The sequence below is a fragment of the Leuresthes tenuis genome, unplaced genomic scaffold (genome assembly GCF_036924035.1).
Source record: "Leuresthes tenuis unplaced genomic scaffold, fLeuTen1.0.hap1 SCAF_11, whole genome shotgun sequence".
Taxonomy (NCBI): domain Eukaryota; kingdom Metazoa; phylum Chordata; class Actinopteri; order Atheriniformes; family Atherinopsidae; genus Leuresthes; species Leuresthes tenuis.
In genome coordinates, this window is record NW_027325365.1 from 22,038,432 (window position 1) to 22,106,845 (window position 68,414).

General features: G+C 42.8%; 7 protein-coding genes across 11 annotated transcripts in view; 5 read left to right on the forward strand and 2 right to left on the reverse strand.

Annotated features, from left to right (window-relative positions):
- Window positions 1-938: 938 nt before the first annotated feature.
- On the reverse strand, window positions 939-4,660 carry eif4ebp3l (eukaryotic translation initiation factor 4E binding protein 3, like). Its single transcript, XM_072396076.1, has 3 exons — window positions 4,248-4,660; window positions 2,405-2,581; window positions 939-1,552 (listed from the first exon to the last, which is right to left on the reverse strand). Exons 1-3 carry the CDS (start codon window positions 4,378-4,380, stop codon window positions 1,524-1,526), a joined length of 339 nt encoding a protein of 112 aa, XP_072252177.1. The 5' UTR covers window positions 4,381-4,660; the 3' UTR covers window positions 939-1,523.
- Window positions 4,661-6,717: 2,057 nt separating this feature from the next.
- On the forward strand, window positions 6,718-15,319 carry acsl4a (acyl-CoA synthetase long chain family member 4a). 2 transcript variants are annotated; one of them, XM_072396078.1, is made up of 15 exons: window positions 6,718-6,803; window positions 8,664-9,197; window positions 9,281-9,458; window positions 9,541-9,650; window positions 10,045-10,183; window positions 10,273-10,423; window positions 10,683-10,806; window positions 10,970-11,041; window positions 11,194-11,333; window positions 11,443-11,615; window positions 12,024-12,098; window positions 12,200-12,388; window positions 12,530-12,644; window positions 13,321-13,478; window positions 13,649-15,319. In XM_072396078.1, exons 2-15 carry the CDS (start codon window positions 8,841-8,843, stop codon window positions 13,804-13,806), a joined length of 2,139 nt encoding a protein of 712 aa, XP_072252179.1. In that variant the 5' UTR covers window positions 6,718-6,803; window positions 8,664-8,840; the 3' UTR covers window positions 13,807-15,319. The 2 variants fall into 2 exon arrangements, with proteins under 2 accessions (XP_072252179.1, XP_072252178.1); XM_072396077.1 differs by having other exon boundaries at window positions 6,773-6,858.
- Window positions 15,320-17,192: 1,873 nt separating this feature from the next.
- nxt2 (nuclear transport factor 2-like export factor 2) lies at window positions 17,193-19,202 on the reverse strand. Its single transcript, XM_072396477.1, has 4 exons — window positions 19,054-19,202; window positions 18,787-18,873; window positions 17,593-17,737; window positions 17,193-17,485 (listed from the first exon to the last, which is right to left on the reverse strand). The coding sequence occupies exons 1-4, from the start codon at window positions 19,066-19,068 to the stop codon at window positions 17,301-17,303; spliced, it is 432 nt and encodes a 143-aa protein (XP_072252578.1). The 5' UTR covers window positions 19,069-19,202; the 3' UTR covers window positions 17,193-17,300.
- Window positions 19,203-19,432: 230 nt separating this feature from the next.
- psmd10 (proteasome 26S subunit, non-ATPase 10) lies at window positions 19,433-23,497 on the forward strand. The gene is made up of 5 exons (XM_072396079.1): window positions 19,433-19,661; window positions 19,745-19,843; window positions 20,022-20,168; window positions 21,780-21,946; window positions 22,110-23,497. The coding sequence occupies exons 1-5, from the start codon at window positions 19,548-19,550 to the stop codon at window positions 22,261-22,263; spliced, it is 681 nt and encodes a 226-aa protein (XP_072252180.1). The 5' UTR covers window positions 19,433-19,547; the 3' UTR covers window positions 22,264-23,497.
- An 865-nt stretch (window positions 23,498-24,362) lies between these two features.
- On the forward strand, window positions 24,363-30,120 carry xiap (X-linked inhibitor of apoptosis). The gene is made up of 8 exons (XM_072396080.1): window positions 24,363-24,503; window positions 25,829-26,117; window positions 26,209-26,776; window positions 26,870-26,969; window positions 27,072-27,150; window positions 27,399-27,438; window positions 28,546-28,728; window positions 29,307-30,120. Exons 2-8 carry the CDS (start codon window positions 25,878-25,880, stop codon window positions 29,498-29,500), a joined length of 1,404 nt encoding a protein of 467 aa, XP_072252181.1. The 5' UTR covers window positions 24,363-24,503; window positions 25,829-25,877; the 3' UTR covers window positions 29,501-30,120.
- A 665-nt stretch (window positions 30,121-30,785) lies between these two features.
- Window positions 30,786-53,376, forward strand: stag2b (STAG2 cohesin complex component b). 4 transcript variants are annotated; one of them, XM_072396082.1, is made up of 34 exons: window positions 30,786-30,855; window positions 32,977-33,104; window positions 33,199-33,280; window positions 33,461-33,604; window positions 33,763-33,859; window positions 34,002-34,078; window positions 34,164-34,368; window positions 35,194-35,345; window positions 36,962-37,035; window positions 37,155-37,278; window positions 37,675-37,773; window positions 37,960-38,039; window positions 38,171-38,278; window positions 38,543-38,654; window positions 38,779-38,896; window positions 39,268-39,371; window positions 40,211-40,303; window positions 40,403-40,492; window positions 40,634-40,837; window positions 41,319-41,389; window positions 41,526-41,613; window positions 41,694-41,774; window positions 41,862-41,954; window positions 42,357-42,531; window positions 42,636-42,775; window positions 42,964-43,065; window positions 43,178-43,326; window positions 44,641-44,769; window positions 44,970-45,196; window positions 46,975-47,194; window positions 48,789-48,896; window positions 48,982-49,111; window positions 50,656-50,733; window positions 51,280-53,376. In XM_072396082.1, the coding sequence occupies exons 2-34, from the start codon at window positions 33,061-33,063 to the stop codon at window positions 51,301-51,303; spliced, it is 3,822 nt and encodes a 1,273-aa protein (XP_072252183.1). In that variant the 5' UTR covers window positions 30,786-30,855; window positions 32,977-33,060; the 3' UTR covers window positions 51,304-53,376. The 4 variants fall into 4 exon arrangements, with proteins under 4 accessions (XP_072252183.1, XP_072252182.1, XP_072252185.1 ...); XM_072396081.1 differs by having other exon boundaries at window positions 30,807-30,988; XM_072396084.1 differs by having other exon boundaries at window positions 30,807-30,988; window positions 48,985-49,111.
- Window positions 53,377-64,203: 10,827 nt separating this feature from the next.
- efnb1 (ephrin-B1) overlaps window positions 64,204-68,414 on the forward strand; it is a 55,521-nt gene continuing 51,310 nt past the window's right edge. The window contains exon 1 of the mRNA XM_072396085.1: window positions 64,204-65,275. Coding sequence (XP_072252186.1) covers window positions 65,160-65,275 — 116 coding nt within the window. The 5' untranslated portion in view covers window positions 64,204-65,159. The remainder of the gene's footprint in view (window positions 65,276-68,414) is intronic.

Below are 68,414 nucleotides of genomic sequence, written 5' to 3' on the forward strand. Positions count from 1 at the left end.
TACGCTACAGTTAAATCTACAGTTGCATATTCGAGATAACTGGTCAAAGACTAGCTCTCCACACCCACACTGCATTTTGGTCTCACTATGTCTGGCCTGTGGGCTGCAGCTGCTCACATTCTTCCCCTGCAGTTAGTCTCCATAATCCACAGATATGGAACAAGCCAAGAGGCACAACGAGAGGTAGAATACACAGCATTCAGTCTATGGGGCTGAGCAGTCAAAAGATTCTTCTTAAATTTCCTCGTTACATATAAGAGAGAAGTGGAGCACTTGCCATGTCTTTTCTAAAATGTGACTGGGGTTAATATAAAGGAAATCGGATTATATAAAACTTTGAACTGCACCCATCAATAGAAACGCAAAATTACAAGTGATTGTTTGGGCACCAATGCCACCAAGTTCGCCCAGTTCAGCTGTGTCACTGCATGATGAAGTCTTTACAAATGAGGAGACCATTTCATGCACGGGTCGGGTAACGCAACTGCTTAACATATAGGCTGGCTTCCGGGACTGCATGCTTTCCATTATACAAGACACCACTCACATAACGCAGTTCCTACTGCTGGCTGTACTGAACACTGGTTTGTGTTTTATACACTTGTGAAAATACAATCCATCAAGCTTTGCATGGAAAAAAAAACAACAAAAAAAACACTTGAAGTTGTTCAAACAATCTCGTTTCATCATTTAAGAGAAGTTTTTGTCGATGCTTACTGGCGGAATGACGCCGTTCCCACTTCGGATGTGCTCAGTGTGTGACGTTAACACTAGATATTCCAGTGGTATGTAGTTCAGCTCTTTAGTACACAGTACATTTTCATGATAAGATAAGGGTCAACAACATTACATCACTAGTAGAAGCTGGTGTTACTGTCCCAGCCACTGCACAGGACACAATGAGCCAACTGGGGAAAAGAATAAACACACCCAACTGATGGCAATTTACAGCCTTTATTTGAAATGTTCACATCTCTTCACTCCCATCATACAAAACAAAATAAGAGCTTCATTTTCAGGCCCCTGATCCCAATATGCCTGTACACAAAGAAAGTTAGCATTCCTTTTTGGGGGGAGAACAACGGAAAACCGATGCATGCATTGAAAACCCTTCTATACATCTCTTAATGTAATCATCTTCCCCAACTTAAAAAAAAAAAAAAAAAAAAAAAGGCTACATAGTACAAGTTCCTTATTTACAAAAGATAAAAAAGTTAAATCAAAATGGGTTTTTCTTTTTTGATCGTGTTGTAGCTCCAAAGTCAGTGAGCAACCACCCAATGTAATATAATCAATAAAATTTCATTCTCTCAGACACTTGCATATATATGTATATATATATATACATATATATGCATGTATAGGGTGTAAAACACCCTACAATTCCTTGTCTTTTCATTCTGGTTCCTCACAAAAAAAAAAAAAAAAGTGAGAAAAGAAGCTTTATATTTAATGCATTACAGTCATTAATGACCTTTAAGGCGTTTTAACCAAAAACTCTCCACAGGAGGTAGTACTGGAGCTCAGATGTCCATCTCGAACTGGCTGTCATCTGTTGAAAAAGGGACAGACAAAAGCAAACGCTAGTAAGGTCACAAAATCCAAGCACAACCACACCTTAACGGACAGGGACAGCCTACAATCCTTATCAGTGTGGGGGAGGGGCGGGGGCTCTATCGCCAACATGTTTTGTATTTACCAACGGACTTGCGGTCCAACTCCATCCCTTGTGGTGCTTTAGTTACCATTCAAACCCTTTCTTATGCCGTTGACTAAATATATTGGCGAGTCAATATTAAAAAACATTTTTAAAAAGTAAAAAAGTTGTTTTAAATCTCTAAATAAGCTTGCGGCTGTAGACTGGCTAAATATCCTGACATATTTATGCTCACAAATAAAATTTCATAGAAGAAACCAACTTAGTGTGAATTATAAAGTTATTGTTCAGTACTAAGCCCAGTTTCATAAGATGCCAAAATCCCAGCCGTATGCAAGGGGTCGTCACCTCCAAACGACGAAAAACACACAAACGGCACAAGTGCAAGGACCGTCTGACAGACTCCTCCAAGGACACAGTGAAATAAAGAGTCAATAAAAGCACAAAACCTTTTGTTGTATGTGATCGATGCCGGATGTTTTGTTAGCAAGATTACCTAAAAACTAGCAGGCCAGATTTGTTGAAACTTGGTTGAAGCAGAGCCAAAAATAAAATAAAAAAGCCAACAGTTCTGAAGTTGTCCTCTTTGCATATGAGACAGGCATCGTTATTTTTGGCGTTCGACAGCGTGACGTTACCAAACCAGACTCAATCCAGTAACACCTGTTTTTATGAAGTTGTGTCACAGATCTTCATCAATGTTTGCAAATGTTAATTCAGAAAACTACTATACAGATAAATATTTACCTGCAATATCCTTCTCTTCCTCCTCTGCTTCCTCTTTGAGGTCCTGCAGCTTCCCTATGGGGTGCGTGGCTGGTACCGTCACCCCAGGGATCTGAGGCAAACAGCATGGTGGTGTCCGGGCAAGGGGAGAGTTTCGACAATCCAGAAGAAACTTCCTGTCGTAGATGATGCGGGTGCCTGCGTTTGATGGGGAAAAATATAGAAACTTTGGCGTTTGGCCTGGAGTAAAACACCCGCCAAATCTCACATCCTTAAAGTAAGTGAAACAAGTAGACTGAAGATAATCAACGGACCACAATACTGGGATTTAGTACACTAGCACCTTTACAAAGAGAGGTGGGGAATTAAGCCTCATTATACTCCACTGGAGAGGATTTAAGGAGAAAAATGAAGAGGGCTGCCAAAGAAGGGAGTTCTAGGAAATCAGAGCACAAAACATTCTATTTGAAGAGAGAGGCTTTAGGATTACTGTGACTGGGTGAATGCTTCGACACTGACAGCACGCTTAAGACTTTTTCCACCTCCAAAGAGTCACATAAATTGACATTATATACCCTACCCTACAGCTTGCCATAGTTGAGAACTCACGGGCATGTCTCAAGCCAACGCTGAGCAAAAACAGTGTCATAAATGACTTGTTGTGAAAAGCTACATCTGGACCTAACTTAGGAGTGGTCCGTTGGTCATAATACACCTCACTGGAGTTTGAACCCTTTACATACAGTACCAGTTCAGCCCGTCCGCCAAGGAAAAACATGTTATGTAATGACAGCGTTTGGAACGGTTCATCCTGAACAAAGGGGAAGCAGACCAGAGAAAGAAGTGGGGCGGGGTAAAGGGGGCTGGAATGCAACATATGGGGCAATCGATGCATTGCTAGGTAGGGTTACTGTGCAAAACAATTATGCAAGAAAAAAAAACAACAGTGCAGGGGTCAGTCCAGCAACACTTACTCTGACCCCAGTCAGCACCCTGCACTGCCATTCCCTACACCATGTTTACCATTTTTGCAGTTCAGTAAAACATCATACTCCCCACACATTTAACCCTCCTCCCCGTCCTTTTTATATTGAACAGAATGTTCTATACTGTTCCCCAAACTCAGAGCAGAGGATAGGACGGCCTCCAACTCCACCATCAATGTGCTGTCCAATCACATCGCTGTACTGGCAGCTTAGACACATACACCCTCTCCGAGTCACGGGTTTAACGGGTCCTGTTGTCTCCAGACAATGTTTGCATGGAGCATTAAGACTTCAATATGTGGGTAAAGTCTGTTTTTGTCATGTCAGAATTGAAGTACATTGATCAAGAAAAATATGGGACAACTGCTGTGCAAGTACTTAATTGTTCAAATATGACAATTTGCCATTTCAAAAAGTAAACACTGGTGTAAACAGTTCACACCGATTGTTGATGTACTTCCGTAAAAACAACGTATGATCGAGGACGCGTTCACGGAACACATGTTGACAACAATGAGGGCAGAAAGACAACAGTAACTGTGCAATGAGGAAATGGGCCTTTATCCAGATGTATCGTGTTGTTTGCACGGCGTTATGAACGATTTCATTATATTGATAAGGCAAACCAACAGCATTCCATACCTTTATGCACGTGTATATTGGAAAGTTTGTACTTTTTTGTAACTTATCGCGAGAGCTTATCATTGGGCTGTGAGTGTTTGCACGTAGACACAACCCAGTCAGTAAAAACTTTCACCTATTTTTTCGTGATTTTATGAAAAAACAAAAACATATATAGGTTTAGAATATATTCAAAGAAAAGAAAAAAACATATCTGAAGGGAAACCAGGGTAGTCCAAATATTTCCATTTTCTTACCTCCAGGCGTGGTGGAGAAGAGAGTCCCTCCGGGTGTCTGACTGTAACAGTCTGGCAGCTGAGACCAGTCCTTCAGAGTAAGGACCTTGGTAGGGATTGGGCAGCTTTTCACTTGTTTGGTGCCAGTCGACATTTTCGCTTTGACGTGGCTGCTACAAGTGGAGTGAGAGACGAGTGGATTTTAAAAGTCCTCTAATTCGCAGCACGCCTCCTCACAGCCTTGCACACGGACAAAATGCTTCAAAGTTCGAAGCTAGCAGTTACCAAAGTCAAATTTAAGCAATTTAAGCTTCAAAGTCCAGAGTCAAAACAAGCACGGAATTTGAAGTCTGATGGTGTCCGTTGCCACAAACTGCTTTCAAATGCTACCATGTGCTGCTGTCTGAACACAAGCAGCTGCAACGGCCACCCGTGATGTTTTTGTGCAGCAGCGCTGTGACACGTGGGGGCAACAGTTATGAGACGCGAACGTTTTCCTGTGAAAGACAGCCCGCTGGGGCGGCGATAACAACGGCGTGACAGCAAACGCAACGATGACAATAATGGCGAGGGCATCCAAGTAAATGGGTATATTTTACTGAATACATAAGAAAATACGACGGTGCTCCTTGGTTTTCCTCTTTATTATTTGTAGATCTATGCATTATGTGTCATAAAACGACTCGAAAAAGTGGTGAAATGGCTGTTTATGAAAACAGCCTCAACGCGAAGCCAAACCAGGAGTTGACAAAAAAAAATTGTATTCAGGGCTGCTCTGGTTCTGAAAACAAACGCATCTCCTCTTCACGTCTGTCACTTGATAATACTGCTCCCTGTTGCATCAATGGTTGGAACTTGGGGCGCACGTTTCTCACGCTGCGCTCATCACTGTTGATTTTGATCTATTACAGCAGCACAAAATAAAACATTGTTGAGGTCCTATTTTTTCTATAAATGTGAAAATTAAATTCTGTATTCTTTTACAGCTTTTTGTTCCATTAGAACAACGAGAGTCCTCACTGTTAAGAACATCTAATATTTATTTTCATGTTTTACTTCTTTGATGGTAATATCAGATGATATATTAAGATAGCATATATACATAAATACCGTATAGATATATATGTATATAAACTAGGCAAGTAATTCAACGTCATGATACAGAAATGCTTTTTTGTGAAGAGGTTTTTTTTATTTATCTATCTGTGGGACATTGCACGTTTTCCTACACATTTGTCTACAATGGAGGGAGAAACCAAACTAAATTTAGCACATTTTCATCTGGAACTGTTGCAACACGAGGGCAATCCAAACTTCTCATTCGACTGATATTTTACCGTCTGTTAGATTAAATTATATCTTATTTCTGATGTTTTCCTTTTTTCTTTTTTTTTGTATTTGTTTTATTTAGTCCTTCTCCTTTTGCCATGTGAACCTTTCGGTATGAACACTTTGTTGTGTTCAAAGCAGCGTGGAATGGACACACCTAATATTGTTTGTGTACACATTGTCCGTAGGCCCACATGAAGGTTAAAAGACAGGTGGAAATCTGACTGCTTTAGAAGCATATTCTCGTCCACAGACTTTGGTCAGTTTTATTTGAACATGTGTTTATTCTCAGAGTCATAAACAACGGACAAATGAAAAGAAGAGTATAATATTCACACTCAAGTCTTTCTTAACCTCCCATCTTCCAATAAAGTAGTACACCGTTTCAACCACCTGAGGGCGACATTGACTTAAACAAACCCGAGGACCATATTGCTATGATTGCATAGAAAATCAATATATTTAGTGCGATAACATTATTTATTTTTAAATAACTTAGTCTAACACAATCATATTTCATCTCAATGCATTGACGTGTGTGCGTAAACTTGCGATAAACTGAAAATATGTGCTTATGACGCATGTCTTCCTTCAAAGTACAGTTAATCCCTGTGTTTGCAAGAGTGAAAGAGTGTTATCCGTTTGTTTGTGGTGTGTTGCCACGCAGTTATTCAGCAGTGCTGAAGTTTACAGTTTACACATCAGTGCGTCGTCTTCTCAGTGAAATAACATCTCTTTTCCGTCAGATAAATTAAACCCAAATACCGACAAGAAAAGTTTGCATGTATACACTGAGATACACTGAGATACTTTGAACACTATAAGGACATTACTAATACCTTATCAGACACAAATCATTGGTCTTAGCAGGAAATTAGGCCTATCGTGAACAAATAGGGGGATTAACAGCAAGTGTGGCCACATCACAAGGGCTGCGATATTTTTTTATTCTTAAATTAAAGCTTTCAAACATTTAATGATATAAGCAGCATAAAAATACACAAACAACCATGAAACAACAAACTCGATGGCATCTGACAGAGGCGTCACTAACATCCTGTTATATGTATCATCTCGCGGACGCAAGAGAAAGGGGGAAACGAGGACAATTCCGTTTTCGCCTCTCATTGGTCGAGAAATATGGAATCAGATGACGTAGAGTTCCGGGTTTCTGGGTCCCACGCAAAAGGTAACTTTCGGTCATTTCTGGTTCGAGACACGACTGACCGGGTTTTTCAGCCGCTGAAGGTAAGATCCCGACGAGCCTGCCAGATAAACAGGCTATCACTCTCCAGCTCAAACTGTAATCTTATTAGTGCCTTATCTGTTTATAGATTTATGTTCGGGTTAATTTGTGTTGGCAACAGTTAACAGGTTTAAGACACAGATCTGCTGCTAACGTTAATCAACTTGCTGCCGGTTGCTCAATGGTACGAGCTGTGCTAGCAGCGTGCGGCTTTTGTCATCCTTTCGTCTGACATCCCGCTCTTCGCCCTTTGTTAGAGCACCCGCTGTAGACTTTGGCCTTTTTCCCACAGGTCCTCGTATTTTTCTTCTTCTAGGACATGAATATTCCGCGGCCTTCGTTGAAATTACAGCTTTAGCGGGGCTCGAAACGTGACGTGTTGCGCGTTAAATCACTGCCCGTACCTAACTTGGGTGTTTTCGTCTCATAAAATAAAGGCGTTTTTACGTGTTTCTTTGTGAAAACGAGTTCTTGATAAAGCCACGGAAATGGTTCGTTCACGTGTGCATGTTATTTATAATAATCCGGCACATTAGCTTATCGAGCTATCACAGCGCGATATCTTGATTAAAAGACGGGTCCGCTTGCACATTTCCCTTGAAGCCCGCGTGTTTTACGAACGAAGTCGTTTGAATTCCCTGTTAAAGACACGAGCTTCCCAATAACAAACCCTTGTTTCTGAGGGATGTGGACACTGGCTCCACAGGTGCGTTATTATTTGGAACTCGTCTTCTATTTTAAGCGTCCGTTACATTGAACAAAAAGCCAACGCAAACATTATTACATTAAAACGTCGCTTGTGTTCGTCAGTAAAGCCAGACCTTTTGTTTAATTTAATTATTTTTTCCTGACGGTTACGCAGGCGCTTTGACGTACATTGATGATTCAAATATAATTCACTGACGCGTGAATCACAGTTTGTTGAGAAATACACTCCAGATGAGCAGTTTCAGTTAAATCATTTGACTTTTTTTAAGAAATAAAATAAATTTAAGTACATCTTAATTGTTTAAAGTATCCAAGTAAATACATGCCACTGTTAGCAGTGCTAGTGGTTTTTTTTTTTTTTGGTTTTTTTTTTCTTTTTTCATTTTCTAACCTGGCAACCACTTCCAAATGATAGCAGACAGCTGTAGGCTCCATATTACAGTGTCTTTGTTTTCCCATTCTTGTGTTCAGCTGCTAGTGTCACTGAACTGGTATTCTCAGTAGAAGTTGACAGCCATTCAGAAGTCCAACATGCTTTTGTCCGGTTTTAACTCCTCCACCTCCTCTGAGGTCATTAAGACTGAGCTCGCCCTGAAGTAGCCTTTCGCTGACCACCAGTGGGGTGAGCCTCAAGACTTTAGCCATTGGCTGTCAGCAGCTCTACCTTTCTCATCATTAGTCACACGGCTGTAGTCATTGGATAGTCAAAGTTGGCCATGACTCAACAGTGCTTCATCCTTGGAATAACCTGCCCTTTTTTTTTAATTGTGGAAAGGCAGACCGGTGTTTGAATAAAAGGGAAGGGAGTTTCACTGTTGGATGACATTCTCTTAGAGGGTTTGACATACAGTCAAACAGGCTGCTTAGGCCGGGGCAGGAGGGAGGTAAGTGTCTTATAGTACTGTGTGTAGTTATTACCAGAACAGTGCATCGTCTTTGGTTTAAGACCAAGTTATCGTTATCCTTTAAATGTGTCTTTTGACTTCTTTGGTTTACAAGTCGTTGCTTTCAGAGTTCTGTTTTTTTTTTTTTTTTTTCATGTGACTCCGGCTTCACTCAAACTTGGACAGCTTCTCTTTTTGAGACAGCTGAAGTGACTGATGCTTAAAGTTTTTTTTTTCCTGACGTTGTACCCTTTAATGTGTCATCTTTAGCTGGAGCAGTGGACCAGATATTTTCATACAGCAGCTGTGGGAACCCAGAATTGCTGCGTGCGAGGGCTTTTTCTCATCCAAACCAACGCAACTTCTATCTGCGCTCCTCGAATATTTTTAGAATCGCCGCACTAGTCAAGACCACTCCTGTTGCTCGGTGCCCTTTCAGAGAACATTATGGGTGTCCAGTCAAACTCCACCATCCAGTCCATCCTTCTCTTTCCTATCCATCTTCTGATATGGCTGTACTCCATCCTCTCCTTCCTCCCGTGGTACTACATCACGGGAGCTGGCCAAAGAAAGTCTCTGTCCAAGCGAGTAAAGGCCCGCTCCACTTCAGGCTGCGCAGAGGGACCATACCGTTCTGTGGACCACTTTGATTCTCTGGCCACAGAAGACTTCCCAGGCAAGGACACCCTGGATAAGCTGTTCAGGCATGCTGTGCAGCGCTTTGGGCAAGCTCCTTGTCTCGGCACTCGAGACGTGCTGAGCGAAGAGAACGAGACTCAGCCCAACGGGAAAGTATTTAAAAAGGTAAGGAAATCTATACTTTGCTTTTTATTTTATGAGAAATGCTTCGTTAAAGATGCTGCAGCTGACCATTTTTTTCCTGTTAGCTAATCCTGGGGGAGTATAGATGGTTGTCTTACGATGAACTGGACGCGATAGTAGATGCGTTTGGCAGTGGGTTGGCAGCGCTGGGGCAGCAGCCCAAAAGCACCATTGCGATCTTCTGTGAAACCAGAGCAGAGTGGATGATCGCTGCCCAGGCCTGCTTCAGGTGCAATTTCCCCTGTAAGTAAATAACACAAAGTACGAATATGGTATCTGCTTTTGGTCCTTTGGTTCTTAAACGGAGGTCTTTTCTTCTTTGCAGTGGTGACTTTCTATGCCACACTGGGAGAGGAGGCAATTGCATACGGACTGAACGAGACTGGAGTTACGCATCTGATAACCAGCTCGGAGCTGCTCGAGACTAAACTGAAAGTAAGTCCATCTTAAAGTGCGCCTTCAGAGCAGCTCTTCTCAAGATGGCGGGCTAGATATTTATAAAGAAATATACTGAGGGTCTTAATATTGATCATTGCTCCTTGTCATGGAAATTAAACGGTGAGATATAAATGAAGAGGAACCGATATAGCCAACGCATGTTATTTAGAGTGTTTATACAACCTGAACACTGTAACAGTCCCTTGTTACTGTGACTCTCATTGACAGATTAGTACAGTTCTAATAAGAGCAGAGTATATGTTTTACCATAAACTGATGAAGCCGGTGAATATGGACTCTTAAAAACTGGACTATTCAAAATTCATAAAAGGAAAGTTCTGTATCTCAGCATCCTGTTGTGAAACTAGCATCGTCTGCTTTTTCTTTGCAGAGAGTGCTGCCACAGATCTTCAAATTGAAGCACGTGATCTTCGTGGACCAGAAGAAAGTCAACACAGAAGGCTACCCAGCAGGACTTTCCATCCACAGCATGCAGGCTGTGCGAGAGCTGGGCGCGCTGCCGGAGAACTGTGTGTATTTCTGACCTCCTGCATGTTTTCTGTCCAATGCACCTCTCACAACGCGGCACACGACAATGATTATTTTGTTTGTCCTGCAGTGGAAAAGCCTTTTGTGAAGCCCGAGCCCTCCGATCTGGCTGTGGTGATGTACACAAGTGGCTCTACGGGAATACCCAAAGGAGTCATGATAGTCCACAGTAACCTTATCGCAGGAATGACGGGCCAGTGTGAACGCATCCCTGGGCTCGGGTGAGTTTGACCTTCAGAGGAGTGCTGCGAAAATACACACTCTCAGGGAGATAACCGTACATTTGGGCAAATTCTAGAATATTGTCTGCGAGCCAGTTTTATCAAGGTGAAAGGAGGTGGCTGGTACGTGTTTGAGGTATTTCAAACGCTGAGTTAAGTAACTGTGTTCAGGGATGCCCTGTGTAAACACTGGAAAGAGGAACAGAAAGCGTGTGGAAACTGTTGGCCTTAACGTTTTCCTTCTGTGGCTGTTCTGCAGGCCTAAAGACACTTACATAGCCTATCTGCCCCTGGCTCATGTTCTGGAAATGACAGCTGAAATCTCTTGTGTCACATATGGCTGCCGCATCGGCTACTCGTCCCCTCAGACACTGTCGGATCAGGTAATAAGCAGCACCAGGTTATGTGAGGCTTCTCTCTCTGGGTGCTTTATTTCTTAGCCCTCTAAATAGGTGCAACAGCTAATACCCCTCCCCAGCATTACAGTTGTTTTATTATAATTGAATCTATGTTTAATCAGTTTTCTTTTGGTCCTGTTCTCTTTAGTCCACTAAGATAAAGAAGGGAAGTAAAGGAGACTGCAGTGTGCTCAGACCCACCTTGATGGCAGCTGTGCCGGTAAGAGTCCTGCCTTACATCTGTTTACTTCTTTTTTTTTTATATTACGACTGTTCTCCTTTCTAGTTTTAATGCTCATTGTCACTCTCCCATTTTTTCCCTCCAAATGCATAATCAAATGAATTCTTTCTATTTTTGTCTCTCTTAAAAAGGAAATTATGGATCGAATCAATAAGAACGTAATGAGCAAAGTGCAGGAAATGAGTTACATCCAGAGAACGCTGTTTACTCTGGGCTACAAATATAAACTGGAGCAGGTCAAGAGGGGCTACGACGCCCCACTCTGCAATGCGTAAGAGCGCGTCATGTTTTTTTTCTTCTTTTTTTTTTCTTCCTCCAAACATGTAATGGTGTCGTTCATTTAAGCTGGAAATCAAACGGACCGAAATCTGTTTTTGCAGCTTGTTGTTCCAGAAAGTGAAGAAACTGCTGGGTGGGCGGCTGAGGATGATCTTGTCGGGTGGAGCTCCGCTGTCCTCGGCCACTCAGCGGTTCATGAATGTGTGTTTCTGTTGCCCGGTGGGCCAGGGCTACGGTCTCACTGAAACCTGTGGAGCCGGCACCATCACAGAAGGTACATGGCGATATTTTTTTAATGTAGATGTTACTTGTGAGTCGAATGATGCGACAGCGCAGTGTCCCAGTGTTCTGCAGAAGCATCATACGAGTACACAGGACTGAATACATCAAATATTGTAAAATAAGTATACAAGTGTACCACTACAGGTCTCTAAACTTTTGAAAAAGATGATAATGTGATAGTTTTATCTACTGGATAAAACACTTCCACCTCCAGGTTTCACAGTCTTACAAAAGATTACTGGATGCGCTTTGTTCAAATCAAACCCTCCCTGGGTGTGTCGGTTTTAACATGCTGAAATACATCTATGAAATACCGATAACAGAAGACGGTCGTCACGCCCTGTTTGCAGAATGACAGATTCGATACAACAAAGAAAATGACAAACTCGTCTCATTACAGTTGCCGACATCAGCACAGGCCGCGTCGGCGCTCCTCTGATTTGCTGTGAGATCAGACTCCGGGACTGGGCTGAAGGTAGGCCGCAAAGCGTGTTTGCACATGCTGCAGAATGGAAAATATGTGTCGACTGCAGCGTAATTATGCGTTGTGATGTGATCGCTCCATGTACCTCTCAGGTGGCTACACCAGCAAAGACCAGCCCAATCCAAGGGGGGAGATCCTGATTGGTGGACCCAATGTAACGATGGGTTACTATAGGCACGAAAGCAACGACCAGGACTTCTTTGTGGATGAAAAGGGTCAGCGATGGTTCTGCACCGGAGATATAGGAGAGTTTTACCCAGATGGCTGTCTACAAATAGTAGGTGCGTGTAACTCTTAAAGCCGGTTTCAGTCGGGGCTCCAAAGTGTTTGTAAAACGTACATCGTTAAGTTTCTGCACCGACGTACTGTGCGTTCGACTTTCTAATCGAGCTCTGCGAATGTGTTTTTATTCTCTCATTTAGACCGCAAGAAAGACCTGGTGAAGCTGCAGGCTGGGGAGTACGTGTCACTGGGTAAAGTGGAATCTGTTCTGAAAAACTGCTCCCTTATCGACAACATCTGTGCATACGCAAACAGGTGAGAGCTGCATACGAATCAGATTCCACAACAAGGGAAATATAGAGTTGGGTTTCATGAGGAAATGTAAGAGAAGATGAGCTCAAGAAAATGGCCTCAAATGACTGCAGCTTGATGACGTTCCTGCCGGCTGTTTTCACAGCAAACAAGAAGGGAAGTTTGTTTGGGTTTCTGTTAACAACGACTCGCTTTACAACCACAGTGTAAGACGGACAGCGTGTGCGATCGATGTTTTTCGGTTTGCATATGCAAAGCCTCTGCGGCAGATGGAGGCGACACACCCCGACTGTAAATGTGGAATGAAATTACACCGTGACCTCGGCCGTAGCTTTTTAGCCGGCAGGGATGTGCTTCACTTAGTCTGTTAAAATGACTGCAAATTGGAACCTCATATCGCATATCAAATGCTGGAATTTATAAATAAATGATGCTTCTTTTGTTTGTTTGGTTGGTTGTCGGTTCCTAGAACTGAATAATTCATCCTGTGTTTAAACTTTGGATACATTAAAGGATGGGACCTTATTTAAAGTACAATTAGTCCGAATGAGAAAATGAATGAGTCACCGACTGTTTGACCTGTTCTAAATGTTTCCGCTGCAGTGAGCTTGAAATGCCTAAAAAAAACTAAAAAAAAACCCATTTCCATTAACTTTGTTTCTTATCTTCGTTCTCGCAGTGACCAGAACTATGTGATCAGCTTTGTGGTTCCCAACCAGAAAAGGCTGACGGAACTGGCCAAGCAGCGAGGCATCATGGGAACATGGGAGGAGTTGTGCACTCACCCTGACATGGAAAAAGTGGTTCTCGGGGAAATCAAGGACGTCGCCTCTAACAGTAAGAGTCCACCGTGATGCTGTCATACGGCTGTATGTTATATGCTGTGTGGTTTGTGCCAATTTGTTTTTAACTTGAGGGTTTCTTAAGATTAAACCAAATGAATCATGAAGAGGGAGGTTGTTCTTTATCACCGCTCTCTCCTTCTGTTCTGCTTTTCCTCAACACAGTTAAACTCCAGCGATTCGAGATTCCGGTGAAGGTACATCTGAGTCCAGAGCCGTGGACCCCCGAGACGGGGCTCGTCACAGATGCATTCAAGCTGAAGAGGAAAGAGCTGAAGAACCACTATCTCCACCACATCGAGAGAATGTACGGGAGAAAATAGACTGCCTTTTCCCCTGCCGTTTCTGTTACAACCATAACCACTGTTTGGATCTGTAAATAATTAGCCTGGCTTCACCAGATGAATGCACAAATGAGAACTAGTCTGGAACTTTAGTCCCTTTTAGATTTCCAAGGGGTAGACCTACGACCGGTCAGAGCAGCAAAACACGCAACGGAAAAAAATGGCACCGCTGGGTGTAGTGAGAATATACCGTCCAGTCAAAACGCTGTTCCACATCTGCAGCAGCCATCTTGGTCGTTTATCAAAGTGCCCGGACGGCACTCCTCCGTACAGTCGCGTATCAAACCTGCCCCATATTAGACTGAGCGTTGTGAAATTTCCTCGAGTGAGAGGAAACGTTCTTCCAGAGCAAATGAAACACGAGCTCTCAAGAGTGTTCCAGTTTTCCAAGCTAGTAAATCCACACCCTGGTATCCAGCCGTCGGCTGTTTGTGTGCCACGGGCCTTCAAATGAAAATATCTTTTTGGCAAAAGCTGACGCTGTAGATAGCTGTAGCTGTTGATCCATGTGTGCTGCTTTTTCTCCATGTGTGTCGAAGCTTTGATTGTCTGAGAGATGCACAGAAGTGGTATGTCTTATTTCACTAGAAGTGTCTGAAGCCTCCACAGCACTCAACTGCCATTCACTCAAATCTGCAGGCAAACGGTTAGTAGCTAATAGATTTACCACTGTCGTCCATTTGTAGCTGGTTCTTTGTGGTAATTTCAGCTGAAAGTGTTCACATAGGTCATTAAGGAAGTTTGTTACGCTCTCGTATGACGTTGGGAGTACTGATGTTACTGTGCCTTCAGTCTGCAGTACTTGTGGAGTGGAGCCAACCAGATTAAAAATAAATGGGTTATGAGTTTGTTACATAAGTGGCTAAACTGCCATGTTGAGTTTACATGAGATATAAAAAGAAATATGCCCACTTAGAGATACGCAGACCTGGATCGTTGGTTAAAGGAAATTTAACGATCATGTCTGTTTTTCCCATTTCTTTGGGGGGGAGGGGACTAATGTTTTATTTATGTACTTGTTGTTGTGTTGATTCATTCAGAGAGGAAGACCAAAATGTTGAGACAAAAAAGACTCAGGAAGTTAAGTTAAATGCATTAAGATAGGAAACTGCTTGTACAGTGTAGAAACGATGGTGTCAAATACTTGTGGGCACCTTATTTATTAAAGACGGAGCAGCTTAAACTACTTAAAATGCTTCTTAGTAACTGGCTTACTGTAATACTGTGTGTATTTTTACCTCAGTTAACAGATTCCTGTACAATTTTTACTGTCAAAAAAAAGGATCTGAACTGTAATGTGTTCATTTTAGTGTCATAGGAGTGTTTTCTATGTATTTTTCCAAGAATGTTGTTGGAGTTTTTTCATCGTTAGATCTTCAAGACAATGACAGCCACTTTCCAGATGTTTGGTGAACCTATCTGACTTGATCACTTCCATCATTGTGGCCACACGCCTTGTTCAACATTTCAGAAATAAACAACTTTTCATAGATATTGTGGTATTTTTTTCCTCTTTTATACACACACTTGGGACCATATGAGGAAATAGTGCAGGTTGTGTTATGAAATCCTGTTAGCGTTAGCGTGGAAAGATTTCTTAGAATACTATTTATTAATAGTTCACTTTAAATGGATGGGGATTAGAGTTATTATTGTGTAAATGCATCTGATAATTGGTTTGACTGAAAAATTTCTATGTGGATAGACTTCTGCTGAGCAAATACATCAGTCTGAAACCGTTTTATATCATTGAAATCTACCTAATTTGGAATAAGTTTATTTAATGTATAATGCGACTGGATTTATGCCACATTACTGGTGATTTCTTTTGTTCACGGGGAGCAATGGAGAGTTTGAGCATTAATTTAGCATGACCAAAGTACCCGACTGGTGCCCTTATCGTATAATATCACAGAGGGCATTTCTGAGCTTCCGGCTTCAGTGAACAGGAGGAGGATCAGCTGAAGGTTCAGATGCATCCCTCAGGTCCTGCGTCAGGTCTTTGCTGGATCTAGGATCCCTCTAATTATTTCAGAGGAATAAGACTTTTCACAGCTCTGTGTCTGTTAAGCTAACAGGTTAATCGACAGCCTTTTGTGAAGATTACGCCAATGACTGTAATTCCTTCATTTCTAAAAGGAAATCGGGCATTTAGGCATCCTGTTGTGATACTAACATCACAGCAGACACCAGGTCTTTTTTAACTGAAATGTGGGATCTGCGTAGACTGAAAGAAAATAAAACATAAAAACAGAAGGCTTCCCTATACGACTATAAGACTATAAGCCTGCAGGCCTGGTATTAATAGGAATAGTGTTTATTTCTGACTCATAGTGGGTGTGCTTTTCATTCAAATTCAACGTTGAACCATACAGTACAAGACAATGACCGTTTTGTTTGCTCCTCAGCGGAGATGGGATAGCAGAGCCTGAGCCCTCTGGTTTGGCTGTGGTGATTTACACCAGTGGCTCCACTGGGAAAGAGCCGAAAGAGTCACCATCGCCCACAGCAACCCAGCTAAATAACCCCTTCCATGCCAGAAATCTGGAGGTATCATCGGGTAAATGGTGGATCACACAAAAAGACTTGTGTTTGTTTCAAATACTGAACCAAAGAGCTACACTCAAAGATGCTCAGTGACTGAAAACACGTTTTTCTCTCGATGTATTTTTGCTGACCCACACAGTCTGTACTTTCCTGGCTCATGTTCTAGAAATGACAGCTGAAATCCCTTGTGTCACATATGGCTACCAGATTGGCTACTCATCCACCCAGATGCTGTTCAATCAAGACCAACACCAGGTGGAACTGTAGTGAGATACGTCTACGCTCAATTTTGTCAGCACTTAAGGAGGCATGGCTACTTTTATTCCTCCCCAGCATCTTAATCTAATGCATAATTGTGAATTTTATTAGCTTAATCACTGCCATATCGGTTAGTTCTCTCCTCCGTGTATTCTACGGAGACCAAGCAGGCGGAAGCAGAGGAGACTGTGATCAGACCCACTGTGACGGCTGCTGGGCCAGTGAAAAATACTGACATTATCCAAGCATACCACAAAAAGACGACTTCACAAGACTGAACAAAAAGCCAGAGCAGTTCTGAAAGGTTTCCTTTGACTGTTTAAATTAAGATCAACCACCACTGCTGGAAGAAAAACATGAGAAGGCCCAGAACCACTTGTGTTCGGAAACATCCGGAGGTCCCCTGTAAACAAGAGGGGGAAGTGTGATGAGCCGGGGTTACGTGGTGTTAAAGTGGCACTGAGTCACTGCTGTTTACTGAAGACGTGACCAATGTGTGGGGAAGCACCGGCTGTTTAGAGTCAGTAAAGGTGAATGGACAGAACCTGTTTAGATATTTTTTATTTTCTGAAAAAGAAAATAGAGAAATAGAATAAAAAAAAAAAAAAAAAACAATTACAAGGTTGATTTTCAAGGTATTCGCTGTTGAACCTGAGACAAAAGGAGCCTCAGTTGTTCCAGTCCTGAAATCGGAAACAGTCGCTCGCAATCTTCCAGACAGGCTGGTCGTTGTTGGGCGAAGCTTGAGCTGTTAGAAGAAAGTTCTGGTTGAAGAAGCGCTGTTTGTTTCCTTCAAACTTGACTATCCCACCAGTCACCACGAGCAGAGTAGTCTGACCTTGCGTCGCTTGTTCTGTGAGCGGAGAAAGATCACACTTTCACAAGAGGAACGTCGCACCTCTCTACTAATCCCCAACAAGACCCTGACAGTGTTTTTAAGTTAGAGGCTGCGCCACTGACCGTGAACGGGCTGACAATCCAGCGTTTGAACCTGGAACTCGCTCGAAGGAAGCGACTCGAAAAACTCGCCCAGAGCGTCCTGTCCGGAAACTGCATTCCCATTCCACACCAAGGTTGCCTTGTCCAGGTAGAGCCGGGTCAAGTTCTGAGACACGAGATATTTAACAATATCAGACAAGAGCAATAGTATACAACCTCCAGCAAAAGAAATCAATAAATAAATTAAATGAATACACCTCGAGTGAATAAATAAGACTTCAGTGGGCCTAGATTTATCTAGACTGGAGTGAAGGTGATCGGAGACAAGTTTAATGGACAGATGATCTTTCGTTTATCAGCTCAGAGTGTGTGATTAGTGGGTGAAAAATCACTCCATCTCGGGGTGCCGTGCTGTACCTTTAGACACCCTTTGTTGAAAGCACAACTCAAAGCTGCACATAAATGACAGCTTTGAAAGAGGAGAAGAAAGTGGGCCGCGTGCTCCGAGTCGAGCCGCAGCCAACTCAGGCCCCTGACCTCTAACCTAAAGAATATGTTTGGAATGAGTTTGATCAGGGGGCCTGGACTCATGCGGCCAGCATGTTCGCAGCTGCTCCGGGAATTTCCTCAAACCACACGGGAAGAGATTGTAGAGGTACCTTAACAAATCTGCAGCCAACGTGATCAGCTGGCAGAGCTCTGGTCAAAGCCAAAGGTGGCCATTTTAAAGAATCGATCGAAGATCTAACGTCTGCATCACTGTGCTCTGCGGCGTCTTTCAGGGTCTCCTTCAGAGTTTGTGTGCTTTTTTTAAAGAAACATTTCTTGACACTGATTAATTTAAACAAAACGTATTTGAACCAAAATCGTGCTGTAGAACTTAAAAAAAGAGGGATTCTTCTAAGACGCTGTGATTGATAATCCATCAACTCGCAGTTTTTAACACTTGCAGCATCCTGATTATAACCAGCGAGGCCTTAAAAGTGCTTATAACTGAGCTGTGACCAAGATGTGTGTAAAGTGCCACTGCTCTCTGGTGAGTAAACTATGCAACAGCAACAACACTGTCAATTCCAACAGATACATGTTTAACTGCAATTCATCCGCCAAAAATATACGAAAGTACTCAATAAAGCCCCTATTTACTAATAAGGTCCATTTAGAACATCTGGAGTACTGGTGTTTGACGTAAGCACTTAAAAGAAGGAAACTTACCCTCCTTTTCTTGTCCATGCAGTCGTAGTAAATGTTGACAAATTCTTCTGAATATCTGCATGACTGGTCGGCGTGAGTCCTGAAATCCTAGAGTGACAAAAAACAATTATATCCTGACCATTACCATTATCCAAGTCGATCAATAAATGCACGATGTACGTAACTCCTTGTAAAGAGCGCATGTTGGTAAACCAGCAAGCTTTACTGGTTGAAGGGAAGACGAAAGCGATACATTTACGAATAATGTACAGTGGGTCGCCAACTTACTAGCGTGACTGCCATGTCGACAAATTCGTGAATCAAAACAATACAGAGTGTCACAAATAGCGGTGAGAAGTCAGAAATATAAACTCGAACTGCGCTTCTTTTTCTTATTCATTTAGCAAACAACGCCGCCATCTTGGAACTTGTTTTACTTCCGGTGAGCACTGCCTAAACCTACGAAAATAAAATATTAGCGCTGTCCTTCAAACGCAGTGAAGTCGGAATAAGCGTTTTTTTCTCATGTAGTTTAACAGTGAAAGAAAGGCAAAATATGCAAATCGTGCCTGTTAGATACTCGGAGAAAATGTACAGAGAAATGCCGCGTCTATGACTCGCAAGAGCTACGCTTTTATTTTAATTTGAAGAGAGACTCTTTGCCCACGCGGATGTGGCGCTCATAATTTCCTGAGTCATTGCTCCTGTGTTTCAAACGCAACAACTCCGGTGTTCCCATCGGGTTTCTTCAAGTTTGGACTTAAATTTATTTACATCCAACAATGGACGGCTCTGTGTCGAATGTGGAGGTGTGTAATTTAGCATACACCGGCCAGTTTGACAAATTAAGGCAGTGCATTTTATCAGATAAAACGCTTGCCTGCAAAACGGACCAGGTAAGAACCCAAGACCCAGCCAAGCCAGCAGTTTTTATTTTCTTTGTCAGCTTGCCAGTACCGGAACCAATCTCTGATTTCAGGACCGTAGAACCGCTCTGCACTGGGCTTGTTCTGCCGGCCACACCAATATTGTGGAGTTTCTGCTCGATTTGGGAGTTGAAGTGAACCTGCAAGATGATGTGAGTCTACTCTTTGTTAGATTATTCAATCTCGTCCTTGTAAAATTGAAATGCTGGGCTATATCATCAATGGTGCCCCACTGTCTGCCTTCTAAGGTGACATGCTACCTTTAATTTGATGTGTTACATGTTAATTCGGCGTGTTGCTGACGTCAGACGTGCTGTGTTACTCCCCCAGGCCTCGTGGACTCCTCTGCACATTGCTGCATCTGCGGGTAGAGAAGACATAGTGAGATCTCTGATATCCAAAGGAGCTCAGTTGAATTCAGTGAATCAAAATGGATGCACCCCTCTGCACTATGCCGCCTCCAAAGACCGATATGAGGTAACGCCTCTGGGTTGCAATAATACTTGCTGATGCCACATGACATTTGACCACACTTGTACTTTTGATTCCGTACAGTGGATCTGACAGAAGTGCAGTGACTAGATTACTGATTCACTAGTGAATCAGCAGAAGCTCTTTTGGTGATGCATCATGCTCAGGGACGTTCTTAACCTGTTCAGTTATTTATTGATATAAGAGATGTCATTCAGATTGTGAGCATTCAACACAGAGCTCGTTCTTAATTCCGGTCTTTCTGGTCTGAGAGAAGCTCTCGGAAGACTGATTTGGAAAAAATTTAAACAAAGATGACCCCTTTGAGAGCTACATATTTTTGATGGGAAGCTCATAAAGATTCGGCAGGCCCCATGAAGAAGTCAATTCAATTCAGTCACCCCTGATCTCATATATATTTTTCTGCATTACTAAAAATCAGTTTGCACTTTTTGGCCAGTCGCAAATATTGCACACGTGCCTGATCCCATCCGTTTTAGCCGAATGCAAATACTTTACATAAATGTGAGAACTTTTTTTCCAGTAACCTGTATTAGAAAAAAACCCACAGAGTTCGAGCAAAGAGAAATGTCTTGGAGGCGTCCCGAATGTTTAAATTCTGGGTTTCAAAGTGTGACGTCAGCTACTCTGAGGATCGCTCCCAGCAGTTTCAGGGGAAACGGAGTATGTGGAAGTCAAGAAAACTGACAACGATTGTCAAAAGAACCTTTAAAATGGTTTTAATGTGGTTGAAGAAGCTCTGATTACTGAGTTTTTCTGGGTATGGCTGTTTTTTTGTTTGTTTGTTTTTTTTTTTTTACTAAAAGTTTATTGTAGTCTGGATATGTCAGACAGCAACATGTATTTTTTTGGCTCATTTGTTAAGAGTGCATGAGGTAAAGAAACATAATGTGTTACTACCTCAGTTATCAATATTATCAATACAAAGCCAAACGTCATCTGAGAGGAGTCTTATATTTCCAGACTTCAAACCATTAGTGACCGATTGTTTCAACAGGCTTAAGCTCTCATGTTTGACCAAATTAGTTTATGCTACTAACAATAATATAGTAGATTTAGTTGCAAAACCAAATACTATAACATCGCTGCAGGCACGTTTGTCCATTATGGTTTCAGGCGCTTGGTGTCCAGAAATGGGGGAAGGGGGCGACAAGCTGAAGAGGTCGTGATATCGGAGCTCAGTAAAACAATATTTAACATTAGGTCAATGAATCAGGCCTTTTATTTGATTTGTTTAGCGGTTATACCTGTGTGTAAGGGGTCTGCAAACGTTCTCAGTGTCACCAATAGGTGGTTACATAAAGAACCGATATGTCTGATGGATTGAGTGTCTGTACACTTTGGACACAAACGAGTTTCAAGTTTCAATCGCCATTACACCAGTTTTTCCACTAGTTTCAGGAACTCTCATGCCAAGTCCTGGTCTCACTTCATATGTGTGGTTCAGACTTTTACGAGAAAGCGAGAAGTGTCTCGTGCCTTTCAGAAACCGAAAAGAACGTTTTGGCTCATGCATTTCATGTAAACGGGAAATTGTCCGATTTGAAACTGGTAATGGGTTTTTGAGCAAAGCTCTTTTTTTTTCCCACCTTGTAGATTGCTTTGCTGTTGCTGGAAAATGGCGCAGACCCCAATGCTACCGACAAGTTGGAATCCACTCCTCTTCACAGAGCCTCCGCCAAGGGCAACTACCGCCTCATCCAGCTGCTTCTCAAGCAGAGTGCCTCTACGAACATCCAAGACTCGCAGGGCAACACAGCTCTGTATGTGTGACACAGTTTGATTTGGAAGAAAACTATTTTCTTCGTTTTGGTTTGGGATATTTGAGTTGAATCTGGCATCGCTCGGATTTTTATGCCTAACCCTGTACAGTATTTGTTTATATTTGGCATTATGCATGGGTTCAGTTTTTTTCTTCTTTTCCAGCCATCTTGCATGTGATGAGGAGCGTGTGGAAGCAGCCAAGCTGCTGGTGGAACACGGGGCCAGCATTTATATCGAGAACAAGGAGGAGAAGACGCCCATCCAGATAGCCAAAGGGGGACTAGGAGGCCTACTTCGTCGGATCGTGGAGGGATGATGCTTCACCTGACTCGTCGGTCAAGTTCTGGCCCAAATCCACACCACTGCAAAGTCACATTGTGAGAATTATCACCCACTCAGTCCTCCTTGAGCAGTCTGTTGTGATGCATTAAGATGGGCTATAGGTGGAATATGCGACCGTGTCCAGGAGAACGGTTGGACCGTGCTTCGTCCTCCTCATCTCCAAAGAGGGGGCTTTCAGCTGTACAGATAGTTCTGATTAAATGACAGTCATTCCAGCAGCACGTCTTATTTTCTATGAGGTTTGAAGTATGGAAATTACTAAATGAAAATATGTGTTGTTGAAGTATGTTTGAAATAAAATTGTTGTTAACAAATGCGCTTAAATGATTTGGATGTAATGAATAAAGCATTAGTCGCACTATGTAATAAGTTGATCATTTTGTAATGTTCTTCTTAGCATAACCTAGTAACTAATGCCCGTGTTCTCCACATGACGTTAATTTATCGGATGCTTTCATCAAAGGCGACTTACAAATGAGGAACACAGAGCAGCCAAAAGATACGAGTGGATAAAACCAGCAACCTTTGAATTGAAAGGACTGCTTTATTGCCTGCGCTACAGCAATCTCACCTATTTTGAACTTCAGGGACATCTGACACCACCGTGTGCAGTCTGTCATTTTAATGCCACAATGAATACAGACCGGTATATATTGGATGGAGATACCAACTGCACAATTAAGGTCTAAGTTCTACTTGTCTAGTAATTTACAGTCTTTCATTATGTTATTATGTTTAAGCTCACTCCAAAGTTGATAATGGGATTCCACAGGGTTCTATGCTTGGACCCATATTGTAACCAAAGTAACCAACGAACTTGTTAGGCAACACGGCTTAGATTTTCCTTTGCCGTGCAAATGACATCCAGCTACAGTTTAAAAAAATTTTTTTTTAAAAAAACATCTCTTATAGAGTCAGCTATCACATTCCTTATCATCAGTATGACCCAATGTATCCTTGAAAACTATTTGCTGATCTAAAATATAGCAATGTGCATGAGATTTTTCATGTGAAAATGCTTTCTTTTTTTTTTTTCTTCCCACAGATGTAGTCCTTCCACAATGAATGACTCTTGTCGGTGTAAACTCGTGACAAGACGGCTTCTTGTTGATCTGCTCTTTTTTAAAAAAGAAAGTAACTACTAAATATGGGGGAATGAATACATCTTTAAAAAGGGTGCTTCGCCTCTGAAATTTCCTTTGTAAAAAAATATTTGCCATGGATCAACATTAGTTTATCAATTGCATTCAACATTGTAGTAAAAAAAAAAACAAGTACAAATATCTGTTTGAAATTCAGTTTGATTCACTTCAATATGCTCAATGAAGTATTTTACTGAAAGTATTTGTGTGTTTCTTTAAGTCATTCATTGCTCCTCGTGTTGTGGCTTATCGGTACATATTAGGCAGCCGGATATGACCTGTCTCCTCCCAAAAGTGTTTAACTGAATGATTTACTTGTAAGAGGAAAAGCATCTCTGACAATAACTTCTGTTTTTCTTTGGTTTTCTTTTTTTTTTAATCATCCCTGTTCAGTTTCCACTTTGTGGCTTGTGGATTTTGCTTAGTTGATAAGGATCTGTCTCTGCTTTCACTTTGACATTTGATTTTTTTTATCTATTTCAAGAGCCAGATACGAGCATTCATGGGCTTTTACTTCATTCTTTAGTGTTTCAAAAAGGTTTCTTTGCATATGCGTTACAATTTGGTTTCTTCTTCTTGGTGTTCTGAAAGCACCATAACAATGCAGTATATTTCTTTTGTCAAACAGCCATCAAAATGAAGAGTTAATGCTGCTGGCAGGACTGACCCTGTCTGGATCTCTGCTGACAAACCTCACACTGGTCCCACTCTGGTGCTTTAAAACAGTGTTCTGGAGAATGGGCAGTGTTAAAATATTTAGTATCTCCTTTCATTTCTTTATATACATTTGCATCGATAAATAGTAGAAAAGTGAAAGTTGAAAAATGTTGAACTTGGGAAGCCCCCACTTAAACCCCCGCGAAATTCCAACCATACCGTCATCACGGTAAGGTGGGCTGCGTAGGGCAACGTGCGCGCACTCCTTGGCTTGTACTTCCTGAAAGCGAGGGAGGTCACGTCAAAACAAATTGTTCTTCTTCGTTGAAAGGAAATCATTGTATTCTCCTTTGGGCGATGATCACACAAGGGACAGACTGACGTTACGAGTGACCTGCCTACAAGCTGTAGAAAGGTAATTGTTGAAGATTTGTTGCAATAGTTGAGAAATAAACTAAATAGCCGATAGCAAACAAGCTAGCGTAGTTAGCAAACAGTCGTAGCTATAGCGGTTATAAATTCAGTTTAACAGGATAACATTACACATGAACACCAAAGGTCAAAGTCCATAATGACTATTTATTCTCATATGCATTAGATAAGTGTACTTTTAAACCATTATGTTGCTTTATTTCTTCTAATACAATACTCGGCAAGCGTTTATCTGGTAGGCAAATGTCAACAGTCGTAGTCTGCTCTCATCGGCTTCTGTTGTGTCACTGCTGTTCAACGCAAAGCTGCGAGAGCTTTCTGGAGTTTGTTGGACAAATCGTTGTAGTCCGATCGTTTATATTCACATAAACATTCATCGACTTGCGATCGCACGGTAGAACACCTCTGACGCAATTTGCTTTCATTTTTGTTGATAGCCGCGGTGAGTACATCAGGTAAACGTTACACGAGACGTTGATAGCTACGCGAATACAAAGACGCATTACTGAACAAAGCCGTATCTGGTGATTGCTTTCTTAAAAACCTGTCGACACGTAAGGAGGTGTAAAGATCGCAAGCTGCTCCCGTCAATATAGCAAACAAGGCGCCCTGAAGATAACAACGGGCCACATTGGGACACAGTTGCTAGACCAGGGCCGATGTATTGTGGCTACAAAATTAGATTTGCACATCATGTTGTATGATGAAAGAGTTTATGATACTAAATCACGAGGATGCGTCACAGCATAGCTATGAAATTCCTACCTTAAATGTTTGTGTCACACGGAGTCATGCATGTATGATGTGCTGCAACATAAGTTTACAGTTTCTAAAGCACCGCTACAACATGGACATTGCTTTCATTAGATCATGTTTTTTTCTCCGTTTTGCTGATGGTTCATCTGAATGCTTGCATAAATGCAATGGACCTATTTAGTGTTTGCTTGATACTGGCCTGTCTGTATGTCATGTGGACAAGTCAGTTTTGCTGCCTGAGAAAAGGGAGTGTCGGGTTTAACCTTTTTCGCAATTGAAATGTGCTGTACAATGTGTGCTAGCCTGCTTTTTTAGTGCCCATCCCTCACGTGGAATATTCAACGCCTACATGTCATTACAGTCTGACTCGCTTAAAGGCATAGTGATCCTCAAAGAGCCTTATGTGTGGATCAGTTCTCTGGTGCTTAACATGCATTTGTTGTCAACCATAGAGATCTGCAGTCTATCATATTTGAGATGTATATATTTTTTGTTATTTTCCTTGCTTAAAAAAAACTGATACACTTTGTTTTCCCCCTCTTTTCTCTGCAGACATTGCGATTATCAAAAATTATCCACCCAGCAGTTTCCCAGGTTAATAATGTGTGATCACATGCAAGATGACAATTTGGAAACGGACAACATGGCAGATTTCTCCCAGATGAACAGTCGCCTAGACTCATTCCACGGCTCCAGCCTGGCTGAGCAGATGTCTGCGAAGCGACTGGCCCAGGCCGGCTTTTATTTCACCGGCCAAGCTGACCGTGTCCGCTGTTTCAGCTGCAAGAAAACTGTGGAAAACTGGTGCAGGGAGGACACGCCTGTGGAACGGCACAAGGAGGTAATCATGTTTAAAGTAGTTTGGGAAGGGGCAGCATTTTGCTTTTCCTTACTTTGTAGATGGCTAAATCACACGTTTCTCTTTGGTACAGGTTTCCCCTAATTGCAAATTTCTCAGTTGCACCCACCGCAGCGGTTTTAACCCCAGTTCTGATACCTCTCTAACTAATGGCTCAATCTACAACGAAGAGGCAGAGGACATGGAATATCGTTTGAGATCAGGGTCAGTGGTTGATGAGACCCCCTTTCCTATGTTTCCTCATTTGAGGAGTGAAGATGCCCGCCTTCAGACCTTCTCTTCGTGGCCCTTGACTGCTCCTGTGAGACCCCAGGATCTGGCCCAGGCCGGTCTGTTCTACAGGGGAGAGAGCGACCACGTGCAGTGTTTCTGCTGTGGCGGTATCCTGAATAACTGGGAGCCTGGGGACGATGCCTGGAGAGAACATGCCAAACATTGGTCCAACTGCTTCTTTATCCTTGGGCACGACGTGGGCAACGTCCCGCTCCCGGGAGGCGCTGACGAAGAGCAGAGCAGGAGCGGCGAGCGTTCGAACACTCGGGTCGATATGGGAAGTTTCGAGGAGAGGCTTGGTAGCTTTGCAGGTGTCCAGCACCTCATTGACCCTGAGAGGCTCGCCAGAGCTGGCTTCTACAGCACAGGTAGCGCTCAGATGTCTGACCCAAGAAAAACACCATTTCAAATCTGATTTATTTTCTTGTACTTCATCATTCTTCATGTGCACGTCTCTGTAGGTCAAGGGGACAAGGTGATGTGTTTCTGCTGTGGTGGAGGTTTGAAAGATTGGCTGCCTGAGGAAGAGCCCTGGGAACAGCATGCAAAACACTACCCAGGGTACGACCAGCCATCCATCTTTTTCTTACACATTTCCTTCACATACACAAATGTATGACTTTTTGCTTTGATACCATGTAAATGTCGTATCTCTTTAACCAGATGCAGTTTCTTGTTGGCAGAAAAAGGACCAGAATTTGTCAACAACATTCAACTGCAAGGACCACGGCAAAATGCAGCAGTAAGCATCATTCAGTGTTGTGTTTTCGATTTATATGACACATGTCGGTGAGTTTGCTTGCCAGCTTGGCTTTGGAAGCTTCACATTGACAAGAAAAGGGATTTCCTTAAGTAGAAAATGGTCTTTATAATGCTTTAAAAGAAGCTCACAGAGTGTGCTTTCTGCTGTATGTTGTTCTTGTCTGTAGTATCAACCAAAGGTTCGTCTCATGTATGCTGAAAATGACTCTTTACTCTCTTTACTTCCAGACTCCCAGTCATCAGAATGGATTTTCAGGTGAAAGGAATGGTAAATATCTATTTATTACTCTTTTTATTAGAACATATGAAGGTCATTTAAAAATCTCCTCTTCCTAAAGAGGACATTAAGTTTTATTGCACGTAAATGGAACTAAAAAAACTGAATGAATATATCAGACAGAGACTATACGGAATGCTGTGCTGGCTGTGGCTGTGGTGTTGTGCAGTGAGTACAATAGTGTGAAAAAGTGCTCACATACTACTCTGGTATTCAGCAGTTCAGTAGCCTGATGGCAGGTGGGTAGAAACTGTCTGTGAACCTGCTGGTGGGAGACTGGGTGCTCCTGTACTGCCTGCCTGGCAGCAGGCGTGTGAAAAAGTTTGTGGCTGGGAATGGAGAGGATTCGCTGAACCTTCCTCCTACAGCACTATCTGTAGAGGTCCCGGACGTCTGGCAGTTCAGTTTCAGTAATGCGGTGTCCTGATCTGACCACCCTCTGTAGAGCGGTATGTAGTGCAGAGCACACTGCTGCCGCACCAGGCAGACAGAATGCTCTCCACGGTGCATTGGTAGAAGTTTGTCAGTATTCTGGAGTCGATGCCAAACCTCCTCAGCCGCCGTGGAGAAAAAGAGCCGCTGTCTCGCTGCTTGCATCATCCCACCAACATGATGTGATCGGCTCACAGATGTTGACCCCCAAGAATCTGAAGCAGCTGGCTCTGTCCATCTGTGTTCCCTCGGTGTGGATGGGGGTGTGCTCCTCCCTGCAGTCTCCTGTTGTCCACGATGAGCTTGTTGGTCTTGCTGACGATGAGCAGCTGGTTGTTACCCTTCCACCACGACGTTGCCGTTCTGCCGTACCTGCGGCTTTCCCGCCACAAAGTCCTGGTCCATTTGCATAAGGAAGCGTTAACGTGGAGATCCCAGAGCTTCTGGTACAGGTGGGAGAGGGACATGATCAGTGCAAAACGTCTCTGGACCTATTTTACCTGCAAGTGAACCAGAGTGGGTGGGTGTAAGGGGCAGTGAAGGTGTGATTTGAGCTTTGACTCAAAGCACAACCAATGCTCGTGCTACTGGGCCAGTACAGCAGCTCACATGAGGTTTGGATTGGACATGTGGAGTAAAATTCTTTTTTTCCCTCCTTGTTTTCAGATGTGCTGCAGTCAGACCTGGCTCAGAAAGCCATAGAGATGGGTATTGAGCCCAGCGTGGTGGAGAGGACCATCTTGATGAAAATGAGCAGGACCGGCTCAGGCTTCTCCAGCGTGGAAGCACTTGTGGAGGGTTGCCTCGAGAATACGCCACAAAGTTATTCTGAGCAGACGCAAGAGCAAGGTAATGCACATCCTATGAAGCGGATTCACTGCATAAAACATCACCGGAGCAGCAGGGACTTTTTTATTTTTTATTTCAAATGCTCCATCGTATAAAATGATCATTTAAACATCATGAAACGTTTTAATCTGAAACGTCCAAATCATATAAAGATTTTCGAATAAAAAAAGTTCAGAGTTGGTTAATTGTTACTGATGGTAACTATGACAACAAGTACTCTCATTTGTGTTCATATCAACTTGGCCTCTCTCCTTTCTTATATAGGAGCAAACAAAGTCTGACTTTCATGTTTTGTAGGTGAAAACTACATTTTAGACCTGATTTTGTGCCATTTTTCACTGTATAGCCAATTACTGCACAATTTGCAAGAAACAAATTGCCACAAACATGGCATCTACACTGCTTGTATATAATCCTCTGGGATGGTTAAATTTGTATGGGTTTTTTTTTTTTCCAATAGAAAGACAAAACGTGGACCCGTACATTAAATAGAGAGAATATCACTCAGTTTAAGTAACTTTTTACTTTATATGTCTTGTATTAGAGGTCTTAATATGTTTTTCTCTCTCTCGTTTCAGATGAGGACCCGTTTGAGAAACTACAGAAGCTGCAGAGGGAAAAACAGTGCAAAATATGTATGGACAGAGATATTTGTATTGTCTTCATCCCGTGCGGCCACCTGGTCAGTTGCAGTCAGTGCTCGGAGCTGCTCCCCAAGTGTCCGATCTGCTGCGGCGCTATAACACAGAAGATCAAGACCTATGTCGCTTAAGGGAACCACAAACTTTCACCCAACACGGATGCTGCTTTCAGATAATTATGTTGTAATGTAAGATAACATGTAAAGTAGATCGCCTGTAATATATTAAAGAACTGTGTTGTATGTATTCATATTAGAGTGAAACACAAATAAAATTAAATAAATATTTTTACAATCAGAAAGATGTTCAATAGCTATCAATATAGAGAAGATTTTTATAAGCAGCTGTTTTTTTTTTCTAGCTCAGCTGACGTGTAAAAAGACATAGAAGGACGAGTCAAATTATGCAACACGTTTTTTTTTTTATGTATTTGCCCAGCGGTGCCTATTTAAGGTTTATGTACTCCTGCGTTATTTACTGAACTTTAACTGATCTGGGAAGAGGTAGTCGTGTAAGTCCGATGTATTCACTTGTTTTACTCTCATTCTTCGTTGTGTGTGTATTTTGTGTTTTTAGAGCCTACTTTGTACTGTCTATTGTCAAAGCAAATCCATGAACACTATTTTAAAGTTGATTGACTCTAGTGCAAGGCTTGCAACAAATCAGCAGTGTGATATCATTTTACCAATACATCATGCAACCTTTTGTGTGAATGAAACACGATGAATCTTAATAAATTTTCTTGAAGTAAGCGTTGCTTTCATTCCTACTACAATTGTGCATATTTTTAAATGACTTGTTTTGAAAGGTTTGAATACATTTCCAACGGGAAGGGGGGTCAAACACATTTGCTGTAGATCTGGATTTTCCTCTGCTCAGGTTTGATAGAATGTTTTCATAGGCAAATGTAGGTACTGATCTGAAATCGCAGCTGTATTTGGGTTTTGGTTATTACAAACATAACGATTCATGGCAGCTGCTGGGATGCAGTTCCTGGATTAATTATCTGCATGTTTCACTATTAAAAGACATGCATGAGTGTAAGCCATTCATGTTTTTGTAGGAGGATGTCATAAATTGTTGAAAACTGAATTTATGACAGATGGATTGCGTTCCTTGTGTCTTCAAATAAACCTACAATAGAGCTGGTTTTATCTCAAATGTTTGACAGGACCTGAACCGTGGCAGCATAATCTCTTTGCAGACCGAAAAGTCCTTAATTCATCTTTTATTTTCTTCTTCTGGTGTGCGAAACTTTATTTTACGGTTATCTCTTTTTTTCTGCAAAAATAAGCAAGCCACAGAAAAAAGAAAAAAAGAAAAGAAAATAGTGTCAAGATGCAATACTTGTCTTTCACCACTAGATGTCAGGTGATCAAAAGTGTCTTTATATGGGGGGTAATGTGGCCGCTAGGTGGTAGCTCTGCACCAGGATTTCCTCCTCCCAGGTCGTCGAAACAACAAACCGAACTACGGAGCAAGCGGGGTGAGAGAACGTCCGAAACCGCCTCTGACCGCGACTTTTAAACTCTTTTTACAGATTTTTAGCGGGATTAAATCGGTGGCCGTTTAAGAATAGTAAAAGTTACAATTGTATCGGGACTACATTTCACAAGAAGGTAAGTTAGCTGTAAAATGGCGGAGAGCTATCTGGAACTTAGTTGATTTGTATTTTGCTAGCCGTCTCGCTAGCCAGGCTAGCATTAGAAGAGCCCAGAGCGCGGATGTCTGCCTGGAAAGAGTCGCTTCGCTAGCTCGCGGTACATAGCTACTTTGGTCGTTAGCAAGCTAACGAACTAGAAATTTGGCACAGCTGCACAAAATATGCAGCTCGTTGCGTGAAGAAGCGTTTTGTTATTTGAAATGACTTGCATACACTTTATATATTTGTAAACAAAGTGTTTGTTGCTTATGCAATACGGTACTGGAACTCCCGAGGCAAGATGGAGGACGCAAGGACGTGATGTTTTTTTTAGGTAATGTTAGCACTAGCTGTTAGCATGGTGAACTAGTGGGAGTTATTCTCAGCCCGTTAAATCACATAATGTCTATTGTTAATCACTTACTAGTCGGACAGGCACTGCATAAGGCTGGTACACAGGCAAAGGGCAGTTAATACTCCTGGCTCGTTGTTGATTAGCGTCATTGTGTATTAGCTCATTTTAGCTTGTGCTAGTACAGTAGAGCTTGCGTTGTTTTGTTGTCATGGTCTCAATACTGTAGTGTTAGCAAACGCTGTTATGTTCGCAACATTTATTTACCATTAGTTGTATATGTTTTTCGTCTTGCTTGCTTGGCTATTTGTAGTATTTTTGTTCTGAGTCGTGCATGCCTAGTTCATCAGATTTCAAGTAGCTGACGTCGAGGAAAAGACGCCGAGATCCTCGGTTCCTTAGCTGGTGGCGCTAGCAGCGGCAAGGCACCGGTGTCAATTTTGACAGGAGCCGACGGAGAGCGTTGCCGTGTCGGCGTTGTTGGATGGAATTGAGCCGATAGTTTTGTGGCATTATCATTCTCTGGAATTCACTCCAATCGGCTTTGCATTTTTATTTAACCTAAGATTGTGTGTTGTTGCTTCGCAATAATAACTTTGTAAGCCACACTGTCCGATTTGGCGCCACTTTTTCAGTCTACACCCATATAATCCTGTCGTCTTGTCATACAGTATCCTCTCACAATCAGGGAAATGGGGACGTAAATGCACAACCCACGAAACGATTAGCAGCAATTTAAAACCACAAAGTCGCCGTTGTTATCCCGCACGTCTCTGACCTGGCAAACACTATCTGCTATCTGTGAAATCGATTACTCTTTATCCGTAACAGTTTGGCACACCTGGGCCATCATTTTCAGGATTTTGTGGAGTATAACCTTTATTTGAACGTAACGATATCATTACTTTTGAAATTATTTTTCTTTCCTCATTCACGTTCAACAGTTGCTTTCAACATTTTAACATTAAGACAGTTGCATGTCAATGCTACATTTACCAGAACCGACACCTACAAACACCAGATTGGTATATAATGGGTGGAGTTTATGTCTGTTCTCGAGATTGAACTGTTACCTTTGAGTGCTTTCATGAGTTTCCCACCGTGCGGTTGAGAATAAATCTGTTTTTGGTTGGAATATCGGTCGTATTGAGAAGAAGTTGCGCCTGCTCTCCACTTTGATGTGTGTGTTAATTTACACTTCAGAACCACGCAATACTTTCCCTGTGGCCTGTATTATCTTGTTGATGTTGATACTAACCCGTGATTGGTTGGGGTAAGTGTGGGGCGGATTGGGCACTGCCAAATATGGTCAGTGAGGCTGATACTCCAATCTTACTCGCATGACGTTGTCTGTAAACCAGGGGAAGCCGAGAAAGGGGAAGCCAATGGGAAAACGGCATGGGTGACAGTAGCATTGGTGCCCGCCCCCTGTTACCATGTGAAACTTTTTTTTTTTTTCCCTGTGAAAAGGCATCAAAAATATTGCTTACTACAGACATTGTGATTTTTACTACTTTTATATCTACAAGGCTGTTGTCTTTAATATAGCTCTAGTCCTTTTGAAATTTAAGACAGCACAAATATCTCTTAAATTACTCTGTTGCGTTTTCTAGGTCACATGCAACCTCCTGTGTCGTATATCTACTGAGAATCTCAAGTCAGTTGTGAGTTGAAGTTATCCAGAAGATGTTACAGAAATGATAGCAGCACCGGAAATACCTTCAGAGTTCTCCTACACTCAGTGAGTAAAGGCTTTCACTCTGTATTTACTGTTAATGTTGATGAGGTACACACAAATGCCCCAGCTGATATCTTTATTTCTTTTTGTCTAACAGGGATACAGATACCAGATTCTCCTCAGATACAGACTTCTCTGAGGACCTTGATGGAAGGGGTGCAAATTCAGCTAAAGGAAAGGTATTAAAAGCACAACCGGCTTTCACGGCTAAAAATTTTTGTTATGTTGTTTTTAGTAGTATTTGTGACATGCGCGTTAAAGCTAGAGCTGCACTTATGTTCCAGTCATTTTCAGTCATTTGTGGATTAAGTCTTTGTGATTTATTTTATTTTTTTTGTGTGTGTGTATTTTTTTTGTAGGGGGGGAAGAAGGGGAAGAAAGCAGCAGGGGAGAAAGGCAAAGGAGGGAAGGGCGCTGGCCGGTTAAATGGCCACCACCAGGAGAATGGCATGGAGAACATGATGCTGTTTGAGGTTGTGAAGCTGGGCAGGAGTGCAATGCAGGTATGAATTATGAATGGAAGACTTTTTGAGATTTATACACCATTAAGAAGAAAACTTGCAGAGAGAAAAATAAACAAGATAAATTAATTCTAAGGCTATGTTCTTTTTATATCTGAATATGACTTTGCTTTTTCTCCCCTTCATCGTCTGTTTCGCAGTCTGTTGTTGATGACTGGATTGAGTCTTACAAACATGACAGAGATTCTGCACTGCTAGATCTCATCAATTTTTTTATCCAGTGCTCAGGATGTAAAGGTATGTTTGCTTCTGTTCGCCATCCTGTGCCGTGATTGGCTCTTTAAAGATGCCAAAGAACCTCTCAGACTCTTTTCATCTGATTGAATGCAACTGTTGTCCTTTACTGAGCTTTTCTGTCTATCTCCTTTGTGTGTATCAGGTGTGGTCAGTGGAGAAATGTTTCGCAACATGCAGAACTCCGAGATCATTAGACGAATGACAGAGGAATTTGATGAGGTACCGTATCTCACCAGAGTAATCAAAGTGATAGCCTGCAAATCTGGTGGTAATGGTGTATGTATTGATGATGTTTTCTCTGCAGGACAGCGGTGATTACCCTCTAACTATCGCTGGGCCCCAGTGGAAGAAGTTTAAATCAAGCTTTTGTGAATTCATTTCGGTGCTAGTGCGCCAGTGTCAATACAGTATCATCTATGATGACTACATGATGGACACAGTCATCTCCCTTCTTACTGGACTATCAGATTCCCAAGTCCGAGCCTTCAGACACACCTCCACACTGGCGGGTAGGAAGCGTTTTTCCACTTTGGTGCATTTGCGTGTCAGTCCCCCATTTTCAAAGACACAAGTGGGGAATTAAATTATTTTGGAGGGGTGTTGGGGTGTATATAGTCATTCTGTTTATGTTTTATATGTTGCTGTAATTGCTGGTTTTGTGTGTGTTTTGCTTAATTAGACCCTTTAGGTTTTGTTGCAACTCTAAAATCAGGGTGACTTTTAGCTTTAGTACTGGATGTGCCTTTCACATACTCAAGGGTGCTTGGGCTTCAGTCAAGCTGCAAAAGATGATTTACTCTCTAAAAGTGTCAGAAACACCTGGTGGGGGCAGATCGTGTGTTCTATGACAACCTGCGGTTTACAGAAAACCGTCTGCTCCAAATGCTGCAGCATTTTAGATTTGACAAAACTAGCACTCAATCCAACAGGTGGGTGGTGTGACCTCAAAACACGTATTTGTTCTCTGTCGGGGATCAAATCCTCAACTTCAATATGTTTTTGTTTTGTCTGTTGTTGTTGTTGTTGTTTTTTTTCTTATTTAGGCAGGTTTTGGATGGCAGGTTGGAGTTGTTTCACAGTTATTACTCTGTGATGTTACTCTGTTAATCAAAAAATGCTTTCTGTGTCTGATCTAAATCTTTAAAGGCAAGCTTAGTTTTACTGAGAGGAAAGTCAGTTTTGCACAGCGTCTTTGTACTGAAATAGTGTGTGTGTGTTGAAAGGTAAATGAATGTACTTGTCTGGGTTAGTAATTGATTGTTTGTCAAATTTGATCATTTTCATGCGTGGAACTGATTAATTTTTCTTGATGTTGCTTCTTGTTTGTTAAACAGCCATGAAGCTGATGACAGCCCTGGTGAATGTAGCTCTAAACTTGAGCATCAACATGGATAACACCCAGCGGCAGTATGAGGCCGAAAGGAATAAGATTGTTGCTAAAAGGGCAAATGACAGGCTAGAGCTGCTCCTGCAAAAACGCAAAGAGGTAAGTGGCCGTGGCTCGTTTTCTTTTTCTGTATGAGCACATGTTTGGTGTTTGAACTACACTTCTTTGCATATTGGGTTCCTTAAATTTAGATACACTTAACAGTTGTTTTGAGTGTAGGTCTGTTCATTTATTGGGTTTATTCTAGTTTTCATTTACACATTACACTAACTCTGTTAGTCATGTTGCAGCTAAGAGGTTTGGGGGGGGGGGGTCAGCTGTGGGAGGTCCACCATTTGGAAGTGTGCTGTGTTTATCGTCAGCCTCTCAAATGCATCTGTGGGACTGTGGGCACTGAACCCCAGAAATGACCCAGATTGCTTATCAGTGTATGCATCATAGAGATGAGCTCAATGTGTAGAATAAGGGCCACAGGTGTGGAGTAAAAAGCACAGTATGATTATGTGTAAAGGGCCTCATGTGATCAGCAGAGCTATATAAATGCTGTCCTTTTATTCCTCGTCCAGTGACAGCACAACAGGACTAACACACTGGGCTTCCCCTCTTCTTTTTCTACAGAATATAAAGAACAGCTTTGATTTCTCTTTTTTTTTTTTTCTCCTCCTCCTTCTTCTTTTACAATTTGTGTTCATCAGACAGTGAATTAAATTAAGACCTGTTAGCTTAACTGTCAGTTTTGTTTGGTGTTCCTTATTGAATGTGACTTGGAAGTGAGTTGGAGTAAGTGACTGTTGTTGTTATTACACTGACATGTAGTTGTGGGCACATGTATGTAGTGGTGAGAGTTGGTCCCTACTGCTGACCTGTTGATGCGTACGGATACACGCAGCACTCTTGCCAGCACAACAAGTTCCATTTCTGCCGCATAATTTCTCCATCACATGCTGCCCCCGTTCCCCGGCACCTCCTCCCTCCCCGTTCCAGCCCGGGAGGCTGCGTCTTTGCCAGAAAGCCGCCTGCTAACTGTTCTTATGAGCATTACCTGCAGGAAAACTGATCAAATTGTGGGCACGTTTTCCCGACTCTTCTGTGATGTGTGAAAATGGGCCCACTATGTTTGTTTTAGCTTATCGAGCTGGATGAAGAGGTGGAGAGTGTTTTTGTGCTTGCAAATGACTGAACCACAAAGTCTTTGCGGTGACTCGATTTACAAAGAAAAAAACATGTTTATTTAAAAGGACTTGCAAGCTGGAATGGGTTTGTTGGAGGATTGAAATACCACCTGCCCCAACTGGTACTGCTACGTATGCCACAATATAACTGTCACTTCCCAGTTCCACTCAGAGATTGCACTTGGAGATGATCTTTTTTACAGGTCCATTCCAGGCAAATCATAAACTGAGGCACTGCCTCCTTGCAACCCTTAACTCTGGCCAGTGACTGTATATTTCCTGGTTTCTTTTTTGAGAGTAGAAATGCAACACCTCTGTAGGTGGTGGACCAACACTGCCAAGTGTTATTCAGCTAACGTTGTGTAACATCAGGTACAACTGTGCATCCATCTGTTGGATCAGTGTGCTGCCACACCTCAGCACAGTGGCATAGTTGGCTGTCGCAGATCTTGTTTTGTTAACAGTACCTCGTCACCTCTTACTGTCACTTAGGGTTTGTGTTTGGTCAATTAACCGTGTGCTTTATTCTGCGCTTTATTTCAGCTCCAAGAAAATCAGGATGAGATTGAAAACATGATGAATGCAATATTCAAAGGAGTTTTTGTTCACAGATATCGGTAAGACTTCACCATTATCTTCTATGGAGGGGAAAAAAAACAAAAAACTTCCTGGTTCAGTGTGCTGCTTGATGTCACTCTTGTATTTTGCTAAACAAGCGATGACAATGTCTTGACAGTGATTCGATAGCAGAAATCAGGGCAATCTGTATAGAGGAGATTGGAGTGTGGATGAAACTCTACAGCGATGCCTTCCTCAACGACAGCTATCTGAAGTACGTAGGATGGACGATGCACGATAAGGTAACGCATACAAAGCTTTCTCTTGCTCTTTTTATAGTTAAGCCCCTGGTTAAGACTAATTCTGACATGTCCCTCACCAACTGTTGTTGTAGTATAGCTCCAGTCGCTATCATTTCTGTTATTGCGCAAATCCCCTTTGAACTGTGCAAAAAAGTCAGTTTGATCGGACAAAATAAGCGGGTTTGCAGGGCTAATAAAGGCACAGTCAGTGACTCGGTTGTAAACATCAACACGGTTTTAAGGTCTATTTATACTTAACTGACTCTAGCGTTTCTATATAAAACTAACTGAAGTTCATTGGTTACAGTATTCCTGAGACTTGAATTGATTAAAGATCTGTGAGTCTGCTTATTACTGCAGTAATGAGCAAAACGCTGTTCTATAATGTGATTCCAGCAAGGTGAGGTACGTCTGAAGTGTCTGACAGCTCTCCAGGGTCTGTACTACAACAGAGAGCTCAATGCAAGACTGGAGCTCTTCACAAGTCGCTTTAAGGTCAGCACCACCTGCTGGACAACGATAGAAACAGCAACTACACCTTTTTATTTCCTTTCAAAGGCTTAATTAACACCAAATGGAAACGTGTGGTTGTCTCTCTTTTATTGTAATGACAAAAATTCCATCTGTTAATGAGTTATTAAACCAAATGATTTTCTAAGTCTGTAATGTTTCTCTTCTCAGGACCGCATTGTGTCCATGACTCTCGACAAAGAGTATGATGTTGCAGTACAAGCAATTAAACTGCTCACTCTAGTCTTGAAGTAAGTGGCTGTTGGTCATCCCTGAGCGTATTCTCGTTCAATCCAGGGCACACCCCCTTTTTACAGTTTTTCAGAATGAAACTGAGCACATAACTGGCACATCATGACTAAATTTGGGTTTGTCTCTGCAGTAGTACGGATGAGGTCCTGACCCCAGAGGACTGTGAAAGTGTCTATCACCTGGTCTACTCGGCACACAGGCCTGTTGCAATTGCAGCTGGAGAATTTCTCTATAAAAAGTAAGCCAGATTTGAATCTGTTTTTAAAAATTCTTTTGTGACTTGTCATTTTGTAACGACCCGTTAAAAGTGCAGTTGTATAAGTTGCTTGTTTCTGTTCCAGAAGTTATTCTGTTCTTATCTGAGCTTGTAAGTTAAAGTGTTGCGAGTCGCTTGCTGCTTATTCAGAGAGTGCTGCTTTTAAACACAGTACTGTGTCGCTGGGTTTATGTGGGTTTTTTGTTTTTGTATGACGCACATTTTAACAATAAAATGTTCTCAAAGATTGTTCAGCCAACGGGAACCGGAAGAGGAAGGTGCCCCCAAAAGAAGAGGCCGACAAAGCCCCAACGCCAACCTCATTAAGACCACTGTCTTTTTCTTCCTTGAGAGTGAGGTACGCTGTCTGTGGTTGTTCTTGAATCTCTGCAGCACTCCACCCCCCCTCCCCTCTTCATCCATACTTCTTTATTGTAAGTATATCGTTTGAATTGAATTTGTGTGAACACCTCTCTTGTTAGCTCCATGAGCATGCAGCCTATCTAGTGGACTCCCTCTGGGAATGCGGTGCAGAGCTACTGAAAGACTGGGAGTGTATGATCAGCTTACTGCTAGATGACCCGTTGCCAGGAGAAGAAGGTATGATGCCCCCCCCCCCAATTCAAGTAGAAACTCTCAGATTAAGCACTCAGATGTACAGGGACCTTTTCTCGTAAGCAGTTACATCTCATCTAACGATTCCACCTCTGTTGGTTTCACTTTGTACTGATTGTTTTGATTCCTTCACATAAGAAAACAGCTGAAGAGTGTTTTATTAATGAAAGCTTCAAGTTAGAAAAGGTTATTATGCCATTTATTGTTCTTATTGTCTTTCATCGTTTATCCTCCTGTTTGAAGCACTTTGGGATTTTTCTCTGAGAGGTCCTGTTTGAATAAGCTTTATTATCTGGATCATTTGCAGTTCACTGCATTGATGTAAATTATTCAGATTGTTTGTTTTTTTTTGGTAGCTCTTACAGACAGACAAGAGACGGCTTTGATTGAAATCGTGCTGTGCACTGTACGCCAGGCTGCTGAATGCCACCCACCTGTTGGAAGAGGAACAGGCAAAAGGGTAAGAGTGCATCACACACATTGAGAAGTGAACTAAATCTGTTTTTCTCCAACTGCCTGACTGAATCTGAGATTGCTGTGTTGCTTTGGGTGAACTTGGGTCGCTACAAAGTGAATTGGGAGTTGCAAGAGCAGCCCTTGCGCTTCAGATAATGTGTCTTTAAACAACTGTTAAATCCATCTTAAAGGCTTGTAGATGGTTTGGGTCTTTGTCCACCGTTGCTGTCTTTGTTTTGTCTGACAGCTTGAGAATGGGATGATTGTTTTTCTGATGCAAGGTTAATTGTGTTTGAGAAACGTTCAGGCTTCTGATCACGTATCCGCTTAGCCTTGTGTGCTGCAATGTTTTGTGCCTGTGTTGACAAAACTCTGAAATCAGCATTTAGGCAACCGATAACATTTTCAGATACACTGCCTGTCCCACCAGTTGAAGATGAAGTATAGATGTCATTTGTTGTATTCCCTCAATCTCTGTTTTTCTGCTATAAAGAATCCAATTTCTTCTTGACTTTAACAAAAGCTTCTTTTCACTCCTTAATGTGAAGCAGTAATACTGTATTGTGTACCTTTTATTTCATAGTTCAGAGCCCCTGTTCTCCATTTAAAATATACAAAAAAAAGAAACTAAATGCAGTGGGGGGGGGGGGGGGCAAAATGTTCTTTAAAACTTGACTAAAAGCTCTCATAAGTCTCACCTGCGGTTGCGTTTGAATGAAATGCAAACGATGTTGTAAAACAGTAACCCATGTTCAGGTGTAGACTGTTAAAGAGTAGAAGCTGCACATGCATGAATACACACGAGTTGTGTGGTCCACCATCTAACTTTTATCACTTCAACAGGTCATGACGGCTAAAGAGAAGAAAACTCAGCTGGATGACAGAACCAGAATGACCGAGCTGTTTGCTGTGGCTTTGCCCCCTCTACTGGCCAAGGTGCGTTACACCCTCCCAACATTTTTGCCCCATTGTTTCTTAGAAGCTCTTGGCATCATACAGTATGGTGTTGTTAACTGTTTGGTGTTTGTCCTACAGTACGCTGTTGATGCAGAGAAGGTGACAAACTTGTTACAGCTGCCTCAGTTCTTTGACTTGGAAATTTATACTACAGGACGTCTGGAGAAGGTGAGACTCGTGTGTGTTGTGCATTACCAGCTGGATCAGGGCAGAATTGGATCTGCTTACTGATGATTGATGTTAACAGCAGTCTCCTCTTCATTGGCTGTTAACACGCATGATTCGGATCTGTGTGTCTCTCTACTCCAGCACTTGGAAGCTCTCCTGCGTCAGATCAGAGAAATTGTGGAGAAGCACACAGACACTGAAGTTTTAGAGTCCTGCTCTAAAACTTACCACGCCCTCTGCAACGAGGAGTTCACAATCTTTAACAGGGTAGACATAGCCCGCTCTCAGCTCCTGGATGAGCTTGTGGACAAATTCACCAGGCTACTGGAGGACTTTCTACAAGAGGTAGGAGACACCTTCCACGTGTTGCAACTAAACGTATACATGCTAGTGTTTCTTGTTCTCTTGATAAAGTGAGCTGAAAGTCACGCGTTGTTACATCAGAGCTCATCAGTATTCTGCTCTTCAGATTTAACCCAGGTTCCCATTTGGTGATGGGTTTCAGAACTCATCTCTAGAAAATGAGCCCACTCTTTATGGAGTTATTTTCAATGCAAACAACTTTCATCTTTATCTTCCTCCTTTGATTTATTACAAAATTGTGGATGATTTATAAATGTTAGTGTTTCACGCGCTTATTGTTGACTGTACCCCCCCCAGCCCACACACAAACACACACATTTAATCAGAACATACCTTACAGGGATGTTCACCAGAACTTATGACTGGTAACCCCAGTCCTTGCATTTATCTGATGTTGCTTTGCTGTTTACTTCTTTATGAGAGGAGTAAATATCTTGATGGAATAAAATGAATTTCTCTGCAGGGTGAAGATGCAGACGAAGATGACGCTTATCAGGTTTTGTCAACTCTAAAGAGGATCACAGCTTTTCATAAGTATGAGCTTAAAACCACCTACCATATCATAGATTCCACACCCACTTAAAGTTTCTTTATCCCTCAGATTTACAGCAACTGTTCCCCTTTTACTCTGTACACTTTAACTAAACTAACTTTAACAACCCGGTTGCAGTGCACATGACCTGTCGGGGTGGGACCTCTTTACCAGCAACTTTAAGCTGCTTAACACGGGCATTGAGAACGGAGACATGCCTGAGCAGGTATTTAAACGCACACACATTTAATTCCAGCAACGATAAGTACATTTTAAACCTTTTTTCTGTCCCCTTCTCGTGAGCAGATAGTCATCCATTCACTGCAGTGTACTCACTACGTGATCCTGTGGCAGCTGGCCAAGTTGTCCGAGGGCAGTTCCAGAAAGGTGAGGCCTCTGATGAGCTGCTGTCATTAAACGGGACAAATGAGTGAAAGGATTACGTTACCAAAAAAAGGTGTCTTTTTGCATCAGGACGATATGGTGACCCTGAGGAAGCAGATGAGGGCGTTCTGTATGATGTGCCAGCGCTACCTTACCAATGTCAACACCGCCGTCAAAGAACAGGTGACGCAGACGGGAAAACCACAAATATCTATGTGTTAGCGGCAGGAGTAAAGGCAGCAGGAGAATTACATGAAGCATGAAGTGGAGAACATCAGCAGAGAGCTGATGTGTAAACTTAAAGATATTCACAGCAGCTGCAGTGACAGGCAGCCAAATCGGTGCTTTAGAATTTTGGCAACAAAACTGTTCAAGTGACTTTAGTGCATGACCTTCACATGCCTTGTTTTCTGTTGTGAAATTGTCTTTATTGCTGCTCAATTAAGCTGTTTGTGTCTAGCAGATGGAAGAAGTCAAATTTATTTGTTTTCTTTTTTCCTCCCAGGTCTATGTGGCGCCTCTGTGCGTGTACTTCTCATGCACACAGTTGTAACATTTTGTTCTTTTTCTCTTTACCTCCCACAGGCTTTCACCATCCTGTGTGATCTTCTGCTCATATTCAGCCACCAGATGGTGTCTGGAGGCAGGGAACACCTGGAGCCCTTGGTCTATTCCCCAGAGGACTCTTTACAATCAGAACTGCTCTCCTTCATCCTGAACCACGTCTTCATTGACCAGGACGACGACACGAATAGCACGGGTACGATTTCCATTGTGCAAGCGTTGTGCATCTCCGCCTGTTCTGCTGAGCAAGTCATGGGATGGTTTTTTTCACATCTTTTGTCTCCCGTCCTGTAATTTCAGATGGGCAACAGGACGACGAGGCAGTAAAGATCGAAGCTCTGCACAAGAGGAGAAACCTCCTTGCTGCCTACTGTAAACTCATCATCTACTGTGTGGTAGAAATGAGGACTGGAGCTGACATCTTCAAGCAGTACATGAGGGCAAGTTTCATCATTTTTACCCCCCCCCCCAAAAAAAAAGAACACAGTTCAAGATGTTCTTGCAGGAAAAACCTGATTTTTGATTATGTTTGATGAATCTTTAGACATTTAAATCTACATACAGCCACATATAAAGCCTTTAATTTCCTCTCAACCCAGCTTTTTTTATTACATTTTTCTCTTTACAGTATTACAATGATTATGGCGACATCATCAAGGAGACTATGAGTAAGACCCGGCAAATTGACAAAATTCAGTGTGCCAAGACGCTCATTCTCAGTCTGCAGCAGGTCAGTAGATACACTCACGCTCCCTCATTTGTTCAGCGACTCTGAGCATCTGTTAATTTGTTCTGTGGTTATTAAGATATTCTCTAATTTTCACTGTTTCTCTTCATGCCAGCTATTTAATGAAATGCTGTCCGAACTGGGTCACGGGTTTGATCGCTCCTCCTCTGCATTCTGTGGAATCAAAGAGTTGGCCCGTCGTTTCTCTCTAACCTTCGGTCTCGACCAAGTGAAAACCAGAGATGCCATTGCTATGCTGCACAAGTAAGGCCTCACCCCGCCCTCTGCGGTTTGCATTATTATTCTTACTCTTTTGGCTCGATACACGGGAACTGTCACAGTAGACAAATTACTCCTTCAACGACGAATTTCCTTTCGCCATGTGTGTTTTGGTTTTTTTGTTTCCTCTGACTTTTCGAGAGGCTTAAGTGATGAAATGCTGCACTTCAGCCAATTCCCATCCACTTGCAATTTAGTAGAGAAGCGTGTAAAAACAGAAGGGAAGTTGTCAGGCGGAGGAAAGCGACAGTGCTGTAAAAACAAACCACCACGTTAAATAATCTGTGTACTTAAGCTAAGCAGCAATCAAAACAACTGTACAAGGTGTTCTTTGTGCTCACATTTAACAAAATCTAAGTTCTTGCCCCCCCAACATGGGTTTCTGTTTTCCACTCCTTTTTTTTCCAAGCCATAACCTTTTGTAAGCGATACTGTGTGTTAAAAAGCTCACATTTATAAACCTAGCACAACAGAACCGCAGGGGCTTTGTGTATTTACTTTGTGTTATTAGATTATAATATCGCACAAGTATCTTGGAAGCCAGCGAATGCAAATTAGTCATATCTGGTTATCCTCCACACTTATCATATGTCGCCATTTAGTGAACTGTGTAATGGCCCACGGGGCGAGCAGCAAGTTTTCCAAGTGAAAAAACAGACTAAAAATTGTTCTCTGGCTCGATTTTTAGTGTTTTGTGTGCTTAAACCTTAAAGCTGAGCTTGCGCATTATTACACGATGGCGCAGTTTGTTACGACAACTCGATCCAGACAGAGTCTGTGACCACAGTTATGTGTTGTCTGCGAATGTGTCCATATCTGGGTATAAATTTGGGATTAAAAGAATTTAGCTTAGAATCAGGAGAATAGTTTATTGTATCATATTAAGATTCAGATATCTGATAATGCAGTGTAGCATTTCAACTCGTTCAGTGTCGGACAATCGCACATGACAGTATATTTAGGATAATTACGAGAAGCTATCTTGAATATTTTCTACAAATTTAAGACCTGTGCCTGCGAGCAGAATGGGATCTCTGTGCAACGTGAGTGGAATCCATTTCCAGTCCTTTGGGTAGTTTTAGAAAAGTACTGTACAGAACCCTGAAATGAGCATTGCACACAAACTGTGTTTCAGTATTTAAAGTATTATGTTTGACATAAAACTAAATGGGCGACACCCCAGTCTGCGTAGTGCTTGCAGGTGACCTGTATTACACAGTTCAGAGCAGGTTTTAGTGGAACTTCTTTGACACTGTTCTTAATATCTGCTCACAATATTTTGTTTATTTCTCTCTTCAGAGATGGTATCGAGTTTGCTTTTAAGGACCCCAGTCCTCAGGGCGAAGGTGGCCCTCCCCTCAACCTGGCTTTCCTGGACATCCTCAGCGAGTTCTCCTCCAAACTTATGAGACAAGACAAGAGGACTGTGTAAGCATGCTTTTCTAGTGGCTCTGTGTGCAACAGGTGACAAATGGGTGCAGTTGATGTTTCTGATGCAAGCAGTTTCTTTTTGTTTTGTTTTTTTTAGTGCCCCAGTTGTAATTTTCACCTGGTTTAATGTGTGAAGTTTAGCCTTTCCGTACTCAAATGTGTTGATCTGGTCTGTGTGCCCTCCCTCTTGTGATCAGCCACATGTACCTGGAGCGCTTCATGACGTTCCAGATGGCGCTGCAGCGGGAGGACTGTTGGCTTCCACTGATCTCCTACAGGAATTCCTTGCAGGCTGGTGGTGATGATGACACTATGTCTGTGATGAGTGGCTACTCCAGCAGAGGCTCTTCAGTTCGCTCTAAGAAGATTAAGCCTCCTGTGGTCACAGCTGGAACTTCAGCAGCAAAGAGGAAGCTGCCAGAGGGTATTTAACTTGAGGCTAAACAAACTTATCAATAATGATTTAAAAACATACCATATTTTCCGCACCAGAAGGTGCACCTAAAAGCCTTAAATTTTCACAAAAATCGACCACTGGATTCCAAAATCTGTCACGGATACTGCCATTTTGATTTTATAATGAAGCGGTGAGCGTTTATCGGGGCATTAAGCCCCCTCCGCACCACTCACCGCTCTCCCTTTGCGTCGCTCACCGCCACGCTCACTTTTGCCGCGCCTCTTCACGCTCGTACATTGGAAAAGAATGGCAACTGGCCACTACCGTCGCTCGCTTTGCGTTGGGTGTGAATCCTGGGTCAGGCGGATCCCAGCCATTCACTCTGAATGGGGTGAAGATTGTATGGAGCTCGTACTCAGCGATTGAATCATGTCATCATTAATGCTTTTGCCCATATCCCAGTGAGTGCCTGTTCTTCAGTCTGAGATGGGTGATGCAGACCGACGTGCAGTTTAGAAGTGTAAAAACGGGCGACAATGTTGTCCTTGACCGTCGGACCATTTCCCGCTGACACAGGGACGTAATGCATACCTACGTGGGCTGGCAGCGATAAACCAATCAGAGAACATTGGGTAGTACGTAAGCCTTATAATCAGGTGCGCCTTATGTATGGGTTAAATACAGAAATGGACCTCATAATTGAGGGTGTGCTTTATAATCAGGAGAGCCTTATAGTGCACAAAATAAGGTAAATCTTTTAACCTTATTAAAACACCACGGCTGCTGGCATGGCTCTATTCCAGCCACGGGATTGGTTCAGCGCGGCATAACTCTCGTTGTCATTGGCCATTCGTATTGTCTTTCAGCAGATGGACGGATGCAATGTATCGACGTATATCGACCATGTTTCATATCTCAATCCAGGAAAAGTTATTCCTTGATTGCTAACGTTGTCGTTTTATCGCCCAGCCCTAATTTGGGTGTGTGGAGCGTGCAGGAGGCAGCATGTGATGCAGAAATGACTCATTGGAAGTCACTGCAGCAGCAAATGCTCCGGTACAGTTGCTGCAGCTGTAGCACGTCATCTTACCAGGTGATGTTCTGGAGACTTTACTTAGGATCTGGGTGAAAAGAAACAAACAAAGTCTTCACAAGAAGCAATTCTTCTGGATGTTTGCGTTGTCACATGCCAACACGCACCAGTGCGAAAGCTCCTTATGTGGTAATTTTAGCAAAGTGTGAGACAGATTTGTTATAACTTGCGAAAAGATGACGTAATGTGTCTCCTTTTTAAATTAAACAACTGAAGCCCCTGATGTTGATAATTGAGAGAAAATTGCAAACTCAACATATTGTCAACGTATTGACTATATCTCATAACTTTAGCTAAAACATATAACTAAAGTATGTTTGGAAATCAGAAAAATAGCAGATGTGTGGGTGAGTGGATTAAATGCTGGCTGGAATGAGAGAATTTAACTCATCTTCAGCCAACACAAAAGGTCACTGAAATCTGTGTTCGGCTGAAGAACTCTTCAAGATTTAATCTTTTAACACTTGCATTCACTTTGTTTTTTTTTTGTTTTTTTTTGTCAGATTATTTCTGACAAAACTTGACCTTCTACAGCAGTACTTAAAATTTTCCACTTCTTCAGAGGGGTCCAAAAATCACAGCCCAATATTAATCTGGCCGTTCTAATGAACCATCTCAAACTGGATCAGTTTGTTTTGAAACGATAGTGTTCTTAATCAAAGGGGCCTGGGCTCTAAATTTAGGCTGACTCCATGTTGCTTCTCCCTTCCAGAGGAGAGCAGCAGCGGCGAGGTGTGGCAGCAAAGCATGCAGACCCCAGTCATGATGCCTTCACCTCATTTCACCTCAACTGCCATGCGAGACCCCAAGAGGAGTCGTGATGACAGCTACATTGGGGTCTACCCCCTCCCTCATGACCAGCAGCAGCAGCAGCAGCAGCAGCAGCCCCACCAACACCCGCAGCACCCCCAACAGACACCCATGGATTACAAGTAAGCACACTTCAGTCTGCCTTTCCTTAACCGATGCGTTTGGCTCAGTCACGTAATATACTTCATGATTTACTACTTATTTCATGTAGAAGAAATGGACTCTTCAAATCAGGGAGTTTAATTATTAATGAGAGCTGCAAGCTGGACGAGAGAACATCCAGCTCCCAATGCAAGCCAAGAACTAACCCCAGCAACATTAGTCCCGGTAACTTTCTGCATTTGGCACCTCTCGGTGACAAACGGCAACACATCAAATGTGTTCCAGTTGCGTGGCCGTGAGTACTTTAATCTTTCCAAACGTTAGAAGGTAGGGTGTTTTTCACCGTAGCCTGGCAGAGTTATATCTTTGCATCAGGTTGGCCTCTTTTTTTCATTATTGCCTCCCTCTTCCCACGACATCTAGGTTACTCAAAGAGAACGGCTCGACTGGTGATGGTTATAATTTGAAAGTGTGTGACTGAGGAGCTGTGGATCTCAGTGCCTCCTATCCCATAGTTAGAGGGATGCTTTTGTTGGTACGTTCTCTCTCAACTGTCCCTGCCATCTCGCTGACTTATAGCTACCCAGCCCTCTTTCCCCACGTTTAGACAGGTTGATGAGAATGAGTATGGCATTCTACCACAAACATCCAACCCTCAATAATGTTCTGTACACTGTGGCGCTGGAAGAGGAAATGTCCTCGCTCCTAAATAAATAAGCAGTATTGACGGTCCTCTGTCAGAGGCAGACCGTCTTCTTCTTTATCGCTCAGTGCTTTTAACCCAAATGCATGGCAGCTGAGTGAAAGCTGGTTCATCTTTGAAAACAAACAAACAAAAAAAGAGTGAAGAGTCTTTTACTTGAATCAATTTCCAAATCATTTTCTCTGTTTTCATTTTGCAGTCTAAATCCCAGACTCTGCTGTCAGTTTGTTTGGATTCATGCATTGACTTGCTCTGTCTACCTTTTTATGATCTGGCGATGCAAGGTTAATGGTGGATAACAGTCTGCCGTGTAAGCGCTCATAGATGTGGAAATGGCCTGGAGATGCGTGCTGTGATGTTCACTCCTCTTTGCACAACAAACCGCAAACCACAAAACGCAGTAAACGCTTGCAACAGAGTGCTCAGACGACTCCGATCAACACTGGGTTTCTTTGCTCTGCTATCCTGACCCAGAATTTCCATATCCATGTTGAAGCAACCTAATCCTCCTTACCACAAGATTTTATTAATATATCCAGGCTCAGTTCCAGGAGCATGATTCAGTTCAGTGGATCACTTATTCTCTGAGAATGGGATCCAAATGGATTGAGCCAAAATACATTAGGACGGGGTTCTGTGTAATTTCCCATTTGCATGCTTTTAATTTTGAGGGCAAATGGTTGCAAAATGTTTGTACTGAAGAGCCTGCCAAATGTTGGCTCTGCTGGGACAGTGACCGACTAGTTTATTTATCCACCCGTGCTTTTCATAGGCGCCAGGCCAGTGGGAAATTTAGTGGTATTTGACATCTTTAATCTCTTGCTAGTTAATGTGTCCAGTTAAAACACCAGACGCATGCAGATAAAATAAAATAAAAAACACTACTAATTAATTTGCTCTTGCGTCTGTAGTTCCCAGGTGACGTGGATGCTGGCTCAGAGACAGCAAGAAGAGGCACGCCAGCAACAAGAAAGAGCCATGAACTATGCCAAGCTCAGGACCAATCTGCAGCATGCTATGTAAGACACCGACACACCTGCACACAGAGCTGCCATGTTCACACCCGCCCACGGTCACACTGAAATAATCAAACGGTTTGCTCAGCAGTCGTCGCGGCACTGGGCTTATGGAGGAAGATGAAGAGCCAATTGTGGAGGACGTGATGATGTCATCTGAGGGTCGCATGGATGACCTCAATGAAGGCATGGACTTTGACACCATGGACATTGATCTGGTGAGATGCACATTGAGTTGTCGTGATTTACGCTTAATCGAAATAAAACCAATCTTGGCACAGACAAACGCGGGGAAGACTTACCAGCCTTTCTGGAACATATTCAATTGCAGTTAACCAGTTTTATACCACAGTGCAGCACTTTAATAGTGATTGATGTGATGACTTTACAGGCGGTGGAAATATTTAACTCAGCAGCCCCCTCACTGGCGTGCGTTGTTTTCCTTTAACCCTCTGAATGATTTCCAAAGATTAGAAAGGGAATAAAACCCTGCACTTTTTACACCTCCTTTTGTGCTCTTGGTAAAGTTGCCATTAGAGTAACAGCGTGTGACGAGTAGCGGCCCAGCTGAAGGCAACACCGACGCCCACTGTGTAGCAGCAAGTTACATCTACGTCACTCTGCTGAATAAGCTGTTGTGCAGAAAAAGATGAAGTTCTTTATCAGAAGTCTCTATTCCGTCCCTTTTCAATGGGACATGTTTATTTAGTTTTCCTCATTCTCTTTTCTGGAATTTTCTTTATGAGATGCTGCCAGTTGTTGCATTACACATGAAGTACGATCCTCCATTTCTCAGGAATGTACCCGTCTCCGTTTGTGAAACGGCTTCCTCAGAAGTCCCCATGGCTGAGTGGGCAGCATAAACATTTAATTTGATGCTTTTTATCAGCGCTGGCTGTAAATGCAACAAATCAAACTGCTCGTCGTGAATATTACGGGAGAAATTTCAGTGTTTTGCCCTCAGCAAAACGCTGCTATTCTTCTAATGCTTTCCAAATGTGACAGTTTTCGTTTCAGTTGAATTTTAATCAAAGCTTAACTACCCATAATAGCCTTTTCATGGCCATAATGTATCTTGATTTAATTACATTTTAGTTGCCTTTTTTATGCACTTAAAGATTTTTGGGGGGGTATGAGCTGTTTTTCTAAGAAAAACCTCATGTTTATCATGTGGCTCTCTGTAAGAAGTCTGTCGACTCTTTCAGTCTGCAACAAAAAACATGGGGGGGGCATCAAAAGAATTGTTTGACTTGTGGGAAGGATACATCTGTTTTGTTTTGTTTTGTGTTTTTTTTTTTTTTTTTAATGATGGAGCACGTTCTTTGTTGACAGTGGACTGCGGCTGTTGGTACAACATGAGAAAACCCGGCAGTGATTTCATCAGTCACACTAACGCCACAGAACTGTGTGAGATTACTGTGAAGCCATAATTAAATGCAAACCAGGACAAATGATTATTTTGGGTGCTTATGCTAGATTTAGGCTCCATGAGTCGAGCTCCAGTTGCACAATTTGTCCGTCTGACGCAGCTGTTTTATTTCATTCCAGCGGAGTTGGTTAAAAGTTCTGAATCGCAGCTAAAATGCTACCTTTTTCGTATCGTTTTCTTCACGAAATCCTTTGTTTCTAAACATTTCTGTTTTGAAACCATTGGTGGACGTGGAAAGATTATTCCAGCGAGCCTTCGACAGAGCGACAGCTGGAGAAGTTGCCTTGATTTATTATTTTCTTCTTCTAAAACTTTTTGTTCTTTCTCTGTCAGCCACCCTCTAAGAACCGCCGTGAGAGATCTGAGCTCAAGCCGGACTACTTTGACCCCGCTTCTATCATGGACGAATCGGTAAGGAGACCCGGTTGATTAACTGTTATAAATCGGGTATCGAATGAGGCTGAGGCTGTTAGAAAAGTTCAGCTGACCAGCTCGTTGCCAAGTGCAACATTACTTGTTGGTTGCAGAGCAATGATTAATGCTTGTTTAAACACCGTTTCAGACTGGCCACATGGGTCAGCCTTCACATTTTTCTTTTCATTTCAGCTTGTCACGGCCATAAGAAAGCAAAAGAAGTGATTTGCCTGAGGGTTTGTTTCTGAAAGTGGATTTTACAATCCAAGGCCCGTTTTGTGGCAGCTTTAGATGCGGTCTGATCACCATAAATCCAGCCAGAGAACAGTTTTCTCTTGTTCTATGAAGCTACACTTCATCTCCACTTTTCCTTCCTCCCCCACGCTAAAAAACAAAAAGATAGATCTCATAGGTGACATGACTCGTTGTCGCACCAGTTATTCTCACAAACGGACCATCAGCAGTATCCCGCGTTGTCAAGTTTGGGCCTATCGGATATTTTCCATATCTTTAGGTTAACTTTTTCCTCTTTTTGTTCTCTAGGTCCTCGGGGTGTCCATGTTTTAAGCTACTATCCAGACGATTTGGACGCTGGGACGACGGGAAGAGGCGCTTTGTATTTAAAGAGAATTTTAGATGCGAAAACAGAAGTGTTTCTGTAAGAAAAAGCAAAAATAAAACAAAAAAAAAAACACAAAAAAAAGGAAAAGAAATTCTGACTTGTACTCCACGTGGACCAATGACAACCCACACTCAGTGTTGCTTGCTCAGAGAGGACTTTGTTTCAAAAAAAAAAAATTTACTTTTATAATCATGGGTAAGCTCTTCATGGCCACTTCCAAACGTTAGAAACAAGACATGTCTGAAGATAAATCAATAGCTTTTTTTTTTCTTCCTTTTTTTTTTAAAAAAAAAAAATGGGGATGAATTGGTGTGTTTAACTTAAGAAACCTTTTTTTCTCTTTTTTTTTTTCTCCCTCTGTTTGTTTATGTCTAACCCTTTTTACAATTGTAGTAAGTTACCAGGTGTGAAGTAGTAATTTATAAACGGACTGTAGTAGCTTGCTTGTACTGTGTTAGCCAAGTGGATGGAGGTCTTTCTGTTTGTGCATTTCTTTTTTTTTTTTTTTTTCTTTCTTTTGATCAGTCGTTTCTTTTCCTCCCTCTTTATCTCTTCAGTTTCTTCTCCCTGTTGTTGGGCCCGAGTCGGGGTCCTGATAACCACTGGTGGTTAAGATTTTCAGATGTCAAGTAGAATTGGTGTAGAGCCCCCCCCCCTTTTTTTTTTCTTTTTTTTTTTTTTATGCTGTGAAGAATCCTCAAGTCTACTTTTTATGTTCCACTCTGTTAAACGGCGAGTCCCAGAGCTAACCCTGTGATTTGGATCACTCCTGAACCATCTGCAAGAAGAATATGTCCCCCATCCCCCCCTTTCACCCTCAGAATGAGCATAGTTTTTTGTTTTTGTTGAGCCAGTAGTGCGACTTTGTGGCCTCTGGACGATAGCCGCTCAAAGAAAATCCCCACCCCCAACCCCCACCTCTTTAAAATCCTTGAAATGGGTATCTACATTTTAAATAAATAAAATAAAAAAAAGAAGTTATATATGAATTGGTGCTGATTTTATACATGTGCGTTTTTTTGTTTTTTTTCTTATTTTCAATCTTCGGTCACAAAGTTTGAGAGACGTGTAAGTAAAACTTAAAAAAAAAAACTTAAAAAAAACTTTTAAAAAAATCAATAAATGAAAGCATGTGAGGTCATGCATCGAGGAAGATTTTTAAATTTGTATTTTTACGTTGGTTTCTTTTCTTTTTTTCCTTTCTTTTCTTTTACGTCTTGATAACGTCTTTTTGAATTTCTACCTTTTTTCCTACGTGTAAATTAGTTTGGATAAAACTAATGAAAAGACTTGTGAAATTCAGCTTTAAGGTTTTCTCAACATGGAAAAAGTCCTGTCACACGAAGAAGAAAAAGAAAAAAATACTTCTAGATTTCAAATGTTCAAACTGTACGGTAGTCATTCAGACAGTACTGAGGATGAGTTATTCAGCAGCGCTGTGGCAGCTAGACAAAAAGCTTAGATTTTGACATATATTTGTCACACACAAGTTTTAATGAAATGTTTTGTCTACTGAGGTCTTTATTTTGTAGTCATTCCATGCTTAAGCCTTAAACATGCTTGTGGAGGTCACCTTTTTTGTCACAGTAATCTTCCATGTCAGAGGTGGATAAATTGGCTTCTTAGAACATGAAATATGAGGTGGTCATATGTAATGTGATAAAGTAGATAAACAGCCTATATGTGTTTTTTGCCTAATTATTTTATGTAAGTATAAAAAAAAAGAAAAAAAAAAAAGAAAATTCTTTTAAGGAAAAAGTACTGTTTATTGTTTGTTACTTACCACTACATCGGTATAAATTCTTATTAGATCATGTGTATATATACAAAAAAATTTAATTTCTTTCCTTTTGACCATTTCTGTGTTTTTTTTTTTTTTTTTTTTTTTTTTTTTCTCTCTGCACTCTTGCCTACTCTTGAGTTAATGTCTATTATCCCATCCTCTTTCAGTCACTCTGTTTTCTGATTTGTACTTGTCTGGAGACAGTAACTTTTGAATAAAAATCAACACATTTCAACTGTGGTCACCTCTTTACTCAGAATCGTCCTTTTCGCAGACGCATGCATGTTGGGGGTGAAAAACTCGGTGGTGTTGGTGTGCGGCACCCGCTTGTTGTTCGCTCTGGTGTCACAGGGGGGCAGTGTTGTCCCACCCAGACGTCTTAAACGGCTTTGACGTCACGTGGTGTCACTCTAACATGTCCTTTTTTTTTTCAGTATGTGGGAAATGTGTGTTCTCAGTCTATATATCTTGTATGTGATGCCTTTTTTTAATTTTTATTTATCATCAAAGGGCTTTTTAGCACAAGTAACGCTTTGTTGTGTTGGGACGGTGCCATAGTTTTATGATAAAAGTGAGCTGACGAGGTAGAAGAGGAAAGGATGAAAGCAGCAGAGACTTCTGTTTTAAGTGCATGATTAATACAGAGGCGGGCAGATCAGAATGGGGCCTGCCAGAGAGCGCTCTTCATGTCCAGCTTGTAATACATGAAGAGGCTCGTCTATCGCCACGTCAGTCCGCTTGTCACATGTCGGCCATCAGAGTATAAGGTGCAGAAAAGCACTTCCTCCTACAGCCCCCGTTGGATTGTCTTCAGAGCTGTCAGCCCTTCTTTAGTGATGTGCAGAAGCAGACCAAAGAGGTTTTTGAGCAGCGTGTAGCAACTGATGAATCGGTTTTATAAAAGCGACTTCTGCGTCTCATCCTGATGTGCGTACTTCTGTCACCGTTTCCCGTCTCCACTGCAGTGCGTCTGTTTGGCCGACTTTGGTTTAACTGTGTTGCAGGGGTCAGGGCTGCCGAGTTTAAATCAGAGCCATGGGCTTTTAGTTCGTATTTACCCCTGATAACCCAAAAGTTATCAGTTCAACTTGTGTTGAAACCTCAGAGGGTCAAGGAGGACTGTGGACCAGGACTCACACATCCATGCAAGTGCACTGGGCAACTCACCCCGCAGGCTGTGGATGATGAATCATGGTCATTTAGAACATGTTTGCTTTTCAATTATAGCACAACTTCCATAACATAATTGATCATAACTCACCGAATAGCTGTTGCATGTGGAGGATGAGACCTGGCTGAGTCTTCTGCGAGAAGATAAAGCAACAGAATGTTAATGCCACGGATTAATCATTAATGAGTGCACTGGTTGTAATCTCTTTAGTTTGTAAGGGCAGAGGAAAGCAGCTGACCCTGGAAAATCATTTACCAGCACCTACCTAAGATTAGAAACAGGGAGTCGAGCACACAGATAGACCAGCCCCCTGGCCTACAATGCTCATCCTCTTGTGTGCCTCACGGTGCACTGCAGTCAACTTCATATTCTTAATTTCTGCACCATACATGCAGCACAATACCTGGCAACCAAATAAAGATGGAGAGAGAATCTTTCCTGGATTAACAGGAGACGCTCTGTGGGTTGTAACGGAGATGTCAAGGTGAATGTGAAATGAGACGACACATCAATGCCCTTCATTATGAGGAGCAGGTTTCATGAGACAGGCCTGAACAGGTCAGAGATTCCAGTAGAAAGCTATGAATAGAGCGCCGTGGGAACCTACTGTCTGCCTCCTGTCGGTTTTCTACGTATTGACACACGGGCAGAGCAGCTAAAGGTATGTTGAATGAGTGAACGAGTGACAGGGCTATTGTACTTGGGGGGGATAGAAGCAGAGGATTAGCCTCCCTTTGGCACTGATGCTCCACAGTGTGGAGGGAATCTGTCATCAACAGAGCTGCAGGTGGTCCAGAGGTCTGAGCGGGGCATTCGACCCCGCAAAGCAAGAAAACAAGGCGAGTTTTCAGCTGGGAGTAGGGTGATGTTTACCCTGAGCTACCCTGGAATCTGATTCTCTCCTCGCTCCTCCTCATTGTTGCGGAGCCACTTTCACTCGTCCCAGCGGGCCTGAGCTGTGCAGCGAGCACAATAACGCTTCTCCCAGCAGGAAGGGGAAACGAGATTATAGGTTTTCAATTAGATGGAGACTCTGAAAACATGCAAGCTAGTCTGGTAGCAGTACTCCACGCAAAGGCCAACATTTCTGCTCTTCCATTTCCAAATCCCTTGAGGCTCATTCAAAGGTGACCTACGGATGACTGAATGGATTTCTGGGCCAAGCCAGCCCAGCTAAATCACAAGTCTCTGTAAAGTTTGGATGAGTGTCTTATAAGGGCGTGATGAGACAGGTCTCATAAAGATGATAGAGAGCCCTGCATGTCACCAGCCCCTGCCAGGAAACCCCTGTGATGTATGAGGGCCAGGAGACCTCTTCTAATAAGACTCATCTCTTTAATTGGCTTTATGTTACGACTGTGAAAATGGCCCAGGGTGTGTCTGTGTTCCTTTTTAATGTGCGTGCGATGTCCCCGTCTGCATTATGTCCATTTTTGCATGCATCTGGATTTGTCTACATGCGTGCACGTGGGTGTGTGGCTCACACTTGTGCCTGCTATTAGAATTCTCACTTCCTTTCCCTTTCGGGTACGAGATGAGGAGCCTCATTAGAAAGGGAGCACTTCTATTGCTGCCCAAGATTTAACACCTCAGCCACTAATAATGTATTCAACCTATTCCTCTGAGTATTGCATGCTCTGGTCGATAGGGGTTAGGTTATGTAAGGGTGCAACAGTGCGTAGTTTGAATGTGATATGATGATAATTATAAATCCAAGGAAGACGGCAGATGGTGAGGTACTTTATAAGATCAGCAGGTATAAGTATAACTGCTCTGCTGCTCCCAGATCAGTCCTCAGGAAAAGCAGAAGGGGGGCTAAATTAGAGGTATTCAAAGACAAGAAGAGAGAGTGCAGACACAGTAAGAGAGAGCTGGTACTCGTTAGCACGCTATTCATCAGTCTTGTGAGGTCAGGGTTCAGGGAGCCCTGAGGCTCGGTGTGCGACCGGTCACCTCTCACCCCTGACCCCCAACCAGCACCTGGAGCTGAGGTATTTCCTCATAACATTTACTTGTAACTTTGTGTCTTTATTTATTGATTCGCAGCCAGCGGGCTGGCGGCCTCCAAGTCCAGACTGACTGGACCGGACTACAGTGGTTGGAAATTTGCATTCACCTTAGCAGCTAAATCGACTGCTCCTGCTCAAGCTGTCAAATCAGAGCAGATGGGAGTGGATGGCACACGCAGACGGAAAGAAGGAAATCCAAAGACGACAGGGAGGTACAGGAGACAGAATGGCTGGAGGAGGTGGAGGAGGGAGGTCAGGGTCACAGCTGCGATAAAGAGGTCGGAATGAAAGATGTTGCTTCAGACGGGCCGTGAGGAAAATAAACATCCTCCCTAAAAATAGTTTCGAATCCCGTTGGTGTGTCCCAGCTCTTACTTCAGCCAGGTGTTCGAGGCTTCGCTCCCCATAACTGACCCAGGACCTGCTCGCTTTTCAAAGTAAACTGGGCTCATAATGTAACAAATGTGTCTGAGAGCTTTGATCTTGACTCCCCGCAAAAACTCAGAGGACAAACAGTCTGTGAATATTTTAACCCCTCATATAAATATGACATGCCTGTCTTAGCTTCATATCAGCCCCTGGCCCCTTAAGCTCAACTCTGACCTTTCAGCGTGACCCACGACGTTGACTTTCCTCCTCTCCGTATGTCTTCATTTCCCTTCATGTGTTTCTGTTGAGCTGAGCCGAGCTGAAAATAAAAATCAGTTTGAGTACTTGAATGCTTTAATAGGCATCTGGCTGATGGTCACATTGCACTATGATTGAACCCAAACATTTAGGGCAAAAAAGACGAGCAGGAACACACAGATCTGAACCTTCCTCTGCCTATATTTCATTGCCTATTTTCAACAAGGTGTACCCCCTTCAACCCCCTGTCCCTCTTCCGATACCCCTCCTTCCTCTATTTGTGCCTGCAGAGCTACTTTGTTGTGCCTTTAGTGGCGGGGTTTGTAGATGGAGCAGATGCTGGAGCTGATATTCCCTGATCTTGCAGCGAGCTGAGATAAGAGCAGATTTATGCCCGAGTGAGGGAGCATGGGAGTAATTGCTGAGGCTTTGATGATGCGGCTGAGAGCACTCGTGTACCCTCGGCTGCTTACTAACAAGGACATCCTCAGATTTAGGAGTTTGTCTCCCCGGGTTTGGAGTATGCTTTTCTCTGTGTATCCTTGTTTGCCAAAGGTGTGTTTGTGCAACAGTGCATGCAGGGGAGTGATGCCTTCTTTTGAGTGTGAGAGCAGGCATTGTGCACGTAGCTGTGAGTACATCGGCTGTGATAAGTCTTGTCTTCCCGTTTCTAAGACGTGTCACCGTTAGTCTTATGTGTGTAAGTGCACATGTATCGGGGGCCTCCTCCAGGATTTTTATGACCTCTTTATTTATAGCTGCCCAGAATCGCGCTCAGCTGGAAACCTGTGACATAATCGGGATGACAGATAACATTCTGTTCGCAGATAAAGCTCTCTTTGTGTTGGTTTTCTGCGACTCAAATGTAAGTGTATTTTCCTTGAAAATAGACGACGACAACCACTTCATGTGAAATAAAAGCACATTCAGATGATGTTCCTCTGCCGGGATTATTAGGCCTGCTTGCCGCGTCACACTCAGAATATAAATGCATGATCAAAGACTGCAGCCTGCACAATTTACTCAGCACCTGCCGCAGGATAAAAGCTGCTGATGAGGTTGTTGGGTCTACTTTATGCTGGACTCTGATTAGAGGTGGATGTTAGTGGCTCTTCAGCTGAGCACTGAAGAGAGGTGAGTGATCTGTCCTGTGTCCTGTGATGATGATGATGTCACCGAGGACATGTCAGTGACACCAGGCAGCAACAATGACATGTTGATCCAAGGGGCTTTGGAGGCTGACCTGATGCTTGACTGGTGCAAGAAGGTACCGACAGGACTGATATCTTTGTGAGCCCTCCAAACACACACATACACACGATCACAGGCATGCCAAAGATACACACACACAAATAAATCTTATCTCTCTGCCTGTCCTCCCCATTAACGTAGGTCTTAGTGTTTTTCTCAGGGGCCTAGAATAATTCCAACTACTGGAGCCGTGTGAGACTCTTAGCTCTGCTGGGAGAGACACTTAGAGGGGTATCTACTGTAGGGAGTGAGGTGATAAGTGGAAGATCATTAGAAGCTCAGAGCTGTAGCCAAATAGAATTAAATGACGCACACCACAAGATCATAACGTAGGCCAAAATCAGTAAGGACACTGGGATCAAATTAGACGCTAAATCCTTCTGTATCATTTAGCAACAATAATTTCTTCACCACGTCAGCGCTGTGGGCTACTTGTTTCAATTCCAATCCCACCAAAGAGAGCCAGCGCACAGTTCAGAGGGGGAGAGCAGTGAGTCAGATCCTATGCTCCAATTATATCTGCATCCTGCAGTTTGCTCTTTAAAGCAAACGCACACATTCTCAAATAAGACCCAGGCAGAGAGAGACACACTTTGAAATCCACACTGCACGCATAGCTGCCAAGAAATGCGTGTAGCAGTCAGAAAAACAGACTCGCACATGCCGTGCCTACACACACACACTCACACACACACTTGAACAGGAGCTTGTTGACCATCACACAGCCGAGGGACTGTGAAGAAGAAGGGGGTGAGCTCACAGAGGTCACTTTGAAGTTTCTATTGAGGTCTTTGTCTCATTCAGGCTGCTGGCAGTAGACATCTCTACTTGGGGCTTGGCCCCTCCCATCATCACACCGTCTCACACAAAAAGAAGGGGAAAAAAAGCAGGCACGTCCACAGGTCCTGTCCATCACACAGGCCTTAATTAGAGTGGATTCAAATGCACCCTTTTGTACCCTCCTCACTCTCCTCTCTTTCTTTAACCCCCACCCTCACTCATTTCACTCTCTTTCACCAGCTCCCACCCTCTCTTTTTCTCCCATTTCTCACTCTTTCTCCTAACCCTTTTTCACTTTTGTTGCCCTCCTTTTCTTGGCAGGGAGTGGGGCACCTCTCCAGACGTTTTTTTCTATATGCCATAAGCCCCCTTCTATGCACCCCCTCCCAGAGTCTGGTAGTTGAGTGTGACCTAATGTTTGACAGACAAGTAGCCCTAGAGAAAAGACTCATCTATCAGAGGCTTGTAATTCTATTAGAATGGACAGAACCCCCCACTCCTCAGCATTTGGCATATACTCTACATCAGTTTAGCTCGTCTTTAAATCCTCCGGGCCATAGGCCAACAAAATACTAACAAATAGTCACAGTGAGTTAGTAACAATATGTGACTCTACCCATTTTCTCATTGGAATTTGTCCTGTTTTTCTTCAGAGATACATATTTTCTCTGAAATTCTAATCTCATCTGATACGCTAAGAGGGAACTGTGGCAAAGAGAGATATCCAGCTACTAACCAGGATTCTTATCAAGATTCCACTTTGTTTATGTCAGAAAAGATTGTTACATGAACATGTGTCTTTTTTCTCTGCTTGTTGCAAAGAGAAGAGAAGGGAAGCTGGGATGTTAAATTAAGGAGGACTTGTTTAGCGTAGATTGTTATTTGTCTGTAATCAGTGCTTTCCTGTCAGTCATGATGGCTGAGATGAGTAAAAGGGAATGGGGAGAGTGAAGCAACAGAATGAGAGAGGAGAGGAGGAAGACGTCTGGACGGCAATCAAGTGTACCACAAACAGGAAATGGAAGTCTGCGGATGCCCCAGCTGTTGCATTTGGCCTCGCTGCAGTTACAGTTAAATCAAAGCAGCATGAATAGCTCATACGACAACCTTCAAGTGTCAGCCTCCAAAAATAGTTTGTTTACATTAGTAGAGTTTTCCCATTGCTTTAGCTGGCTGAGTGTTTAGATTGAATCGGTGTTGTTTGCGTTTATGCCCTTGTGTTTCCTTCAGCTAAGAATTTACTGTGCGTGAGATGGACAGGAAACATACACCGCTAAGTGCTTGTGTGTATGTGATGATGTGTAGTCTCACTGGTTAATGGCTGTTTGATATTGATTACAGCTGGAACATCCGAGTCACATGTTCCTTGTCCTCTTCAGATAACGAGGGTTAACCACTTGACCCAGTGCATGCCAAAGAGAGGGTCAGCTCATACCTGGATCTATAGCCTGGGCTAAGGCCACATCTCCCACTGCTCTACCAAGGCCGCAGCCCTTTGGTTTCCAACTCGGCCCATAGATCACAGCTGTGTCACGGAGCCACACAAGAGGGAAATGTGCCAGATTTCATTAAGGGCAGATTAAAACACAAGGGGAGAGCACTTAAACTGTGATTTATTTTCACTTTGAGGTTGCTGGACTAACTTCAGCAGCTTCATCCCGGAAATATGATGTCATGCTTTCAATGTTTGCTATGTGTAAATATCAGATTGGGAAGGAACCATGTCCCCAGTCGCAGGGTTCATCTTGGATCTTGGAGAAAACAGAAGCAGCAGAAAATGTCTTGCTATCCTTCATTTAAGACTAGTGACAGAAGATTAGGAAATGAATTGAAAAGTATTCAGTGATATTTTTGGAAGCTGTGTAAATGTTTTGGTCGTCTACTTAGGCAAAATATCCGCTGTTATCAAACCCAGACAGAGAGAATTTCCTGTTTCTATACTGTTAATCAGTACATGTATTTTTAGACAGGCTTCCAACTGGGTTTAGGGATGTAAAGTCAGATTGACTGTGAGTTCATCTCTAGAAAGGTTGAGGGGAGTTGCTCGTTGAAGGGATTGCTAAGAACGTTTGCATTTCAAAGTAATCTTTAGCTTTGTGAATGCTGGCAACCCAATTACTCTGAAAGTGTTCAGGGAGGTGTGGCGGGAAACCAAATTAGTACAAAAGCATACAAAAAGAAAAAATTGCAGTTAATGGTGGTAGAGTGGAGTCGGCTTTAGCTCACCTTTAACATTCACTCTACTACATCTTAGTGTTCTGATTTTGGCATATTGTCTGATTCTCTGTCTTTTATTGTTTGAGATCCACCAACAACAGGGTACTAGTCTCCCCTACAGAGGAAACTGCTCATTAATTGCTTTCTACTGTATCTACTCTTACTGTATCTACATAATTATGAAACATGCTTGCATAGCAGCCAGTTTGGCATGCTACAAACAGAAAATTAGCAGCGGTCTGCACTGTTCCATTTTTTTTTTCTTTACAAACCGTTGACAAGTTAGAGCAGAATGAGTGTTTCTGCTCAGGCTCTTGAGAGACAGGAACTAAAATTGACTGGTAAACAGAAAGAAATGGACAAAAGGTGCTGCAGCAAAGTACAATGTGAGAATAATGAGTTTTTCTAAATGTTAAATTATGTTAACCCTTTTAGAAAACCCTGGAGACAGAGCTATAAGCAAATAAGCATAATGGAGGTTATTTGATAGTGAAAAAGCAAACAGACGAGCTGATAAATAAAAGATCCACAAGTCTGAACAGCTGTCAACAGCACGACAATGACAAAATAAAGTCAAGCAGTTTTTCTCACAGTATCAACATGTGTTTATCATTAACCCATCAATGCCGGTGAGTAGTGACATCCCTAATATGCATTCATGGTTCCCTAAGGATCAGTCCTAATGCTGAACACCTGATATCTTCTATAGTGCCACCAGCAGGCTGACCTTTCTGGGTTTTTATAGTAAAGCAGCAAGAGACACATTGGATGGGCTGCTGTAAAATCCGGTGCAGATGGTTTTCAAGACTTCCTTAACTTCCTCTAATGCAACTTGACATTTGCAATGCTTGGTAGCCATTCATCTTGTCATGGACTGCCAAGAAATCTGTACATTTATGTTTCTCTCAGGATGATGTGTTCCGCTGGTGCTAACATCTGGCGAAAATTTCAATAAACCCAGTGCTTTGGATTAGAAAAATTTCTAAATTTCCGAATCACCTTCAGCTGCACTTTGTAACTCTGAAGCTAAGCCGGTGAACACAGCAAACATGGTGGCATAGACTGCATGATATCTGCTCAGCATCTGAGTGATTATGAGGTTGTTTTCTGGATTTTAAGCTGTTGTTTGAACAAACTCAGTGAAACGGTGCTTAGCAATTGTGAAAGGCTGTGTGGCACATTTTCTATACTGAGTGATTCATTCAATAATAATTTTAAAAAAAAACAATTAGCAAGAAGCTGTTTTCCATTTTGAAGCTTTGGAAGAGTGGCTGTATTACAGCTTCTGTGGTATCAAAGTGCATACCAGCTATTTATAGAACCACCTATACACATTAACATGATGATCTCATTCCTTGAAAATGCCACCGTTTCATAGGTAGCTGTCTGAAAGGGGGAGAAAAACTCATTGTTTTCCACGGTGTGACTCAACATGCTCAATGCCCTCCTTTGTCCTTACACATTCTGTGGTGTTTCCCACTGAATAAAGCATGTAGAAATAGTTGGGTAGAGTAACGTGGACAGTCCATCTGTCACACAGCCATCCATAATCCTCTTGTGCAGAATGTGATGGTATTTTTACTCATGTGGATGTGTATTGCTGCATACTGCTGTAAAAGATTAGTTTCGGTTGTTTCCAGGACAAATCTCTTCATCATATTGCACGATGCCGATGATGTGTTTTTGGACTCTGCTGAGCTCAGGCCGTGGTTGGATCACACACTTACGACGACAGCTTGAACACCATCATCCTTTCGGAGCCATTTTTCCATTGGTCGGTCAGCTTTGGCAGCAGCTGTGGCGGCCATCAAAGCTGTACACCGGAGGCATCTCATTGGCTAGCAGGAGATCAGGTATCTATCTGTGACCGACTGATTGGCCTTCGAGTTATCAGGTATCCCAGACGTTCCGGACATCAGGCGGAACATACCAGCTCCGTGGCAACTGGCCTGTGTTTGCTGCTGCCACGGCAACACTCCAAGGATCAGTAGTTGGGCTCTGGAGGATGCTGCCATGACACTTTTGTGGCCCCTGTTATCTCTTCCTCTTTCACACACACAGACCACACAAACATAGAGACACTTAAGTGTATAATAATTAAGAGCATGAAGCTTGTGGTGAGCTTATTATTTCACAAAGATCTATGGGCTGTCAATGTACAAGAAGATTTAATCATATATATTAAAACAATCGGACAAGTCTGGAAAAGTCTGCAGTCTTCATAATTACACATAATTCCCCTCTGACAGTCTATAAATTGATTCCATCACCACCATTAGGGGGCAGCATTGATTGAGTAAATGGCACAAAATGAAGCGAAACTCTCCCACATACACGCACACAAAGGGGGCAAAGACATGGACATGATCAATTATGTGTCAAGCATTTCTTCTTCAATGAATGAATGGCTCTGTGACTATAGGCTACCGTCCGTCTATTGTCAGTTGACACTGGAGACGAAGTTCTCATGCAGTTCATTATCCCGAAAGAGGACAACGAGAAAGCGATCCAAAGAGGCCATTAATCATCATTCCCTTCAGAGAGGAATGACGAAGCAATCAAAGCAACATATACTGTAATTGTATGCAGTAGACTGTAAAAAAAATAATGGGACACAATAAAAACAAAATCACACCATAAACAGTTCATGATCTCCAGGACCAAGTAAGTGCTGGACTTAAAGGGGCCAAACTTTTCTCACAGTAAGCACTTTCACGTGCACTTCAGGAGCCCATCGCCTCCGTTTTCAGTATGACGAATAACTCCAAAGTCCATTTCAGTTTGGGTCGACGGCTCAGGCCGAAGTGGTTGAGACGTTGATGCGGGGGTCAACCCAATAACAACCCCCCCCCCGCTCCATCCACCCCTTCACGTCCCCATAAATGCCTTCGCTTCCTGCTTCAAGTTCGGACTGAGCGCTGTGATTGGCCGCGGCTCGCACTGTGGGCTTGTCGCCTCCCCCATCCCTCCCTCCCTCCCTCCCTCTCCTCGGCTCGGGTTACAGTTGAGCTCGAGCTGTTGCGCACACTCACACACCGGAGCACGGACTGTTTCAGACGCTTTGTCAAAAAGAAAAAAAAGATACCGGCATGGAAATGTCGGTGCGCTGAATCAGAGACACCTCGAAGGCTGGCGAGCGGGTCCATTTCTCCATCGGCACTTTTTTTTTAGGCTGTCCAAACGGCATTGAAAAAAAAAAAGCCTACGGCAGTTACGCACCGGCCGCGCAGCATGCCCGAGGTGGACTAGAAGCTGCCCCTGCTGGAGCGCAACACGCACGCGGAACGGCGCTGAGAGCCGGGAGGGATATTTACAAAATAAACTAAATTCCTTTGCGAGGAAGAATAGCAGAAGGGAGGAGGAGTGAAAGATAACACTGGAATGAAGAGGACCTCGAGATTCCTGGCGTGCTGCGGAGTTGTGACTGATGGATGAACGCGGTCATCTGTAGGCTATATACGGCGACAGGTACACGCACCATCGGGGCAGCTCTGACAAAAGACGCGGCGCTGAGCCTCATCGACAGCCGCAGCGCCGGACTGTGTCCCCACAAAACTCCGAGCAGCTTCACCGCGCACTGACAGATAGATCGTTGAGTTTTCCTCCACAGGGTTAAAAAGAAAGAAAGAGAGGAAAAAAAGGTCTTTTTTGTCTCAGCCACAGGTCATACAGGACACTCGGGGCTGCTTTCCTCCAGATCAGGCACCGGGCGCTTCCTCGCACGTCTCGCGGACAGTTAAGTCAAGGACACGGGGGTCTGGGGCAGATTTTAAAGGAGCCGGGCAGAGGGACATGTATCTGATATCGACCTCACATGCTCCCGACTGATCGTTGCTCACCTTCCCACCGGGCGAACCGCAGATAGAGGCTGCCAGGCGCACCGTCCGCCTCTCTGAGTTATCGGCTGCACTGTCTACGTCCTTTTTTTAATAAAAAGAAGAAGAAAAAAAAAACAGAAACAGAATGGCGGGACTCGCTTGTTGGAAGTATTACCTCTGGATCTTTATTTTAATGTGCAGGTCGGCGCTGCCCTCGGCGAAATCACTGGAGACTATAATTTGGAGCTCGCAGAATACCAAGTAAGTCTCGTCTTTTCATTTGTTCAAGCATGTAAACTCCGTTGGGTGTGTGCGTAATGGCAGACTAACATGAGTGGAAAAGTTGCCATCCTGAGAAAGCTTTGTAAATAAATGTTGCAACTGTGAGTGAAATTTGTGCCGTTTTAAGCGTCGCTCCCGCACCCAGGACTTTCAGCCGGGATGTATTCTCAGATGGGGAATTTCCCAACACGTAAATGAAGCAGTAAGTAAAGGCTTACACAATGTAAAGCAGAACTCTCTTAAATCGCAATAATTGGTGGTTAATTATAGTCATTTCTGACAGCATTACACGCTTTTTTCTTTTCTTTTTCATTTTTCAACCTGGTGGTAAAGTCTGCTTGGACTAGGAGAGTTTTTTCTTTCTTTTTTTTTTCTTTCTTTTACCTTCTGTTCTCTGCACAGTCTACTGATTAGTGTTATTAGCTAATGGCAAACAGTCAAGTAAAGCACACACAAAGTGTGTCAAGGTGTTGCACAGTGTTTTTCTCCACTGATCTAAGCCTTGTTGGCAAACCCAAGTTGCTTCTTGGGCAGATCCCATTTTGGATTTGCCCACAGAAGTGCCTGATAAAATGGTCTCAATATCAGAGAGGCAAAAGCCTGGATTGAAAATAATTGTTCTTAATTGTCATGGCTGGCATCCACATGGATTTCTTCACATGGAAACAAGAGCAAGATTCTCTGAAGCGGAGCAGTTGAACTTTACCCCCCCTCCCTCTCTCCTTAAAAAATGAATTTAGTTCCCCTCCAAACAAGCAGACTGAGCCCAAATTAGTGATAACACATATCTCTGGCAACAATTATCACCCACTTAGACATGGCTCCTGCATTTACATCATGTTGGAAAGCATTCATGAGGGGGAAATAAAGTGAGAAAAATCTGCATGGTAGGAGTTGACCTTCATTTGAGCTCACAGCACCGGGGGGAATTGGAGAGTAGCTTGGGCAGCTTATAACTAGAACTTACTCATTCAAGTGAATCCATGATTTATCCCCCAAATGTCAGATGTCATAGGGTCTCGTTGTGCAGTCAGCGAGTACGAATATTGCTGCCATGTTCATTGGAGTGTGTATGTGTGTGTGTGTGTGTGTGGCCCCGGCCCTAATGGTGAGACTACGGCCCATCAGATTTTATTTGAGTATGGCTGCTGGGCTAGTGGAACAATGAGCGTCATCAGACAAATATATACATTGACCAAAAAAAAGAAAAAAGAACCCACACCTTCAGTCAAAGCGAGGGAAAAAAAAAAAAAGAATAAAAGTAGGGGAGACATTTATTGATTGATGATGTCACCTGGAGGGAATGTCTCAGAAGGTTACCACACTGCTTTTGAGCGGATTGGGAGATCATTTCTCCATCTGGTTCTCCTCTCTGCTCCTTGTAAAGAAAGGAAAAAAAAAAAAAATCCCCACGCCGGCTGAATATTTCATAAAGTTCACAGTGGAACAATAATGCACTCTGCAAAGTGTTCTCCCGAGCTAATTATCCCGCCGCTCTGCGCTTAGGAAACAAAAGACAATTATCTGGCTGTGTGTGGAGTACTTTTACAATAACAAAAGACAAACCTGTTTTTCTTCTGAAATGTATCAGTCAGCAGCACGGTCTGAAAGGCAATAAAAAATGGAATACTTGTGCAGCAATCAGCATCCGTCTTCTCTGTTTGTTATTATGAGCTGCATCTCTCTGTCTGTATCGCTCCATAGTGATAACAGAAGGAGACTATAGAAATGTACAGTATGCTATCTGGTGACTTATCGAGATTTACGATGTCTTGCTTCCTGTTCTTGCTTTGGGGAACACTGCTGCCACTGCTAATAAATTAATCCGGCCCTGTGCTTGCACACTGTACAACATGCACACAAAATATAACAATACCTGCACCTCCCCACAGGCCATGAGTTATGAGGCAAAGTATAGGAACCCAGCAGGATTGGGCCACTATGTTGTGTGTCTGTGTGTTCGTTTTGTTTTCTTTCTTCCATTTTTTTAAAAATGTGCAGGCGAACCGTATGTGCAGGTCCCTCGGTACCGACCCGTTGTTATGGATTTTCATGTGAGGATGCAATCACTCCAGCTCCTCCATTATCAATAACTGGGCTTTGCTTAATTGATTTCCTCCCAGCGTGCTTGAACAGGCAACATACATCATCACTGTAGCGCTGACTTGAGAGAAAAATAATAAGTAGGAACTTCCTTGACTTTTGGTTTGGCTGCGGGGTGTATCGGACCTTTTTGATATTTAATTTGAGGCCGGGTGAGCGGATTGGCAAGGGGGGCTGAGGAGGGGGAGACGGCTGGATGTGTCAATGTTCCCAGCCGGTAAAGAACCGTCTTAATATTTGATCAGAGCAAATTGGATTAGTTCTCATTTGGCTGAGTGGGATTACCCCAGAAAATGTCACTTTGTTATGACTAATCACGTCCCATCGGTTTGGCTGAAGCTAAAACGGCTACATGCAGGCATACTACTTCCACCGTGTAAACACGCACTGACACTCAGTGTCCTCAGGAATGCTGCAGCGATGCCACTTTAATGCTAATCTGACAGGGTTGCTGAGAGTGGTTCCTGCACGTCCTCTAACCCTCCTCAGCTAATATTTACCTCATGACCCGGAGCCACCACGGCCTGTTTGCAGCAGATCAGGAGACAAACAAGTTGACGGAGGAAGATGGAAAACACACTTGCACACCTCTGAAAGCGCACAGCAAAGCAACAGCCACAGGCTGGCCAAGAGTCTGCTGCACTGCTTTTGAACTCTTCCCGTTCTGGCGAGGCTTTGGAAACAGTTTGCAGGCATTTTTTGGCCTTGGTGTCGGTTTTTGAGGCCCACAGAAGCGCACAAAATAGCATGAGAAAAAGAGGCGTTTGTACTGATTACAGTCAAGTTAAGCCTCTGTTGCTGTGGGTCTCTACTTATTTTGCTGTCGGTTGACCTCATCTGTCTGGCTCACAAATTCACAGTTTTAGTTTATACCACGCTTCAGTGGGTTTGAGATTAAGCTGAACTTGATTATAGCTCAGATATTTATCAAACATGTTGACATTCCTCCAAACCTGAAAGATAATATTGTCCTTTTTTTTCTTTTCGACTGCACTTTGAGATGATGTGGCAGAAA

Coding starts and splice junctions, on each gene's coding strand:
- psmd10 (XM_072396079.1), top strand. CDS start 19,548: ATGGACGGCTCTGTGTCGAATGTGGAGGTGTGTAATTTAGCATACACC. Junction 19,662..19,744: donor TTGCCTGCAAAACGGACCAG/GTAAGAACCCAA, acceptor CTCTGATTTCAG/GACCGTAGAACCGCTCTGCA. Junction 21,947..22,109: donor TCGCAGGGCAACACAGCTCT/GTATGTGTGACA, acceptor CTTCTTTTCCAG/CCATCTTGCATGTGATGAGG.
- xiap (XM_072396080.1), top strand. CDS start 25,878: ATGTGTGATCACATGCAAGATGACAATTTGGAAACGGACAACATGGCA. Junction 26,777..26,869: donor AGCTGGCTTCTACAGCACAG/GTAGCGCTCAGA, acceptor ACGTCTCTGTAG/GTCAAGGGGACAAGGTGATG. Junction 28,729..29,306: donor TGAGCAGACGCAAGAGCAAG/GTAATGCACATC, acceptor CTCTCGTTTCAG/ATGAGGACCCGTTTGAGAAA.
- acsl4a (XM_072396078.1), top strand. CDS start 8,841: ATGGGTGTCCAGTCAAACTCCACCATCCAGTCCATCCTTCTCTTTCCT. Junction 12,099..12,199: donor ACTCCGGGACTGGGCTGAAG/GTAGGCCGCAAA, acceptor TGTACCTCTCAG/GTGGCTACACCAGCAAAGAC. Junction 13,479..13,648: donor CAAGGACGTCGCCTCTAACA/GTAAGAGTCCAC, acceptor TCCTCAACACAG/TTAAACTCCAGCGATTCGAG.
- stag2b (XM_072396082.1), top strand. CDS start 33,061: ATGATAGCAGCACCGGAAATACCTTCAGAGTTCTCCTACACTCA. Junction 38,040..38,170: donor CTGCTCACTCTAGTCTTGAA/GTAAGTGGCTGT, acceptor TTGTCTCTGCAG/TAGTACGGATGAGGTCCTGA. Junction 43,066..43,177: donor TCATTCTCAGTCTGCAGCAG/GTCAGTAGATAC, acceptor TCTTCATGCCAG/CTATTTAATGAAATGCTGTC.
- eif4ebp3l (XM_072396076.1), bottom strand. CDS start 4,380: ATGTCGACTGGCACCAAACAAGTGAAAAGCTGCCCAATCCCTACCAAG. Junction 2,582..4,247: donor CTTCTCCACCACGCCTGGAG/GTAAGAAAATGG, acceptor CATCAAACGCAG/GCACCCGCATCATCTACGAC. Junction 1,553..2,404: donor GGAAGAGAAGGATATTGCAG/GTAAATATTTAT, acceptor CTTTTTCAACAG/ATGACAGCCAGTTCGAGATG.
- nxt2 (XM_072396477.1), bottom strand. Junction 17,738..18,786: donor GCATGGACAAGAAAAGGAGG/GTAAGTTTCCTT, acceptor CTCGTGTCTCAG/AACTTGACCCGGCTCTACCT. Junction 17,486..17,592: donor GGATTGTCAGCCCGTTCACG/GTCAGTGGCGCA, acceptor CTCCGCTCACAG/AACAAGCGACGCAAGGTCAG.